Source organism: Eucalyptus grandis, chromosome 4, assembly GCF_016545825.1.
Source record: "Eucalyptus grandis isolate ANBG69807.140 chromosome 4, ASM1654582v1, whole genome shotgun sequence".
Taxonomy (NCBI): domain Eukaryota; kingdom Viridiplantae; phylum Streptophyta; class Magnoliopsida; order Myrtales; family Myrtaceae; genus Eucalyptus; species Eucalyptus grandis.
Genome location: NC_052615.1, coordinates 2,445,933 through 2,518,021, shown reverse-complemented (window position 1 = coordinate 2,518,021; position 72,089 = coordinate 2,445,933). Strand labels below are relative to the sequence as shown.

The 72,089-nt window shown below is 37.6% G+C and overlaps 1 protein-coding gene, 3 long non-coding RNA genes and 1 other non-coding gene across 8 annotated transcripts in view; 3 read left to right on the top strand and 2 right to left on the bottom strand.

The window, feature by feature from the left end:
• Positions 1-15,092: 15,092 nt before the first annotated feature.
• Positions 15,093-17,200, top strand: LOC120292429. The gene is made up of 2 exons (XR_005550253.1): positions 15,093-15,377; positions 16,366-17,200. It is a non-coding gene; the product is annotated as an uncharacterized LOC120292429 (long non-coding RNA).
• A 10,128-nt stretch (positions 17,201-27,328) lies between these two features.
• On the top strand, positions 27,329-28,677 carry LOC120292431. The gene is made up of 2 exons (XR_005550257.1): positions 27,329-27,528; positions 27,747-28,677. It is a non-coding gene; the product is annotated as an uncharacterized LOC120292431 (long non-coding RNA).
• A 225-nt stretch (positions 28,678-28,902) lies between these two features.
• On the top strand, positions 28,903-43,460 carry LOC108957438. 3 transcript variants are annotated; one of them, XR_001984154.2, is made up of 3 exons: positions 28,903-30,083; positions 30,304-30,857; positions 42,021-43,460. It is a non-coding gene; the product is annotated as an uncharacterized LOC108957438 (long non-coding RNA). The 3 variants fall into 3 exon arrangements; XR_005550250.1 differs by having other exon boundaries at positions 28,903-30,454; positions 30,652-30,857; XR_005550249.1 differs by having other exon boundaries at positions 28,903-30,552; positions 30,652-30,857.
• A 3,370-nt stretch (positions 43,461-46,830) lies between these two features.
• On the bottom strand, positions 46,831-54,268 carry LOC120292926 (disease resistance protein RGA2-like). The gene is made up of 2 exons (XM_039311485.1): positions 54,188-54,268; positions 46,831-49,824 (listed from the first exon to the last, which is right to left on the bottom strand). The coding sequence occupies exon 2, from the start codon at positions 49,789-49,791 to the stop codon at positions 46,831-46,833; it is 2,961 nt and encodes a 986-aa protein (XP_039167419.1). The 5' UTR covers positions 49,792-49,824; positions 54,188-54,268.
• Positions 54,269-68,910: 14,642 nt separating this feature from the next.
• The window catches only part of LOC104425079, a 5,599-nt gene continuing 2,420 nt past the window's right edge, over positions 68,911-72,089 (bottom strand). Inside the window, exons 4-11 of one of the 2 annotated variants that reach the window (XR_005550252.1) lie at positions 72,003-72,089; positions 70,646-70,903; positions 70,468-70,555; positions 70,248-70,361; positions 70,076-70,150; positions 69,515-69,766; positions 69,348-69,408; positions 68,911-68,970 (exon numbers count right to left, since the gene is read on the bottom strand). The exon at positions 72,003-72,089 is cut by the window's right edge and continues 81 nt beyond it. This is a non-coding gene — a transcript (uncharacterized LOC104425079). Of the gene's footprint in view, positions 68,971-69,347; positions 69,409-69,514; positions 69,767-70,075; positions 70,151-70,247; positions 70,362-70,467; positions 70,904-72,002 lie in introns of both variants that reach the window. The other variant, XR_005550251.1, reaches the window with a different exon arrangement.

Here is a 72,089-nt window from a genome sequence, read left to right as displayed (position 1 = left end):
CTCAAAGAGGTTGAGTAAAGCTGATCGTACTCAGTTAATCGACCGCATTACTGCGCGCGCCCGCTCCTGGTCCCACAGGTTCCTCTCTTTTGCTGGGAGACTTCAGCTCATAAGGTCAGTGCTTCACGTTATTCAGTATTTTTGGGCTAGTGTCTTCACTTTGCCCTCTTCGGTTATCCTGGGGATCGAAAGCATTCTTCGTAGATTTCTTTGAAAAGGCACTTCCTTGGACAAGGGAGGTGCTAAAGTCTCTTGGGCAGATGTTTGTCTGCCTAAGGAAGAAGGGGGGTTGGGTATTCGGTCTATCAAGGATTGTAACAAAGCCTCAATGCTGAAATTTATTTGGATCCTCTTTACGGATAAGGAATCTCTGTGGTGCCGTTGGATCCACTCCAACTTTTTAAAGAAACATAACTTATGTGTTGCCACTCAGCCTTCGGTTTGTGCATGGAGTTGGAAGAAGATCCTTCAACTTTGGGGCTGTTGTAGACAATCCTTCGGTTGGGAGGTCGGAGATGGCCATTCTATTTCTTTATGGTTCGATAGTTGGTTGCCTTGTGGCCCTCTTCATCTACAAGTTCCTCAATCTTTTTTGTTGGACCCCGAAGTTCCTGCGAAGGCGACGGTGGCATCTTTATATTCTTATGCTGGCAGATCCTGTAAACTACAGCTGGAGAATTGTGGTTTCTCGCTTCCTCCTCTTTCGGTTGACCGTGATCGTTTTGTGTGGCGTCAAGATTCTTCGGGGGCCTTCTCCGTAGCCTCTGCTTGGAATGTCATCAGAGCTTCTAAAGCCAAAGCACCTTGGACTTCTTTAGTGTGGGGCAAGGATTCAGCCCCTCGGTTTCAATTCCTTTTGTGGCTTATTACTAAAAACCGCTTGCCAACGCAGTCACTTCTTCTCTCATATGGAAGGATTGATTACTCAGTTTGCATTTTTTGTAATACTCAACCAGACTCGACCGACCATTTGTACTTTGATTGCAATATTTCAAATACCATTGTGTACTTTTGGGCAACTAGGTGCAATTTGCCGTGGAGGAACGGCACTTGGGCGGAAAACCTTGCTTGGGCTATGAAATTCCTTGCTGGTAAGGACTTCTTTCATAGTCTCTCTCGATATTCCTTTGGGGCTCTTTGCTATTTAATTTGGAAGAAGAGAAATGCTATGATCTTTTGAGGGGAATCTCTTGATATTCCCGCTATGAAGAACCATTTGATAAAGATGGTTAAAGATAAAGCAATTACCTACAAGGATGTCCCTGACACTCCAAGGAATCGGCGTCTTCAGAGGGGGTGGGATTTTGACCCAATCATCTTCACTTAATCCTTCGGGGTTTCTATCCTTTGTTCCTACTCGGTCGTCTCCAGCTCAGATGTTTTTGGGCTTCGTTTTCAGCTTTGCGCTTTTTCCACCTCTCGGTTTCCCAGGCGTCCTTGGAGGTCTGGTAGCTGAATCTGGTGGCTGAGCTGTGTTTTGTTTGTGCGCTCTTTCTGTTCTTGCCTCTTGAGGCTTTTGCGCGGCTCCCTTCCACTCTTTTGTTCGCATTTAGAGTGTAAATTTTGGTGCCGTTTGTGTACATTTGTCCAAAGCTAATCAATATATTCTTACCTTTACCAAAAAAAAAAAAAGTCAGAAGGTCTATAGATTTACTGTAATGTCTAGAGATTTATGGTGCGTTTGGTAACATTTCTGTTTAAAAATTGTTTCTGGGAACAGAAATAGAAAAAAAGTATTTATGCTTCAGGAAATAATTTTTGAACAAAAAAACACGTTTAGTAAATCTGTTCCGAAATATAAAAAGAATAGAAACACGTTTGGTAAATTTGTATAATTTTTTATTTCCTTTAATTTTTTAATATTTTTATTTTATTTTTTATATTTTCTTTCTTATTTTCTTTTTATTTTTTATTTTATTTTTTTTCTTCTTTTGGCCGGCCGCCTTGCCCAGCCACGGCGAGGCTTGCCGCCCTCGGCGAGGCCGAGCCTCGCCGTAGCTGGGCAAGGCTCAGCCTCACCTTGGCTGGGCGAGCTTGGCCTCGATGGCGTCGCCGGCCATGGCCGAGGCCGGCGACAGGCCAAAGAAAAAGAAAGAAAAAGAAGAAGAAAAGAAGAAGAAAAAAAGAGAAAAAATGGAAGGGAGAGAAAAAGTGTTCATAAATTTTGTTTTAGAAACAAGAAACAAATTTTTTTTTTTTTTTTTTTTGTTTCATTGAGATGTATTTAAAGAACAAAAAATAGATTTTGAACAAAAACACAAACAAACGTGTATTTGTTCCTATGAACAAAAAAACAAAAAAACTGTTTTTAAACAAAAAAAAGAAGTGAAAACAAACAGGCCATTGCTATCAATCTCCTCACATTATAAGTTATAAACTATTAGGAGTCTCTGCTACTATTTCCAGCCATCTATATTTAAGTAATTATTACATTGGATTTTCTAAGTCATTTTAGAATATCTTGATTAGTTAAATCTTTACAAAAATTTAATTTTATCTAAATATGAATTGTTAAGTCTCTACTGATTTTTTAATTAAATGAAAAAATTAAGAATAGAGATTTTAGGATTTGTACTAAATGCATTTCTGTTTTTTATTTTAGAAAAAAAATTATGTAATTAACAAACATTTTTATATAAAAAATAAAAAATAGTTTCTTGATACAAATCGTTCAAGGATTGTGATGAGGCAAAGATTGAGAATTCACTATAGGTGCTATTATTGTCCTACGATTTGATGTGTCCTCTTTTGACTTATTTTCTCCTGTTTTTTCCATAGGCAATCACAAAGTGGGTAAGAAGATAATGTGTTAGGAGAAGCAAAGCCAAACAAAAAGCATATTTCAAGTGGGGCCACGACCGCACTTAGGGTTGGGGTAACTGTCGTATGTGGGGAAGCTGGATTGGACAACGTGTACATAGACGGCAGGACAAGTTGGTTGAGTTGGGTCCACATCTCTGAATTCATAGTGCTATCTACAGCATGAGGTTGACAGAAGATATGACAAAGAGAAACTTAACTCACCATGGTTAACTATTAACCATCACTGTATTCTATTGTTTTGTTTAGTTTAGTTTAGTTTTTTTTTTCTGGCTTCTTCGGTGAGATCATTGACTTTTGAAACTCTAGAAAGTAAATATTAAATGTTGACTTATTATGGCGTGTTTGGCAACTGATCAAACGGTGAAAATTTCTATTATTTTATTTTTAGAAGTAGATTTGGAACATAAATTCATTTGGTAAAATTTTTGTTTTTCGGGAATAGATTTCTATTTTTTTGTTCCTCGAAGTAAATTTTGAACATAATCAAAAAGTAAAAAAAAAAAAATTCTTTATTCCTAAGAATAATTTCAGAATCAAGCTTACCTATTTTTCTCTTTTCTCTTCTTTCTTTGTTCTTCTTCCCTCTCTCTTCTTCTTTAACAGCCGTTGCCACTGCTGCCCTCTGCCGCCACCGCCAGTTGCCGACGATTGGTCCAACGAGCTCATCGAAAACTCACTAGGTCAAGACAAGGTCCGATGAGCTTGTTGGTAGCTGGCCATCGCAAGCCTCGCCTGACTAAGTGAGCCTTGCTGGTGGTTAGGCGAGGCTCGGCCAACAAGGCGTGGCCTCGCCAAGGGCCGGCGACGCTCCAATGGGGTTGTCGGCCCTTGTTTGGTTAGTGGCCAATCATCAGGCAGGCGATCGGCAACCCTTGAAGAAGAAGAGAAAGAAAAGAAAAAAAGAAAAGAAGAAAAAAGTAATAAAATTATTTAAAAATTAAAAGAAAATAATTTTAAGTATAAATTTTGAGAATAGTACCAAACGCAATTTATTATAGGAATAGAAAATTATTTTTGAAAAAGAATAAAAAAGAATCATTTCTGATGAGAAAATAATTCCGGAAAATAGAAGTATTACCAAATGCGCCGTTAGTTGTCCTCGTTAATGGCCAAACACTTCATTCGTTGAACAATAAATGTTAAGTGGGAAGGAATTGAGTTTTGTAACGATGACACTTAACTATTATCTTTCAATTATCTTTCCTGCATCATAGTTATAGTTTTTAGATATCTTGTTGATTAAATTTCGACGTGTATTTTAAACTGTAAGTTACAACTTTTAGATTTTCATCATCAATTAAATTCCGATACTGTCTCTTTATGTCACTATGCTTTGTCATCAATTATATCTTATCAAAGATTCATATACTTTGACGTTAATTAAATTCCGTTCAAGCATATTTATTGGTTTCCTTGTGCTACTGGGATACATCTTGTTCAGAATCACTACAAAACTTGCCTCCTCTTATAAAAGTCAAATAATAACTCTCAACAAAAAGTATTTTATTGCCGATTCCATTTCAGGCAAAACAATCTGTTACTAAAATATATGTGCGTGTATATCCAATACACATTGGGATAGAGATTCTTTCCGTCAAATTAAAAAGTTGTATATGTGTAGGCAACATAATGATTTTTAACATTCTAATTCGGACACTGCAACTCTCAGTTCAAAAACTCTCCTTCGCATTGTCATGTGGCATTGTTGCTTTTACTTTACCAACACACTAGAGTTTGATTAAGGCAGTTTACTTTATCTTATTCTGTTCTCTAAATAAATAAGAAATCGTCTTCAAGATCTCCGCCCATAATACGCAACACCAAAAGTTGCACATTATGCAACTTAAAATCCAATATTTAGGCATTTTATGCATCACTCCTTTTTCATAAATTTCAAAAGGATTCCCATGCAGGGGCAAAACCATAGACATACCCCATGGTTTTTCCAGCATATACAATTTGCACAAAATCTTTTACTATATCAGTTTCCTATTGTGATCATATCCATTAGTTTGTAATAGCCTTTAGTTCAAATTTATCACTTTCCTTTATCAATTACTATAAGACAAGCTATCTCTCATCTTTTAAGTCCGGCTCTTATTTCTATCCCCTAACATATTATTCTTCTAAGTTAGCTCTATTCAATGCACAAACAAATCTTTCGTGAATTTCCTTGTAGATGTTTTCTAACAGTACTTGCAGACCCCTTGCATTTCCTAGTTAGGCACTTGTGTCTAGCCATGGACACCGAGCCAAGGAGACCTCGTCACTACTAAGAATGCATTTCAAAGGTCTAATGGCTGATACAGGCGGCAATTCTTGAGACATGGCTAGAGTGTGCAAAGCATTATTTAACATCCTTGAAATATTAGGAGTCTTAGAAAACCAGGCCTGTTATCTTGTGTAAATACTTTAATATCTGCCTAGAATACTTGAAGTACCCTTTAACAATTTTTGGGAGTATCTTTTGTTGTGTAAACACATTTATCCATATTCCTATGCATACTGTGTATGAAAGACTTGTAGTCATTATATTTCATAGAGCATGTGATAGGAGAAGTAACTCTTCTTGACAACTCTTCTAGAAAGATGTAATTCTTGTTTTCCCTTACCAACTACATATTTCACAACCATTACTTTAATTATGGTGATGTTGCTGTTCATCTACCTCTGGTGTCCCTCTTCTGATGCATTTCTTCTTTTCATATCTTTGGACTCTTGTGTCGTCGTTTTGCATTAAGGAAACAAAGGAGTCCCGAGGAGGTTCAGTGAAAAGTCCTGAGCAACCAGTCAGCTAGCATGTGGCAAAGGCGATTCACTAGTTCCCACAAAATCAACCGGCTGCTGAAATTGCCATCCAAAACCAACTTCACCTAATCTAAATTGGCTGGTGGGTGAGTGTTCTTTTCTCAGGACACACCATCAAATGTATGTCTTTGCACTATTACTTAAAAGCATAATTTTTTGTCCGCAGCTGTTCGGTGCTTTTTAGTCGCACAATTTTTCATAATATATATATAGGTACATACTTTCATATATAATTTTTTTATAACTTGTGTTATGGTAGAAAAATAAAAGGTTGTATATTTCTGCTAAACACATTGCCTCTCACTTTTCACGTATTATTATCGCATAGCATCTAAGTAAAAGAAAAAAAACATGTATATATCTACTATTCAAATAAATAATAGAGAACCAAAAAAATTGCACTATACAAGTATTACAGAAAGTCCTTCGCAAAAATATCTTTTAGGTGGGGCCGAGGCCCAAGATCACAGTTTGGGGTGAAGATTTTGTCGGTGTGAGGTGAATCTAGAGTGGACAATTGTGTACAAAGACAGACAGGACGAGTACAGAGTGGGGCCCACGTTTACGAAGTCTACTGGTACGTGATCGACATAGAAAGCAACTCAACTCTCCACCATGGTCAGTATTACTGAGAGAGATAAGACGAGTACGGTGGAGTTGGGTCCCACGGCTATTTAATTACGCCTAGTACTAGGGTTCACGTGTATAAAGAGTGAAGACGTACTATTAACTTAACTGGACAGGGTCTAAAAGTAACTTAACTGGACTATGGTTAACTATTAACCATCGCTTTGGGTTCCAATCCTTTGAGTATTTTAGATAGAAAGACCATCTGCTTTCCGAGCTCTAGAAATTAATAATCAAATGTTGACTTATTAATTATCATCATTAATGACCGATCGCCTTGTTCATTGCATAAAAATTAAAGATAATATAAGTGCATGATAATAATAAATAGTAGAAAGTTTTTAAATGATAAATACTAATAACAAAACATCCCATTTCACTGTTGCTCCCCATGTGTGTACACAAGAAAGATTATGGCTCATTGATATATGTACGGCAAGTTCATGTTCATATATTGTTCTAGAAATATTATATTATATTAAGACCTCATTTATTTCCGAAAAATAAATCATTTGAAATATTTTTCAATGAATAATCTCTTATATTGATTAAAATAATTAATCAATCGAAAATATTCAATTATTGATAACAATAAATTGATAATATTTTTTTTTTCATTTTTATAAGCAATATAATCAATCATTTTTATCCCGAATTCTTTTTATGATATAAAAAACTCCAAATTATATTCACCATGGCACATTTACTTTAAACTTATTTTTGTGACATCAAAAATCCTAATTTTATACTCATGTGATGCATTTACTCTCCGTCGATATTTTGTCGGATGATTTTCCAATCAAAATGTCATTTTTATTTCACTCAAGTCACGTTGGTACTATGCCAATCTCCTTGGTACTAAAAAAAAACTATTTCTAAAAAGAAACCGTTTCCTGGTCAAAAAAGATTACCATGCGCACCCTTAACTGCACTCTACCTAACTTTCGTATCATTGTTAGATACAATACTACATGGTTTTTTTTTTTTACCAAAAAAAAAAAAAAACATAACTACATGGTTCTGGTTTCACAAATGACTTACAACAACTGAATTTTCTTAGCACTCATTTGTTTTTTATTTTTTTTAATGACCTGGGAACCACCGTCGGTCGGCAGCCTAGACGTAAATCCGGGGCGGACTGAGCCACCACCATAGATCCAGCCGCGTTCTCGCGAACACGACGCTTTTGGGATTCGAACTCCTCCCTTTCGTGAGGAGGAGGGAGCTCAAAGCCAGCTACGCCGGTAGGTGGTAGTAGCACTCATTTGTTTTTTTTTGGGTAAAAAGTAGCACTCATTTGTTTGTGTTTCTTAAACTCAAAAAAAAAAAAATTTATTTACTTTTCTGTTAAAATTCAAAATATTATTCAAATACAAAATATATACATAATTTGGTTTCATAACTGACGCACAATAAAATAGAATGAAAGAAGGTAATCATGATGATCGGAATTAACTAAATTTTCATAGGATGTGTTTGTATATGCTTTTTAAAATGTAAAAACTAAATTTTAAAATGTTATTTGAATAATAAAAGATTTTGCAAAAATTATGCCTAAATAATTTAACATCCGTGAAAATTTGATAGGTTTCAATCCAAAAAAAGTGTATATATATATATTGCGTTGAGGTTCATGAGAGCACAAAACTCGAATTGCACGGTGTTATTGTCCTCCGATATGATGTGTCCACTTTTTCCCTCGTCCTCTTTTTTTCCTTACTTTATCCTTTTTCCAAAGACAACCATGAAATGGTAAGATAACATGTTGGTTATTCCATTGGTATGTGGCGATTATGGATTGGACCACGTTTAATAAAAGAGATAGGATGAGGAGGGGGGAGTTGGTCCCACGAGCATTCACTAAGGCCTAACTACTGCTGGGGTTCGCGTTTATGAAGCCGCACCGCCGCATCTTGCCCTAAGGTTGACAAAAGAGGCAGCATAATAATTATCATGTGACTGACATGGCCAATGTTGGTTATTCCATTAGTGCGTGGCGATTTTGGATTGGACAACATGTAATAAAAGAGATAGGATGAGGAGGGTGGATTTGGGTCCCACGAACATTCACTAAGGCCTAACTACTACTGGGGTTCACGTTTGTGAAGCCATACTGCTAGTACTGCCCTAAGGTTGACAAAAGAGGCAGCATAATAATTATCATGTGACTGACATGGCCATAATGTAACTTAACTCAATCATGATTAATATTAACCATGATAATTGTGACTGACATGGTCATAAAGTAACTTAACTCAATCATGGTTAATATTAACCATCGATGTGTTATGTTGTCTTTGTTTTTTTGCGTCATGCCTTTCCTCTTCCTCTATGGTTTTATTTTTTATTTTTTTGTGGTAAATCCTCAGCATTTTTTTTTAGATAGAGAGACAATGCACTTTTGAATATTTAGAAGTTAATAATCGTTGACTTAATAATTGTCCTCATTAGTAGTTTTGCTTTCTTTTGGTTGATTCCAGTACGATTATACAAAAATTGTAGATATCCATAGATAGGCTTCATGAGCCAAAGAAAATATGATCTGAGTAAATTATTTTGGATACTCCAGGACCAAATCATAGCAATCAATCTCATTTTTAGTTTCGATCCTTCCCTCTCATCACATAGCGTAATTGTCACACTCCAATTCTCACACAAGAAAATAGGAGTGACGTGACGGTCTTTCAAGAGAAGAACGAAGCCTCAAACCCATCTCGTCACTTACCTATATGGGCCCAAAATAGAATATAGCCCAATAATCTGGACATCAAAGCTTTTAAGTTCCCTTATTCTTATAGATACCCATCATTTTATTTCTACGATATTTGACAAAGTTAGGTCATCACCTGTTTGAAGCTGGCATTTTCCATGCATCTATGGTGTGAAAATATGTTTCAAGTTCTAATCAGGTCACTTTAAGTTGCTATAATTCAAGTTAAACATAACTTACAACAAGCAGTAATTGGTGTTGTTGATTGAAGAGACAAGTGGTGACGCATCTCATCACTCCTTTGTGATTGTGCAATGACAAAATTCGAAAAGAAGTAACGTGAGACTTGAGAAAAATATTAAACAAATTATCCGCACTCATTCTAGGATTTGGCATCGTGTGATTTCGACGTTTTGTTTGGAAATTACAGCCTTCTAAATTAGTGGTTGCAAGAAAAAAGAGTAATTTTCACACATAAATACAATCTATTTGAATTACTTTCGAGTTCGATCCTTGTTAGGAAATTGTAGTATCACATGAGGTTGAATGACATAAAAACCACTAGATTCGACTGTCCGTAGAGTGAGAATTGATTGCACAAATCCAATACCTCTTGTAATCTGGGTTTTTACGAGCATGGTTCCTTTCGGTAGCTTGCCCGGTCCATCCAAAAGTCTTATTGCATAACATATAGACTATTGTGTTAAACTCATAAACTATGAGAATTGTGAAAATCATGGAACATGGGTTTCAGGATATCCAAAAAAATTTAGTCCTGGGGTTTTTTAACGACTCTTTTCCTAGGCTAAACGAGATGATTGAGTTTTATTCTACTTTATTGTAAAGTAATATGTTTAATTAATTTAAGAAAGGTGAGAGAATGGACTTTCGTGATAATGTGACTCAGCCATTTAACTGTGCTCTGCCTTTCCTATTATGGATAGATATGTATATACATACATAGTTTTGGTTTCACAAATGACGCATAATAGCTGAATTTTGTTAGCACTCATTTGTTTGTGTTTATTAAAACTCAAAAACAATTGTTTGCTTTTTTGTTAGCACTTAAAATATTATTCATGTACAAAGTATACAAATAATTTGGTTTCACAAATAACATACAATAAAATAAAATGAAGGTAATTATGATGACAAGAGTTAATTGCATTTTCTTAGGACTAGTTTGTTTATGCTTTTTATAATACAAAAAATAAATTTTAAAATGTTATATATATGTTAAAAGATTTTGAAAAAATTATGCATAAACTATAAATCAAGATTTAATGGTGGTTTCAAGCCAAAAAAAAAAAAAGTGTAAAAACTTGTTCCGGACAAGATTATATATATATAAAATAACACAGTCCTTTAGATATTTTGCTGAGGTTAGTGAGAGGGCAAAGGTTTAACTTCACCATAGGCCGTATCATCGTCCTACGATTTGATGTGTCTTCTTTTACCATTTTCCTTGTTTCCTTCTTTCTCTTTTTTGTTTTTTTTTTTCAAACGCAACCAGATAAGATAACATGTTGGCGATTCTCTTGTTACGTGGTGACTTTGGATTGGACAACCTGTATTGGGAGATAGATATAACGAGTACGATGGATTAGGTCCCACAGCTATTCACTAAGGTTTAACTAGTGAGGTTCAGGTCTATGAAGCTATACGACCATCTACGACGTAAGGTTGACAGAAGAGGAAGCATAATAATTGCCTCGTGACTGACAACAAAAAGTAACTTAACTCGACCATGGTTAATTATTAACCATCACTTTGTTCTTTTGTTCTAGGTTTTCTCGCGCGCCATGTCTTTCTTTCTCCTCCTCTGAACGTTAGAGAGAGACCATGCGCTTTGGAAACTTTAGAAATTAATAATCAAATCTAGGAGTTAATAGTCAAATCTTTAACTTGTTAATGGTCCTCATTTTTTTTTTTGGTGAAGGTAATAATATTAATGAGAAAGGACAAAAGTACAAAAGATCGAATCCAAACAAGCACTCTTAACAAAGGAGCAAGAGTGACGAGGATCCGATAAAAAGCCACAGGGCACAAACAATAAACACAGAAGCTAAGAAGCCAACAAACAAAACGAACCAACCGGAACCTTACCCTCCCCAACCCTCTAGCCCTCAAAAGCTGAAGGTGAAGAACGGAGATGGAAGGACCCTGCAACTACAAGAACAAGAGCAAACTGAAACAACAACACACTAGGGAGAATCAGCTACAGAGGAGAAGATCATGGGGTCGAATCCCCACCCCCTTTGCAGTCTTTTGTTCCTTGGAGAAGGAAGAACTTCCGTGAATGTGAACGCTTTGTCCTTAACCACCTTGATTAGGTGATTTTTAAGGGCAGGGACCACCAAGGATTCACCCCTGAAGATAATCGCATTCCTCTTCTTCCAAATGAGATGGCACAAAGCACCGAAAGAGAATCGAACTATCCTATGGTAGAAATCCTTCCCCATAAGGAATTTCCTGGCCCAATTGAGCACCTCTCTCCAACATCTATTCCTCCATGGCAAGTTACTTCTGGCAGCCCAAAAGAAGGCCAGTGAGGCGGAGATGCGACATCGGAAGAATAGGTGTTCGATTGAGTCCGGTACTTCACTACAAAAGGGACATAGATTAAAATCAATTCGGCCCTGATTAATCAACATTACCTGAGTGGGAAGACGGTTTTTAAATATAAGCCACATAATAAACGATGGCGAGGGACTATATCGATATCCCAAATCAAAGGAGCCCAGTCCACCCGATCTCTCTTGACTCTAATGGCATTCCATGCGGATGCGACCGAGAAGGAAGCTGATGGATCGCCACACCAAATAAACTTGTCATTGTGAGACTCCAGAGTCGGTAAAGCTACGCCCCATCTGATTAGTATCCGAGAGAATGAGTCGCCTAACGGGGTGTATAAGTCAGCAACTACTGCATAAATGAGCTTTCTTTTAGTCAATTCCAGTATGTTGATACAAAAACTATAAAGATGAATAGATAGGCTTCAACAACTAAATAACACATAATCTTGGGAATAAGTTTTGGATATTGCAAGACTAAATCTTGACCATTAATCTCATTCTTCGTGTTGGCTCCACACAAGAATAAGAGAGTGACATGGGCATCTTTCAAGAGAAGGATGAAGCCTCAAACCAATTTCGCTACACCATAAACATACACATATGGGCCAAAGGCTAACACCAAAAGAATATAGCCCAATATCCACATGTCAAAGCTTTTAAGTGACTTTATTCTCATTTTGTGTTTACAACTCTTTGCGAAGTTGGGCCATTCCGACCTGGGTTTTTCCATGTGAAAATCAGAAATGCACTTTATCGACTCACTGTATCACTTACTTGAAGCAAGAGTGCACACCATTTTCCATTCATATATGGTGCGAAAATATGTTCCAAATTCTAATAATTCAATGTAAACAATGCTTATGATCAGCAGTCGGTTAGTGTTGTTGATTGAAGAGACAAGTGGTGATGCATCTCATCACTCCTTATGATGAAGTGTCACGACAAAATCGCATCGAAAGAGAAGTGCCTTGGGACTTGAGAAAGACACCACACAAAGAATCCGTATTCAATTAAGGTTCAGGTCTAGCAAATATCGATGATGAAATGGGTAGATTTTTATATTCCAAACCATAGAAGGAATTTTGTAATATTGAAAAAAGAAAAGGAAAATATGAAACATTCGAATTATTTTGAGAAGGCAAGAACCGATCTTGGGAGGTAATTATGGAACTTGTCTTTGCATAGCTTGGCTTGTTGTCTCTTATGATATTCCTAGGATTGGCATTTGCCATTATTACCCAGAATTAAAGAGAGAGGCAAGAGGCAGAGAGGACAGCGACGATGGAGGCCCAAGGCTCGCCGGGGAGTGTCCTTTATCGCTGGAAAACTTGGCGATATCCATGGCTTGAACTGATATTTCCTTTGACCTCGAATCCCTAGAATTAGGCATTGCGTGTTATCGGCGTTTTGTTTGGAAATTACATTCTTCCAAAGTCGCGGTTGCTGGCTGGTAAAGAAGTATGACTTTCATGTATAAACACAAACTATTTGGATTATTTTCAAGGTGGATCATTTCTACAAAATTGTATTGTTATATGAGGTCTTTCCAACCGTACAAAAACCACTAGATACAATTATCCGTAGAGTGAGAATTGAGTGCCCGAAGCCAACACCTCTTGTAATCTAGGTTTTTATCACTGCAGTTCCTTTCGGCGGCTCGCCCAGTCCATCCAGAATTCTTATTGAGACACCGTTTTCTTCTTCGTTAAACTCAACGCAAAGAGTACTATGATATGTGAAATTTTAATGATTTTTTAAAATACATAAATTTCTATTATTACTTAGAAATTATGAGAATTGTGAAGTTATGGAACATGGTTTATAGGAAGTACAAAAATTTCAAGTTGATATCGTTAGTTCAAATATAAATATTAATTGTGGAAAATTCTAATTCCTTTGAAAAGTTCGGTGCAATCATTGAAGAAAAAGAGTTAGCTCACGTGACATTGGAAAGATCTAATTTTTTCAGTTTTCTGAAAAATAAAATTAACTAATTTCTGAAAAAAAATGATTATATCACATGATTTTTTTTTTTGTCGATCATATTCTATTCCTATTCTAACTCACTCTCGGACTTTTGCCCCGCCTTATATCAAACCCACTCCTAAAATTTATGATCCCTCCCGAAAAGAGTAAAATATCTGTTGGGTCGTTCGGGGCCTATGCCCTTGCAATCTAGTCTCAAAGGGCATTTATGTAATTTTAGTATGAATGAGCTTTTCAGCCCAAGTGCATTCAGCCGTCGTTCAGGGATGGAGGAATTATGAGATAAAGTTATGTGACTTGAATTAGCGATTTATTGAGGTATGTAATTTCCACCACTTCTGTATTTTGAAAAAGTGCATGACATGATTTGCCGAGAAGAATCTACACTGTGGCATGGTTTGTTTGTTTGTTTGTTTGTTTTTAAAGCATTTTAAGCATATAAATAGACATTCTTATATGGCACGCTCTTTTAAAAAGTTAGATCAAGCATTGGATATTTTTGAGCCTCTCTATTCCAAAAATATTCTAAACTGAAATGCTATATATATATATATGTGTGTGTGTGGTGTGTGTGGGCGTGCATAACAAATATTGTTCCGAGACTTAATCATAGCCAATTTGATTTACGGGGTTCAATCATTATTAATGTGATTTTTGGGCCTTGATCATAGCTGATGATAATTTTAGGCCTTGTCACAAGCAAAGTGTGACCGTAGGGTTTCTTGACATTAAGTTTGATTTTCGCTGGTTACAATACGTGGGTTATGGTGTAGTGCATAATTTTTTATTCATTGGAGTAAGCATTCTGCATGTTTTATAGGAAAATGCAATGAATGTGATTGTCTTGATACATTGATGCAAACTTGTTTGTAATGGCACATTATTCTTTGCTTGATCCCATTGAAGTGTCGTGATTTTACTCACAAATTTTTACTACCATTTCAGATTTTGAACACTAGAGAGTTTAATCGAATGCACATGGAAAGTAATTTGAGAGTAGCATTGGAATTTATTATAGACTATTTGAATAAATGTTATCAAATTTGTTTTATGAATTTCTAATAATTGGTTAATTCACGAATCATTGGAATTTATTATAGTTATCATTAGATGAAATGTTTCGCCCGGTCAATAATTTTATTTTAAAAAAAAATCACTAATTTCAGGTGAAGAGCTTTCATTTGTTAAAAAGGATGGCTAGTCAATCCCTTACTTCTCGCTATGGACGTGAGTTACGGTGACTATCGGAAGAAATGAAAAAGATCGAGAGTATTCTCTAGACTGCATGCAGAATCACGCAGTTAGGGGTCTATTACTAGAGTGGACTCGACTCATATAAATGTTCGATTTATAGTTCTATGTGTGTTCTTAGAACGGCGAGATTGAACTTGGAGTTGTGCCAAATGGTCTTTGAGTTGGAAAAATCACCCGGTTTGATTAATACCTATGTCCCCATGTGATGTAACTGACCGAATCAAAATGCAAGTTGGCCTTTGAAGCGATGGTCTCTAAAACGGTACGAGCCAGACCTGGTGTCGATCGACTTCTTTCACGGAAGATCAATCAAAAACCAGAGCCGACCAAGTAAACTGGAAAATCCTCCGAGGGAAAGCGGAGATGGTGGGTGGTGTGCGAGGAGCGAGCAAGAGGCGACCGGATGCCGTCCGGACGCGGGCAGTGATCGTGAGCTCTCGCGAGAGAATTGGACGACGTCGTCGCGCAAATGGGGAGAGAGAGAGAGAGAGAGCGCCACGCGACCTCAAAACGCACACGAATCGGAGCCAAAAAAGCCGGTTGGATCCACCAGCTTCGATCGTCGCTGCCGACGCCGTCCGAGACTCCGTCTGGTTAGTTGAACAACCGATTGCGACCGATGATCGCTCCTCGCTGAGATAAAAGCTCTCTGTTCTGTTTTGAGTGTCGCACGTGTGAAATAGAGACTGAGAGCTTTGTTGTTTGCTGGCAATGAAGATCGTTCACGTCCGAGATTATATTACTAACAACTGCGATTTGGTCTTGATGATCTCGTGCTGATTGGGTCGTGATTCTCGCCCTCTCGTTGCTGGACTGTGCCATTTCATCGAATGCACATAAATGTTTGGTGAAATTCCTGAGCCGTATTAGTCTGAATACGGCTTTGAATCTGGCTGACATCGTCTTTGTCTGCTTGAATGATTTGCCGTACCAGTTGGATAGGTTAAGTAGATCTAAACTGATATCCACTTTTGAGTCCATTCCCAAAAGTCTCGGTCTTGATAGGATTTCGGTGCTCTCAGGCAGATAAACTTGACTCTGTGAAATTAGCTAAAAATGATGATATGCTGAATTGTAAATACTCTGTCGATGGTTGCTGGTGCGCTCATGAAGCATAGGCTGATCATGTAGACTCATACATTGTAGTGCAGATCCCATTTGTTGTACATATCTTTTTCTAATAGTGAATTTCAGATCACGTCTTCTCTGCGAGTGAATGTGTATATGTGTTCAGTGGATATAAAAATGCAATGCGAATTTGAGTTTGCATTCATGCAGGATTGTGGTTGTTACTTGCTGGTTATATGTTATCTAATGATGCTGAGGTATTACTTGGAGCTCTTGCATAAATAACTGGGAAATTTCACGATGTACGGTTTATAGCTTTATTCGTACAATGTGATGAAAATAATCACCCCATTTTTTTATTTGCAAAGATTTTGAAAAGAAAATGTTATTTTTATTATGAATTGATTTAACTAGTGTCGTAGGAATGTTGTTGATAATCACCCCATTTTCTTGTTATAATAAGTAACTTAATCCGCTGAGGACATCGGATTCATTTATGCTGTTGATGTACAGATGGGTTGTTGGAGGAGTCTTTTCTGGGCCCATGGCAGATCTAGGTTTTCCTGCAGTCAGTTTGGTGATGCCATGATTTTTTATACCTCCTAAAAGCAAAACAATTATGTGGTGCCATTTGCTACTTCTGTTGGTGTCAATCACCACAAGCACCTGGTTGGGTGTGCTCTAGTTGCTGATGAATCAAAGGAGCCCTTCAAATGGTTGTTTGAGACATGGCTCAGGGCAATGTCTGGCTGCCATCCCAAGTTGATAATAGCTGATCATGACGATTCCATTCTGCTAGTGCCTGAACAGGTTTTTCCTTCGAGTCATCATCGATTCTCAATGGGGCAAATTAAGACAAAAGAACGTGAGTATTTGAGTCCAGGGTGTCGCCTGAAGGAGAAGAAATTCAGAGGGAGCCACTGGGAGCTTGAGAGAGCCTCGTTGTCTGTGCAGGTCGTGTGCACCTGAAGAAGAGAGAGAGAGAGAGAGAGAGAAGATGGTGACTGCCATGGATGAAGAGGATGTCACTTCTGAAGAGATGAGCAAGAGAGATCCTGATAGCTTTTCTTTTCTTCCCCTTTATGACACTTCTGGTTTTGTGCCTGAATGTCCGAAGCTCTCTCTTTGAAAAAAAAAGGCTCGTATATGCATAATTTCCAGGTAAAAGGAGCTGCGAACAGAGACATATATTGCAAACAGAGGTATATACACATGCAGACAGAGGCGCGTGCATACAGAGACTGTATATGTTCCTTGGCTTGAAGGTCACTGCTATTACAGAAAATAGACAATCTAAGCATCAAATGATTGGTATCCTACTCGATTCAATGGAAATCAGATTGAGTCAGTTTTCTTACATCATCTAATCAATAGATCGCCAAAGGACAAGGAAGGACAAAAATAAAACTGAACTTTCCTTGTCGAAATCAAAAATCAGCAGCCGAAAGAGGAACTGATGCTGGGATGGCATCTGCGTTCAACTGAGAGGAAAAGGAAAGAAGAATCTCAATCTGTTCTTCTCTCAGGCGTTTCGTTAATCAACTTGTTAGCGCGGCGAAGGCACAAGGACAGAGCAACGTTTGGCATGGGAAAAAAGATCGTCATTTTATTGCCGCCATATATAACTATGTAAGTTGGTGTCATAGATTAAGAACGGATATGAGCTTTCTTGTCGGGATGCATAGCACAATCACTTGCTTCCTTATCAACGGTTATTAAAATTTTATGTGACATTAATTCAATTAAATTTACCGCATATCTTGACATAGTAATTATCCACTGACAATTTGCATCATTACGAAAAGGAGTGAAACTTATATAGTTAAGTCCGGAGATTCTATCGTTGTCAAATTTAGTACCACTCCTATATTGGTTGTCCTACCATCATGGGGCAATGCAATATGTAAAATTTCTCAATTGTTTTACTTCTACAACATAAGATGTATGATTTTACTTAGTTTCGTTAAACTATTTTATGATTACATCTCTTGAAATTCATTTTTATTCATATTTAAATCATATGACTTCACCCTTGACACAACTTTGATCTTAATATATTTGTTGATATGCATTTGTGTTTGTTACTGATATTACTAAATTTTTTCCCTTATTTTTGGTCCCTTTTCATGCTTGTTTGTATGTTCATTCGGAAAAATTATTTTGAGGAATCTCCAACGTCACATCACCTCTCTTAATTGAGATCACAAATGGCACTTTCACATGCAAAGTTAATGTTCCTGCCTATATTTGCATTTCTTTAATAACTATTAAAATCGCATATTGCACTTTTAAGCATTCTTATTCAAAGAATGTAATAATCGATTCTATCCTCTTGTGTGTAGTCGAATTAATGTTATCGTGTATATGTGTATCGTGATACAATTAAACATTTTAAGATTTATCTTCCTCAATAAAATTTATGGTGGTGTGTAGTCGAATTAATTTTTCTATGTGTATATAAATCATGGTATGGTTAGACATTTTGAAATATTTTGTCTCTATTTTTTAACTGTAGTACATATTCAATTTTATAGCATATATAAGAGTAATGTAATTGAGTATCTGTATATCTATTAATATTTGAAAATATTTTCCTTTAATTATCACATTCTTGGCAAAGCTCTTAAATATTTATTTGACTAATGAATATACTCATCCCATTTTATATAGTGCCTTAATCTCGAAAAAATAATTTTTTCTGTTGCGTGTGTGTGTGTATCTCATAGCTTTTAAATCACTTTAATTTTTATGAGGATTAATAACAAAAAAACTCTAAATCATGCTCACTATAGCATACATATCTTAAGCTTTTTTTTAGTGTTAATAAAATCCTTAAACTTGCCCATTTTGACACAAATAATCCAATTTTTTTGTGTCATAAAAATTCCAAATTTATAACAGTGTAATAAATATGTGTTGGATAGAACTAAAATAGAGAGTAAATATGTTACACATATGCAAGTTTGGGTTTTTTTGTGATCTGAAAAAAGTCGAGGGTATTTGCATTACAATGAACAAGATAAAGTTTTTGGTGATTGATATTGTCATTCGCTTGTTCGTCGCTAAACCTGAACTGGAGTTGAACTGGAATCAGCTCGGCGGAGTTTCAATTTACTAGGTCGTATCTTCCCCGATTAAACTCTAAAAGTGATCCCAATTTATTCTAGAGTTGCCTCTTGACCTATGCTCTGTCTTGCCGCCTTTTCATCGTGCTGCCTTTCCGGATCATCACTGAGCCACTGCCACAAACGAGATTCACCGTTTCTTCGGTCCATAAGGTTGTATTTTAAAGATTGGTTCGAGAGTGATATGTTCCGGTGCGGTGGTGTCAACGTATGGATGGTGCATACTTTGAAAACATTCGATTACGGGTCATACATTTTATTATCAACATCATCAGAAATTTATCAGCAATTTCATAATCTATTAATTGCAAAAGAATTTGCAAATTTTCACTTAACCGGACCCTGGAATCGTCGAAGAAGTCCAACTGGCATGTCTTCTCATTCATATGTCAAGAGAAACTCCTATCTTGCTTCTTGAATAGTTTCATCTCCTCCCACCAATTCAACCGTCTTATTCAACAATAGAACAAATAAACAATGATACCGATGCTAACTTATCAATCATATTGGATCTAGCAAATAGCGAAATTTATGATACTGCACTTCACAGGTTAATAAGAACACAGCAATAACACAACCGAAGCAAACAGATAGCGCGAGACGCAGTAAAGAAATTGCTGCAAACGAGTGCAGAGGTGTTAACACTCAAGCCATAGATTTATCGCCATCATCTCAGACGTTTTCCTGCAGGCGATCTCCATTGACAGTCACGGGAACACGGCGAAACACAAAGTAAAAAAGGCCACAGAAAAACGCGTTCAGATTCAATTGTGATAACAATGAAATGTAAATGCAATCAAAGCTTTGCGTTACTAAAATGATTAATCTACACCAAAACGACCTCAGATTGCGCAACAAGCATAAGCTATTTCGTAACAGTGTCTTAGAGGTATTTTAACAAATAGTTTGTGTGCATCAAGAACATTGAATCTGGTCACGAATTTCCAAGTAATTTTTCACCTAAAACTGACACCGGCACAACAATGTCGTCACATATCATCGGGAAACACTTTAGATTCTCAGTGATTTATGCATGAGTGATATGAACGCAACTCGGTCTTGTATTTCGAACGACACAGAACTGGGGATGATGAAGTTACCAGGTTAACAGGACGAGATAAAACAAATATGATATTGTCAATCGAAATCAAATCCAGTAGAAGTAACTCAAGCGAGATCCGAGCACTTCGGTCTTCCCAGTTGGGAAACAAAGCAAAACAGAGAGGCCACTGCGTAAAGTTTAAGCCAGCGAACGGCAATGGTGGCAATAGCTATTACTCGATGCATAAAGTTTGCAAAGTGAAATAAACCAGTGAGATCGTTTGCTCCATACTCCCCGCAGCTTCAAAAAAAAAAAAAAAAAAAAAAAACGATTCTCTGTTTTCCGTTCCTATCATGGCACACCTCAAAGCAGTCGGAGATGGAGGGGCGACAGTCAACGGCGACGACCGGCAGTGGCAAACAGCGTCCAGAGGGTGATGGTGAATGAAATCGATGAAGGAGCCTCCGAAAATTCAGGAAGAGACCGAGAAACCGGTGTTACTGACTGTACTGAAATCGGGAACGGAAGGAAGGTAGAGGGAACTTAGCTTTTGTAGCGATCGAACAATGAAGAACTGAGTTCCGATCATCTGAGCAGAACTGAGGAATGTCGGATTCAGGATTGGATATCGTTGAAGACTGGATCGACTTGGAATAGCCAGAACTCGCTGTTTTTGTAGGAGCTATGGAGTTCTAGGGAGCTATCCGCGAACTCAGAGAATGGGCATTTTGCAATCTATCCTTGTTACGAAATTGTAGGAGCAATGGAGTTCTAGAGAGCTAGCTATCCGTGAACTCAGCGTTACTGACTGCACTGAAATCAGGAACGAAAGGAAGTCTAATTGATTCGATTATTTTTAGAGTGAGAACCGAATGCATGAACGTGGGTTTTCACGCACACCGTTCCTTCAGGCGACTCGTGCATTTCATCTAGAATTCAGATCGCAACACCGTTTTCTCTGTTAAACCCGAAAAGGAGAGTACTTCGTTCTGTGAAATTTTCCTGATTTTTGAAAATATTAGATTTTTCTGTTGTTTTTTTAGAGATTAGGGAAATTGTGGAAATTATGGATGTTGGTTTTCTCGACATCCAAAAATTTTCTAGTCAACGTGGTGTGTTCCAATATATGTATATTAATTATGGAAAATTCTAATTCATAGCCTTCGAAGAAAAAATTGTGAAATGTAGGTGCAATATTGGAGAAAAAAAGTTAGCACGCGCAATATTTGCAAAAAATATATAATTACCAATTTTCTAATATTGTGCAAAGAATTATTTTTTTCAGATTGTTCACACAGTTTAAGTAATTTTCGGGTCATTGGGGGTGCATATCAAGGCCACAGACTCGGAATTGAGGATAGGAGGGCATTCAAGTAATTTCCGTCGGAACAGTAGTTTTTGGCCGAAGTTGAGTCAGCCATTGTTTAGAATGACTTATTTCTACAAACGGTATTGAATTCTGTTTAATTGAGGCAAGTAATTTCTACGACTATTATATTTTGTAAAATATTGCATGACATGATTTGTCTAGAAAAAGCTATTTTGTGACATGGCATGTATTTTTGAAGCATATTAATAAATATTAATTTTATGGCACACTCTTTTTAGATCAAGCATTGGATACTTTTGAGTCTATGATTTGGAAATATTTTAAGCTGAAATGCTACTTATGTATATGATGGGTGCGTGAGCGCACAAACTAATATTGTTTCGGGGCTCAATCTAGACCAATGTGATTTAAAAATTTTATTCATACCTGATGTGATTTTCAGGGCCTAACCGACAATATTTTTGGGTTTTATCACGTGGAGAAGTGTGACTATAGGGTATTTTTGACATTGAGTTTGATATATGCTGATTATAGTGTGTGGGTTTATGATATAGTGTGAATTTATGATTTATTGAATTAAGCATTCTACTTTTTACATGGGAAAATGCAATTAATGCGATTGTCTTGATATATCAATGCAAACTTGTTTTTAGAGTTACATTATTCATTGCTTTATCGCCTAGGAGCAATGTCTGTCACTTACTAGCCATGGTTTTCCTCACCCATTTTTACTACCATTTCAGGTTTTACAAATGAGAAAGTTTAGTCGAATGCACATGAAGAGGGATTCGAGAGTGGAATTGGAATTTACAATAGACTATCTAAATAAACTTCATCAAATTCGATTTTTGAATTTCTGGTAATTGGTTAGTTCTTGATTCACTAGACTCTGTTATAGTTATCATCCAATGAAAGGTTTTGCTTAGTCTACACACACACATATGGGTTAAAAGGCTCGATTCTTCATTTTTTTTTTCTTTTTTTAAGTTGGATGGCCATTCCCTAAGTTCTAGATTGCATATGCAGATTGATGCACTAAGGGACTATTACTTGAACAAACTTGATACATCTATAGTTTTCGATGTGTTCTTTGTAAAGGAGAATGAACTTGGGAGTTATGTCAAAAGTTCTTTGAATTGAACATCTTCCAATTTAATGGAGGAAATAATAAGATAAAATGCAAATTGGCTTTTGAAGCGATAAGCTCCAGAGGATAGAGGATCTAGATAAATAAAAATTGCCTTATAGATCTCTTCGCACACTAGGCCATACCACAACTTATACATTTATGCAATGTACAATCCTATATTTACGCATCTTATGTAGGTCACTCTATTTTCATAAATATCAAAAGGATTCCATGCGGGGCAAAATGTCAGACATTCACCTCAATTTTTTGGCATATAAAATTTGGACACAATATTTTACCATTTCTTTTTCCTATTTTCATGATATCGGTTAGTTTGGAATATCCTTTAATTCAAAATCATAACCTTTCTTTATCAATTTTCAGAAAATAACTTATTTCTGTTATCAAGTCTGATTATCATTTTTATCCCCCAACATATTCCGTTTCTAATTTGGCTCTATTCAGTAGCTTCACCTTCGATTCTTTTGGAATTGTCACTGAAGTCTGTTCCCTTTAGATTGTCAAAGATCTCGCTGGATTGTACTTTCTCGCTTCTGCTCCGTTATCCAGTCAGAGTGCTCGAATTTACTCACAGCTCATTAGATTCTCCTTCACCGGCTTTGATCATTGCTTGCGACACGTCCAAGACTTTCTCTGGTTAGTTGAACTACCGATTGTGACCGATAATCGCTCCTCGCTAAGATAAAAGCTCTTCGTTCTGTTTTGAGTGCTACTCATGTAAACCAAGAGCTTTGTCGTAGACGTCTGAGCTTATAGTAGTAACTACGCTTCAGTCTTGATAATCTTGTAATGATTGGGTTGTGATTCTCGCTATTTCATGGACGCATTGTGCCATCTAATGGAATGCACAACAACTGTTTGGTGAAATGCCCGAGTCCTATTGGTATAAATATGACTTCGAATCTGACTGAGATCGACTTGTCTGTCTTGAACGATTCACTGTACCAGTTGTATAGGTTAAGTAAATCTAAATTAAAATTCACTTTTGAGTCCATTCCAGAAGGTCTCAGCCTTGATAGGCTTTTGGTGTTCTAAGGCGATAAGCTAAATATGTTAGTGCTTAATTGTAAATACTCGTATGGTCGTTGGTGTGTTCATGAAGCATAGACTGATCATGTAGACTAATAAATTGGAGCGCAGATCCCCTTTGCTGTGCATCTCTTTCTGATAGTGAATTCCGGATCATGTTTTCTCTAATGAGTGGATGTAAAATGCAATGCAAATTTGTGTTTGCGTTTGTGCTGGATCGTGGTTGTTGCTTGCTGGTTATACGTTATCTAATGATGCTGGGGTATTACTTGGAGCTCTTGCATGAACTTTCTTGTCGGTTCTAGATTAGTTTATGTTCAATTGAAAGCTTCGTTAAGGACCCGGTTTAATAGGTGAAGGTAGGAAATAATGTCCATCGATGAGTAGGTTGATGCTATATTTCCGCTGGGGATGAAGGAATTGGGTTTGGTGTCTGAGATAGGTTAGTCTGGCAACGAGCAAGAAAAGGAAGAGATGAAATTGATTCACCTAGACAACTAACTAGAATTTGTGTTTGGGCGTGAGAGAAAGATAAAGAGAAGGTTCAAAGAGAAAGAGAAAAAAATTGAACTCCGTGTGTTCTGGGATGGTGGCCTGAGAAAAGGAAAACATAATAAATTTAAATATAAAAGATTAAATAAATAATAAATAAAAATTGGAAAATGATTAGGAAAATAGGTCTTGATTAGGTTTAACTTATTCTTATTAGTTTATGTCACTTTCTTCCCAATTTAATTGTGGCCCCAACTCCTGACTTCATCTCTCATAATCTATGGGATAAGTAAAAGATTGCATCCAATTTAATAATTAACGCAAGTTTATGTTGATTTATTGCTCTGGCATTTTAAATTAATGTTAAGGGAAGTGGAAGGGAATAGAGTTTTGTAATGATGTGACTCAATCATTAAGCTCCGTTTTACCTAACTTTAGTTTGGTTTCACAAATGAGACGTGATGAAATAGAAGAAGGAAATCATGATGATGAAAGTTAGTTGAGTTTTCTTAGGATTTATTTGTTTGCGTTTTTAAAAAGCTAGAACAATTTTTACTTTCCTATTAAAATTAATTATGTTATTCAAATATAAAACAAAATTGTGGAAAATTAATGAAAATAACAAATAAATATTTACGCGTTGTCAAAATTTCACATGTTTTAAAGCCCTAGAAATGTAAACATGTGTTAGAGATAAGATGCTTGTGAAAGTTTAAAAAAAAAAAGGTTAAAATATGTCAAAACAAAAAAAAAATGTAGAATTTGATTAGAATTAGCCCATAGCCGTTCTGAGGCTGCGATATAAACAAGACTTCTGGAACTTTAACATTCATCTCGAGGCAGTATTATACACAAACTCATGAAGAGTAAACTTCTTCTGAGGGCAATCAAGATGCTCATTGTCAAATCAGTAGTAGCAAATCATCGCAATAAGCTCTGTCGTATCTAACAAAAAAAACAATTCAATTCCTGAAATTTGAGCTTTGAACAGGAAATTTTGAAACTTCTGAAAGACATTTAAATTTGAAAAATAAGAAATCTTGTCACCTTTAAAGAAAATTAGAAGCTGTGGTTGAGGGCGGGAGACTGAGGCTCATCGTATGAAGCCTCTAGAGGCACCCAAGCTCCAATTCCAAGTCCTCAGACTCCAACCTGAGCTCGGCCACCGCCACCAGCGAGGACAACAAGGCTGCTGCGATCTCATCCTGGAAGCTCCACACGACAAGATCTCTACCGCGATCTCGTCCGACCCGTCGTCTCTGACTCACGTCCATTGAATATTAGCATGAACCTTTTATAGCGGAGACAAAAAGTGATAAAATGAGACGAGGGAGACCATCCCCTAACATATTCCTCTTCCAATTTAGCTCTAGTCAACGTACAAAATCAAACCTAGAATTTCCTATTTAATCATACTATTAGCTGCCTCTATCTTTTCTTCTAAAGCTATTTTATTTTATTTTATTGCATTCTCTAGTAATGACTAATTGATAAGTTTTCTATCATATTTATTAGCTGCCTCTAACACACTTTTATATTCTTTATTAGCTGCCACCAATAATCATCAATCATGCACGTCCCACGCCTACTTCTGTGAAATTGCAACATGCTCACTGCCGTTCGACACCTGAATTCTTTACATTCGAATATGCGTTTAAAAAAAAAGAAAAAGATAATGAATGTACAATAGAGAATGAAAAAACAGAAATAATAAGAATTATATTAAAAGAACAAAGATCAATGAAAGATCCATCTATGGAGTCCAGCCTCATTAATTCCGTTGGTGGGCTTCAAGGCAATCCAGCCCATCACCCCCAAATTCACAACTCCAACACAACACTCAGTTTGGTGGAAATCCACTTCCGTCGAGAAGAGCTCATGGTCATGAATCATGATCACCTTCTTCCATTGGAAGCCTTCGATTCCCCCCGAGATCAATCGAAATCAGGGTGGAGATGGCGGGAGTCGTGCGAGAAGCTTGACGCAGGCAGTGATCGTAAGCTCTCGTGAGAGAATTGACGACGTCGGCAGGAGAAAGGAGAAGTGAAAAGGCCTCTCTCTCTCTCTCGAGATCCTCTTACGTATTCCAGAAGTCTTCTCCCCTGCATACCTCGCCACATCCAGTGCTCTTCGAATCGCGATGTTCTCGCGCGGTTGAGCTTCGAATCCGTGTGCTTCATCAATGGACTCGAGTTTATTGAACCAAGGAAGTCCTTCGAACCTTTGACAACTTGGAGCCTTGGAGCTTTCAGTTTTCATTGACGCGTGTAGAAGAGAAACCGAGAGCTTTGTTGTTGCTATCATGAACATTGTTCACGCCTGAGATTATATTAGTAGTAACTTTCGATTCAGTCTTGATGATCTCGTACTGATTGGGTTGCGATTCTCACTATCTTGTTGCTTCATCGTGCCGTTGAATCGAATGCACATCAAGTGTTTGGTGAAATGCCCAAGTCATATTAGTATAAAACGACTTCGAATCTTACTGAGATCATCTTTGTCTGATTGAATGATTCATACCGTACCATTTGGATATGTTAAGTAAATCTAAATTGATATCGATATTCGCTTTTGAGTCAATTCCTGAAGGTCTCGGTCTAGATATGCTTATGGTGCTCTAATGATGCTGAGGTGTTAGTTGGAGCTCTGGGAAATTTCACCATGTTCAGTTTATGCCTTTATTTTACAATATGATGAAGATAATCACCCCATTTTCTTGTCATAATAAGTATCTTAATTAGAACGCATGAATTTTTCATTTTCAAAGAGTTTGAAAAGATGTTATTTCTACTTTTAATTAATGTACCCAGTGTTGTAGGGGCACATGCTAATGAGGTTCATTACAATTTTTAGAATGCTAGTTGGCCAAATCAGCTAAACGAGGATTGTTACCAGAATCACATCCAACTGATGGAGCTACTATTAATACAAAATGAAGATAGTCACGATTACAATCTCTTATTGTCTTATGTCTTCACCGTATTATTGAGAGAGAGATGAAAAGTAATCTTGCAATCCTTAATAATTCAGGAGAAATTAAAATAAAGGAAGAGAAAATATTATAAAAAATAACAGATGCCGTGAGGAGAGAGGGTGGCTGGTTAAGCTGCCACCACCCCTCTAGATGTTGTTAAATGCTAGAACTGTTCTTGATTGGTGTGCTTCACAAACTTCAAGGGTTTCAAGATCCTCAGTCAGTTTGGGGGATGATTGTCTATAGTATATGTGCGCACGTTTGCATTACAATGTGATGTGCTTGATCGACATTTGACGAATGGTGCATTTCGTGTTGCGAATCTGCTTTTGATTTGCTTAGAATTTTTTCACCTAGCGAAAGGGTGTGAAGGAGTGAACTACCAAGTGGGAGTTTAATACCCATTAGTAGTGTTTGCTTTTCAGTCATAGCTAATGCTCATGGATTTCTCAGGAAATGGGCCTAAGAGGACTAACCCAACTACTAGGGATTGACCTAGTCAACTACTACAACAATTCCAACTACCAGAAGCGGGTATGTCCATGTGGCCCTTGTAATAAAATTTTCCAGATCTGTTCAAATCGAGACCTCTTGTGGAATCTCGTCATGGATACACCCAACCATTGAACTACCATGCCTGCGGTTGCTATGCTTAGAATGATTCATTGGATTTGGTTTCGACTCTTATTCAAAGTAGAAGAACAGATTAGTATTCTGTCTGTTCTATTGTCCTTACGGATTTTTGGTTTTAGTGTAGAATATGTGACAATGCAACAACAACTACTGATAATCCTGATGCTGCTTTCTTTTGGGCCTAGTGGCAGAACTAAATCGCGCAATGGTCAGTGATAGATTAGAATGTCTAAATCAAGTTCTTGGCTATATAAGAATAATGCTTGGTGTACAGACACAGTTTACAGAATTGGTATACATATGGCAGACTCCTATTGAGTGTTGACTATGATCCATTTATTTAAAGGACCACTTGCAGTTGGCCAATTCACTTTGTATTCAAGTTTTGTAGACTAGTTTAAGTAAATCTATCATGACTCTTTCTATATTGACAATACCGTTATTTTTTTAAGTAATGTTGCTTATGTCTCGAGTCCTTGATTCTCTGATATTTAGCTGTAGTTACAATGACTGATTTATTGAGGTTTCTACGTTATCTTGCCTACTTTATTTTCTTATTTAAGGTGCAGCTTTAAAGACTGAGGAATGCTTGGTGCTGTATGTGGGAGGGAATTTCAATGGGGGTGGGGGAAGAAGATTTTTAACAGGAACCCTATGTGGGGTTGGAGTTTGATACCGCAGATGATGCTCATATATTCTATGGCAATATTGCATCACGAGTGGGTTTTAGAATACGGTCTGGTCTATCGATTGCAAGTGGATGGATCAGTTTGTAATAGGAGATTTGTGTGCTAGAAAGAGGGTTTCTGATTAATTCAAGGACAGGATGCCCTGCATTCATAAGGGTGAAAATATCTGACTCTGGCAAGTAGGTCCTTGACCAATTTGTGAAAGATCACAGTCATGATCTCAACGTTTGTGAGGAGAATCATCCTGCCAATTCCTTGTGCAAAAGTTCAGCAACAACTGCTAAAGTAGTTGATTTGTGCCGTAAGCCACAGATAAAACAGCTTGATGTTGTTGATAATGGATGCTCATCTTCTTCAAGTATTGTCAAAGCCACACACATTAAACCGGGGGCAGATAAAGGACAAGTGAAACTTGAGCCCTATGTGGGTCTAAGTTTGATTCAACTAGTGAAGCATACCAGTATTATGATACATGTGCTGGAAATGTGGGAGTTAGAGTTCTTATCAGTCAGTTGTTTCAATCAAAGAATGATGGTTCAATTACTTCTTGGATATTTGTCTGCTCAAAAGAAGGATTTTAGCATCCTTCTAGGGTTGGGTGTGGTGCATTTATGAGGATTAGGAGGCATGATGATGGAAGGTGGATTGTTGATCGTTAACAACTAGAGCATAACCATGAGCTTGAGATGCAAATGAAAGCCAACAGAGGTTCAGCTTCTAGGAAACTTTTAGATGAGATTAATGAAACATCGGAAAAACTAGACATTGCTAAAAAGCACAATGGGAGCCTCGTAAAGAAACATCGTGCGAACAACATAGGAAGTGATTGGTATACCGTGCTTCATAATTACTTTCAGAACTGACAGGCTGAGGACATCGGATTCTTTTATGCTGTCGATGTACAGATGGGTTGCTGTAGAAGTCTTTTTTGGGCTGATGGCAGATCTAGGTTTTCCTGCAGTCAGTTTGGTGATGCCATCATTTTTTATACCTCCTATAAGCAAAACAATTATGTGGTGCCATTTGCTACTTTTGTTGGTGTTAATCACCACAAGCAGCCGGTTCTTCTTGGATGTGCTCTAGTTGATAATGAATTGAAGGAGTCCTTCATATGGTTATTTGAGACATGGCTCAGGGCAATGGCTGGGTGCCATCCCAATTCGATAATAGCTGATCATGATGATTCCATTCTGCAAGCAATTGCACAAGTTTTTCCTTCAAGTGATCATCGATTCTCAATGTAGCAAATTAAGACAAAAGAACGTGAGCATTTGAGTCCATTGAGTAGTGATTGTAAATATGAATATGAGAAATGTGTTTATCAAAGTCATACAGTTGGTGAATTTGATGCCGCATGGGATGCTCTTCTCAGCAAATATAGCCTGAGGGAAGCTTGGCTGAAGGAAATGTATGAAAAGCGTGAAAACTGGGTTCCACTGTACTTACGTGGAACATTTTTTGCTGGAATTCCTATTGATGGTCTAGATGCCTTTTTTGATCCATATTTAAATTCTCAAACGTCACTTGAAGAATTTGTCGTGAGATATGAGCAATGTTTGGAGCAACGTCGTGGCAATGAAAGGAAAGAAGATTATAATTCATTCAACTTGCAAGCATATTTGCAGACAAATGAACCTATGGAAGAGCAATGTAGGAGGCTTTATACCCTTTCTGTTTTCAAAGTTTTCCAGAGGGAACTTTTACAAAGCTACAGTTATCTGGGTGCCAAGATTCACGAACAAGGGGCCATCTGCAGATATTTGATCTGTAAGTGTGGCAATGAGAATGAGAAACATATTGTTACCTTTTGTTCATCCAATCTCGATGTGAGTTTGTGGCTGTCAAATATTTGAATCAGAGGGTGTATTGTGTAGATATGCTTTGAGATTGTTCCAGATTCTAGATATTAGGGAGCTTCCATCTCGCTACATCTTACATAGGTGGACGAGGAGTGCTGAGTATTTTACTGTATGTGATTTTGAATCAGGAGGTAGCTCCCATGAAATTAAGGCTAAGATGGTCTGGAGTCTTCGTGAAATTGCTGCCAAATATGTAGAGTTTGGTGCCACATCTTTTGAGAAATACAAACTTGCTTATGAAATTATGCATGAGGGTGGGAGGAAACTTTGCTGACAGAGGTAAGAATAGGATAATTTTGTAGTTTGGAGTGCATCTATAGTTTCTTTTCCAGCAGGCCTGACTTTTGTAACTAGAGGGCATCAACTTGTTTTATACGGTATAAAAGCTTTCTCAATTAGAAGTGAAATTATGTGGATACGAAATTATGCATTCTACTAATTCTTTTTGTTGGTTTCTTCTGTTTATCTCACCTCAGAGGCTAGGGGTAAGGGAGGCGATAAATTGAGAAGAGTGAACGAAGAACTATGCTTAAAAATAGTACCTTCAGTTTCAAAAGGCAAATTTCAAAAATAATGTCTAGCGGGGGGAAGCCATCACAAGCTCCCTGACCGTATGTCCTTGAGAAGCTGACCTGATATTTGAAGAACCTGTAGACCTGTGCTCTGGTGTAATTTCCTCCAGGTTATCCAGTCTCTCTCTCTCTCTCTCGCTCGTGTGTAACTTTGGCAAAAGGAATGGGAGACATGGATGGCTCTTAGTTTTGGTGCAGAAGTTAGCAAGAGACGCCTACTGGTCTGTCCTTTTAATTAGTTAATCATAGTGAGGTTAATGATATACATGAGCTGTGGTGATTTGCATTTTTTCCTCGCCTGTATAATCTGACGTGAGCCTAAAAGGAAAAGCGAAGCTCATCTAACATAAATGTCTGATTCAATAATCAATCGCAATCCAGCACCTCAGTTGTAGTTGCAGAAAGTTACCTGGGATTTTTTATTTGATAATTATTTTTCCAGCAATATTTGGAAATGCCATTTGACATTGCATGATGTGGCTGATTTCTTGTACCATTTCTTGTATTTCATCTTATTTCTTGGCCATACATTTTCTTTCCCTATGTGGCTTTAATAGGACTTATCATAGCTGACAATCTTCTGTTATTCAACTTTGTTGAAATGTTTTACTATATCGGAGTGTGTCGAATAACTCTCGTAGTACAGATTTGAGTGCGAAGAACAATATTGATGAAGACATGCAAAATGAAATATCTCACAGAAGTATAGTAGATACTCTCAATTGTATGTGTGATAATGGCTCACAAAGCAGCATAATTTGTTCATAAAGATGCACGGGTAGCTCTTTAATGGATATCTATCCATTACCATTTAAATATATGAGGAAACTAGGGCAGTTGCAACTGTGCTGGTAGATAGATTTGTCCTTGTGGCAACAGAAATGAGCTTCTTCTTGTTATAGCAAGTTAGGCTACTCTCACCAGGAGAAACCATGAGAGAATATTTGGCTGAGGGACCAAGTGCCATATGTAGCTAGCTTAGAGTTGAACTTGCTTATGGGCAGATAAGTAGCTCAGTGTTGCCATTGACATGTAGCTTAGACTACTGAGGCTGAAGCTGATGTACAGCACCTGTAATGAGACAAGATTCAGAAATGCATGAATTGAGATTCGCCTGATCGAGTGCTTCACAGAGTCCATGTTCACATCATAAATGACAATCTAGAAAAATTTTAGGAACACCTTGGTATTGTATGATATGTTAACATTGTCTCTTGATGCCTCGACTTGAAACCTTGAGGTTGAATATTATTTGAGATCTAAACATACCTAGTGCTTTGTAAAAATCATAGATCAACAATGAATCATGATCTCCCCTAGTTAAATTTAAGTTACATTTTCTTTTCAGTTGTGTAGTCTTAACTAGGCTTGATACACTTCAATCGAAACTTTCTGACATCGTACAAAGAGACCAGATTTCTCGTTATTTACGTGAATTTTTCTTTCTGGCCAATGTTAGAGTATGTTTTGATTGTTGGGTCACTGGCTATGCATCTCCTTAAGAGCATCCCAATAAAGCAGGTGACTAATGCTATTCTGAAAAGAAAACTGAGTCCTTGAACCACCCTTCTTGTGAGGCTGTATAGGGTATGTTTATCAATCCAAAATCCTGAATGATGATAGAAACATGAAAAAGAGAACAGAACAACTGTGGCTAGACTTTTATTGGTTAAGTTACAAACTAAAAAAAAGTTTCAAGCAGGAAGAATAAGAACTTGAAAGGGTATTGAAGCATGTTTTGGTGAAGCTATTTCTTGGAATTGGCTCTGCAACTTGTGTCGGTCTTCTTTGAGAAAGGTATTGCCTGCTTGTCCAAGTTTGTTATGGGTTAGGATAGTCTAAGACTTTGAAGTGATCTTTCTGTGCTTCATTTTCTCTTTGTTTTTCTTTAGCTTTAGCAACATAAAATGCTTTCAAGTTCAGTTGTTCTAATTTTAGTTTAAACTTCTAAAGGAATTTGTAGGAGTCAGCGGCCGTGGCTTTCTTAGAGTAATTGAATAGGCAAGACATGATCTTAGGGTTGTCAAGATGATTGCAATAACTACTACTTGTCGGAAGGCAATGGCCCGAGTCCTGCTGAATGCTGCTCTTTGGGGTCATCTCTAGCTACCTCTTACCATGGAAATTGTTTGGCTGTGCTCAATGGGGAGACTATCATGAGCCTGTTGGAATAGTCGGGTACACTGGAATACTAAACACCAAATTACAAAACGCTAACAGAGAATCAGCAAGAAACATGTTGCAGTTTTTTTAACTGTAAAATCCTATGAAGTATGTAATTCATTTCAAGCATCATTACTAATGTCAGCCAATGGCATTACTAGTTCATCTTGGTTTGGCCGCTGTATTCTAGGGTTGTGCCGTTGAAGTGAGATGTTTTAGCTTCATCGAATTTGGTTTATATTTTGGCAATGCAAGAATGATTGAGATGGTCGAGTCCAGTGAGTACGGTGGATGGTGAAAGAACATGGTAAAGCATCGACACATTGTAGAGTTAAGAAATTAATGCTTCGGGGGGTTGGCTATAGGGAAGAGACTTGGTCTCAAACTTTGGGATTAGCAAAAGAGAAAAGGGGGAAGAAGGATACTAGAAATGTCAAAAGTTGTGTACGGTATTTACTTTAGTGCCAAAAGTTTTCCCTGGCTCACTTAAGTGTCAAATCAAAGAAAAATGATCATTTAAGTGCCTTCAATGAGAAACTTTGGTTGGAGAAATTACATAACTTTTATAATTAAAATTTTTATTTGAGGTGGCAATTTTTTTGATAATGAAGTTATCACTTTTTCATTGAGATTGACACTGAAGTGATCATTTTTCAATGATCATTTTTCAATAACAACTAGCATTGAAGTGATCATTTTTTAGTCTGTTACACGACGTTGTTTTGGGGTTATATGTTAATTAGGCACCTTGTCAAGCCACGTAAGATTGAGAAATTTATAAAATATGGTCATGTTGGATTTCCAGTGACTCAAATTGGAGTTGAAACTTAAGTAACTGTTTTTTTTTTTAGGTGGAACTTAAGTGATCCAAAAAGTTTTTGACATTAAAGTGTACTGTATACAATTTTTGGCATTTTTAGTGTTATTTCTTTAAGAAAAATGTAAGGTTTCTATTTGAACATGACAATATTAGAGAGTGAATGAGCTTTTGAAAGAGTTGATCAAGCTTGTGGGGATTATATGACGAGAACCTTATCAATGAAGATTGCAGGCTCAACTTTAGTACCTGGAGAAGGATTTACACGCTCTTGTGCATTAGGTATGATTTAACATTCCTTTCCGAATTCATACTGTGATGCCAATCAAGAGTACTGCATTATTTTCATCTTGTATTCTAGGATGATCTACTGCATTATTTTATCTTCTACTGCATAATTGATGAAAAAATAACTTGTATCTAAAGAAAAACGTGTAGCATCTCTCCCCCACCTCCTCCACACCCCCCAACCCCCGGGCCAAAAAAAAAAAAAAAAAAAAAACAAAATATGTGCAATTTTGCTGTCATTTTGTGAGACGATACTAGATTTTTTGCCACCAATCATGATTCATTACATTGATTTATTTTTTTAAAGTTAAGATTCATGCCCATTTTGTTTTTTGGATGGATGATTGAAGTAAGTTTTGCAAGAAAAATTGCCTGAAAAGTTAGGAAAATAAGCAAGAAGTTTCTTTAGGAAAATAAGCAAGAAGTTTCTTTTTTCATGGGCTCATAAATTCGACACAAGATACGATACCGACAAATGTAAATGGACTTGGTTTTAAATCTACGACCTGAAAAATTGAATCACCAATTTCTCAGTGCTTTGTTTGTTTCCACATCCTACACATGAAAGCTTTCTTTTAATTGATTTCAGTATGATGATACAAAAATTGTAGAGATCAATAGATGGGCTTTGGCAACCGAAGAAAATATCATATCAGCAAAAAGTTTTGGGTAATCCGGGATGAAATCGTGACCATCAATCTCATTTATTGTGTTGGTCCTTCCCCTTTATTGCATAGTATAATTGTCACTCTAATTTCCGCACAAGAAAAGAGAGTGAAACTGCTGTCTCTTGAAAGACGAAGCTTCAAATCAATCCCACCACATACCAACTATACCCAAAAGACGTACATATCTATGCCAAAAGCTAATACCAATAAAATTTAGCCTGATAATTCGCACGTCGAAGCTTCTCTTTTTATGCGTCACGGGAAAAGGAATCTGAAACGGTAAAGAAAAGGAGGTAATAAACCATAGTTGGGTGAGTGATAATTATCTCTTTATGTGGTTAGGCATCAACTATGCTCATTTTATAAGCATTGCCTTTGCTAAAAACAGTTAACCAAACTTATACAGCCAAAGGAAAATACTTGTATTAATAGATCAAGATATTTATTCAACAAAGCAATTTGGCATAAAAAAAAGAAAAAAAAAAAACTAGATAGGCGAATGAAAGCCAACAAAGGTTCAGCTTCTAGGAAATTTGTTAGATGAGATTAATGAAACATCAGAAAAACTAGACATTGCTTGTGTAGAGAAAAGTTACTTTGTATTATTCAATAAACTTTAATATATATACATAAAAAATAAACCCTAAAAGTGGTAAAGACTAATTTACCCTTCTTACTCCTAACACTCCCCCTCAAACTGGAGCATAAATATTAATCATGCCCAGCTTGTTACAAATATGTTCTATCCTCCCATTACCCAAGGACTTAGTAAAGATGTCTGCAAGTTGTTCACTGGTTCGAACATGACTGGGAAGAATTACTCCATTTTGCAATTTCTCTTGGATAAAATGACAATCAACCTCAATGTGTTTTGTTCTCTCATGAAACACGGGGTTGGAAGTTATATGCACAGCAGCTTTATTATCGCACCACGGAGTCATGGGTACTAAATCTTTAAAGCCTAACTCAGTCAATAACGAATCCACACTAATTCACACGTCACTTGTGCCATGGCTCTATATTCTGACTCAGCACTAGAGCGAGCAACAACACTTTGTTTCTTACTTTTCCATGATACCAGATTTCCTCCGACTAAGGTACAATATCCAGTAGTTGATCTTCTATCATCTGGAGACCCAGCCTAATCAGCATCAGAAAAACCTTCAACTCTGTTATGACCATGGTTTTGGTAGAGAATTCCTTTTCCCGGAGCTTTCTTCAAATACCTCAATATCCGAATAACTGCATCCCAGTGAGATGTACGAGGGGAAGACAAAAACTGGCTTACTACACTGACAGGAAAATCAATGTCTGGTCGAGTAATTGTAAGATAATTCAGCTTACCTACCAGTCTTCTATATCTCTCGGGATTATTAAGAATTTCTCCTCCATCAGCAACTAATTTAACCTCTTGTTCCATGGGTGAATCAAGAGGCTTTGATCCCAACATACCTGTCTCAGTGAGCAAATCCAAGATATATTTTCGCTGTGACAGAACAACACCTTTTTGTGATTGTGCCACTTCGATTCCTAGGAAATATTTCAATTTTCCTAAGTCCTTAGTTTGAAACTGTTGCTGAAGATAGGCTTTTAGCTCAGCTATACCAACCAAGTCATCTCCCGTGATGATAATATCATCAACATACACAATCAAGAATAATTTGCCTCCCCTTGATTGTTTATAAAAGAAAGAATGATCATTTCCACATCTTGATAGCCCAAAAGACAATACAACCTCAGAAAATCTTCCAAACCATGCTCGTGGAGATTGTTTCAAACCATATAAAGATTTTTTTAATTTGCAAACTAGTCGGACTCCCCTGAGCAACAAACCACGGAGGTTGCTCCATATAAACTTCCTCATGAAGAGCGCCATTCAAGAAAACATTCTTAACATCAAGCTGAAATAAATGCCAATTATATGTTGTAGCAAGAGAGATCAAAATACGAACAGAAGTAAGTTTGGCAACAAGAGAAAATGTGTCTAGATAGTCAACCCCATACACCTGAGCATACCCTTTCGCAACAAGTCTTGCTTTTAAACGAGCAAGAGAACCATCGGGGTTAACTTTTACAGCATACACCCATCGACAACCAATAACAGTTTTGCGTAGAGGAAGTGGTACTAAGTCCCAAGTTTGATTAATCTCAAGAGCCTGTAATTCTTCTTCCATTGCTGTCCTCCAACCAGAACTTTGTAACGCCTCAGCGGCAGACTTGGGAATAGGATATTGTTTAACAGTAGTTAAAAAGGCTCGAAAAGTAGGAGACACAGAAGAATGAGAAATAAAATTTGCAATAGAATGTTGAGTACAAGTACGTGTACCTTTGCGATGAGCAATAGGAAGATCAAGATCAGATACACGAGGAGGGACAGCTAATGGCGGATCTGGAGCTGAAGTCGACGTAGTAGTGACATGAGGAGCAGGGGGAGCAATAGTAGCATCACGATGACGTCGTTTATAAACCTGGAGAGGAGGTGGTTTCTCTGTAGATACTGGTGAAACATTGGGAATAGTAGACCGAATGATGGTCACATACAAGTCTTCATCTAATTCAGACACATCAATTGGAACATTATGATAAGGAGTGGATTCAAAAAATGAAACATCAGCTGTTACAAAATATTTTCTCAGTAATGGAGAATAACAGCAATATCCCTTTTGAGTGCGGGAATAACCCATAAACATATACTTGAGTGCCTTGGGATCAAGTTTTGATACTCCAGGTCGATGATCACGAACAAAACAGACACAACCAAAAATACGGGGTGGTAAGACAAATAGTGGTTCACTAGGAAGCAAGGTGGAAAAAGGAATACCACCTTGCAGAATAGAAGAAGGCATGCGATTAATGAGATAACATGCAGTTAGAACAGCATCAGACCAAAAGGTTTTCGGTACGTTCATCTCAAATAACATGGATTTAGTAACTTCCAATAAATGCCTATTCTTCCATTCAGCAATACCATTCTGTTGTGGAGTATCAGGATAGGAAGATTCATGGATCATACCATGTTGAGTCATAAAATCAGAAAAGGATGTGGAAAAATACTCCTTAGCATTATCAGAACGCAGAACTTTAACACGCATGCCAAATTGAGTATGAATTTCAGATATAAATGCACGAAAAATAGAAAATAATTCTGAACGATCTTTCATTAAATATAACCAAGTAACTCTGGAATAGTCATCGACAAAAGTAACAAAATATCTGAAACCCGAATTGGAAACCACACGACATGGACCCCAAATATCTGAATGAACTAATAAAAAAGGAGATGCTGATCGTTTAATGACTTGAGGTGTATAACTAACACGATGTAATTTGCCGAGTTGGCATGACTCGCACTCTAGACTAGAAAGAGATTGAAAACTAGAATCTAACTTTTGAAGACTATGTAGAGAAGGATGACCAAGACGACAATGGATTTGATGTGGGGACGCAACACTTGTGCAAGCAACTGAAGAAGCATCTTCAAGTACATACAACCCCCCTTCCTCACGTCCTCTACCAATTGTCTTCTTCGTAGCCAGATCCTGGAAGACACAAGAATTAGGATAAAAAGTTATTGAACACTGAAAGTTTTTGGTTAACTTACTAACATACATTAGATTAAATGGAAATTGTGGAAGATAAAGCACTGAGGACAAAGGTAATGAAGGACTTGGGTTAACTGTGCCAATTCCCCTGACATGTGTAGGTGACCCATTGGCTAGAGTAACTATGGACGAAGATGGAGAAAAAGAGGAAAATATACCTGAAAGACCTAACATGTGATCAGAAGCCCTTGCATCAATGATCCAAGGACGAGAAGTAGCCGAAAGACATGCAGTAGCATTACTTGTCTGAGCCAAAGTAGCAGTGGAAGAAACAGGCTGTGAGATTTAAGACTGTGTGTACCGAGCATATTCATCACCAAACATAACCACCACCTTGTCTTCAGATGACTGTGGAGTAGGGTCAATATTAGACGCCGTATTAGCAAACTGGTGCTGCTGCCCTGGTCTCCCATGTAGCTTGTAGCAAAATTTTTGAATATGACCAGGTTTGCCACAATAATGACAAACTCGTGTAGTTCCCCGAATTATCGTAGATATATGGAATTGTCCATAAGGATGCTGATTACCTTGACCTTTCCCTATTCCAATGCCTTGGCCTCCTCCTCGGACACCACGCCCATTATACCCGCCACGGGTTCCTCCATCACTCCTATTACCACTACCAGTTCGAGTCTGGGACACAAGGGCTGAACTCCCCACCATAGATGTAGTATCCTGAGAGGACACGAGATACTCGAAGAACTCGAGCAAATGTATTTGTGAGTGATGCTATATTCTCTCTTCCAAGAATCTGAGACCTAACATTTTCACATTCAGAACCAAGACATCCTAAGAATCCCATTACAGCCAATTGTTCCCTTTGACGTTGCATTTGTTGAACATCAACTGAAATAGGGAGAACAACATTTAACTCCTCATACAATCTCTTAAAGTCTGCAAAGCACTGAGTAATAGAGCGCCCCTTTCTTTCAAATCGATAAAACTCCTGTGATAGCTCATAAATCCATGACAAATTATCTTGCCCAGAATACAACACATTCAAATACTCCCATAGTTCTCTGACTGTATCAATATGAGTTACCATGTCAACTATATTACTCTCCATAGAATTCAGCATTTGACCAAGAATACGTGCATCAACACCATCCCAAGTTACATCATCTCTGGGCTTAAACTCAGTTAAGTGTCTATGTTGATTCCTGCCTGTCAAAGTAAGCTTCACAATTTTCTTCCATTGGTGGAAGTTAGCACTACCTGCGAGCTTCTTATCAGTAATTCGATTAGATGAAGAGGAAATCACCTCACTCATCACAATATTATTCTTCTCATCGCCCATTTTCCAAATAAGAATAAGCAAACTCTAACCTTAGCTTCCGTCAAACAACTCAGCCTCAACAATTCAATAACCCAATATTACCGCTACCAAATAAAATGACAGAAGCTACCACACAACTTTCAAATCATCAAATAAATAATTGCACTATATCCAAGCAGCAACTTGCTTCATTAATCAACCAAATCAGCCAAATCAGCAACTTTAAAGCAAATTCTAACCCACAAAATCATCCCGATGAGTCCTATTGCACTCTGTCGCTATTGCAACTTGTCTTCTTTCTCTCTTTAGGGTTTTCCTTCTCCTTCACCAACCTCACGTACAAGAAGCGGGATAGCTACACCACCAAATCCAACAAGCATAGGGTCGTCAAAACCCCTGGTAGGCCAGCAAATCACACAAGCACGAGCACGTGGAAGTCGCGCGAGCAAGCCGTGTGGGCAGCGTGAGCGGCACGAGCTGAGCGAGCCGCGTGAAAGAGCCCTGCGAGCGAACCACGCGAGTGAGCCGCGCGAGCTGCGCGAGCAACGCGAGTGAGCCCCGCGAGGGAGAAGCCCTATTCCGGTGAACGGTGGTGGCGAGTCGACAGCGGTCCGGCGAGTCGACGGCGGCGGGCGGCTGCTCCGTCGTCTAGGGTTAAACCCTAAGCTCTGATACCATGTAGAGAAAAGTTACTTTGTATTATTCAATAAACTTTAATATATATACATAAAAAATAAACCCTAAAAGTGGTAAAGACTAATTTACCCTTCTTACTTCTAACAGCTTGAAAGCGTGATGGGAGCCTCATAAGGAAATATTTTGCAAACAACATAGGAAGTGATTGGTATACCGTGCTTCATAGTCACTTTCAGAAATGACAAGCTGAGGACATCAGATTCTTTCTTGCTGTCGATGTACAAATGGGTTGCTGTAGGAGTCTTTTCTAGGCTGATGGAAGATGTAGGTTTACCTGCATTCAGTTTGGTGATACCATCATATTTTATACCTCCTACAGTCAAAATAATTATGTTGTGCCATTTGCTACTTTTGTTGGCGTTAATCACCACAAGCAGCTGGTTCTTCTTGGATGTGCACTAGTTGCTGATGATTAAAGGAGTCCTTCATATGGTTGTTTAAGACGTGGCTCAGGGCAATGTCTAGGTGCCATCCCAAGTTGATAATAGCTGATCAAGATGATTACATTCTGCAAACGGTCGCACAGGTTTTTCCTTCAAGTCATCATCGTTTTTCAATGTGGCAAATGAAGACAAAAGAAATGTGAGCATTTTGAGTCCACTGAGGAGTGATTGTAAATATGAATATGAGAAGTGTGTTTATCAAAGTCATATAGCTGGTGAATTTGATGTTGCATGGGATGCTCCTCAGCAAATATGGCCCGAGGGAAAATGCTTGGCTGAAGGAAATGTATGAAAAGCGTGAAAACTGTGTTCCACTGTACTTACGTGGAATGTTTTTGCTGGAATTCTCATTGATGTTGCATGGGATGCTCCTCAGCAAATATGGCTGAAGGAAATATATGAAAAGCATGAAAACTGTGTTCCACTGTACTTATGTGGAATGTTTTTGCTGGAATTCTATTGATTAGTGTAGATGCCTATTTTGATCCATATTTAAATTCTCAAATGTCACTTGAAGAATTTGTTGTGAGATATGAGCAAGGTTTGGAGCAACGTTGTGGTGATGAAAGGAAAAAGATTTCAATCCATTCAACTTCTAGGCATTTTTACAGACAAACAGACTGTTGGAAAAGCAATGTAGGAGGCTTTACAGTCTTTCCATTTTCAAAGTTTTCCAGAGGGAACTTCGACAAAGCTGCAGTTATCTGGGTGCCAAGATTCATGAACAAGGGGCCATCAGAAGATATTTGATCCGCAAGTGTGGTAACAAGAGTCAGAAACATATTGTTACCTTTTGTTTATCCAATCTTCACGTGAGTTGTGGCTGTCGAATGTTTAAATTGGAGGCAGTATTGTGTGGACATGCTTTAAGATTGTTCCAGATTCTAGATATTAGGGAGTTTCCATCTCATTACATCTTACATAGGTGGATGAGTTGTGCTGAGTATGGCACCATGCATGATTTAAAATCAGGAAATAGCTCCCACGAAAATAAGGCAAAGATAATTTGGAGTCTTTGTGAAATTGCTGCCAAATATAATAGAGTTTGGTGCCACTTCTTTTGAGAAATACAAACTTGCACATGAAATTATGCATGAAGGTGGGAGGAAACTTTGCTGGCAGAGGTAAGTTTAGGATGAATTTTGTAGTTTGGAGTCTGTCTATAGTTTCTTTTCTAGCAGGCCTGACTTTTGTAACTGGAGGGCATCAACTTGTTTTTCAATATAAAAGCTTTTTCAATCAGAAGTGAAATTATGTGGATATGGAATTATGCATTCTGCTAATTATTTTTGTTGATTTCTTCTGTTTATCTCATCTCAGAAGATAGGGGTAAGGGAATAAATTGAAGAGAGCGAATGAAGAACTATGCTTAAAATTTCCTTGGTTGTACCGTCAGTTTCCAAAGGCAAATCTCAGCAGCAGTGGGAAGCCACCACAAGCCCCCTGAATGAGTGTCTTTGAGAAGCTGACCTGATATTTGGAGAACGCGAAGACCTATGCTGATGTAATTTGCCATCGACTGAGTGTTTTGAGAAGCTGATATGATATTCGAAGAACCTCTAGATCTGTGCTGGTTTAATTTCCTCCAAGGTATCCTCTCTCATAGTGAAGTTAATGATATACATGAATTGTTGTGATTTGCATTTCAATTTTTCCTCACCCTGAATAATCTGACATGAACAAAGATGGAAGAGTGGAGTTCATCTAATAGAAATGTCTGATTCAATAGTCAATCACACTCTAGCACCTCAGTTGCACTTGCAGAAACTTACTCAGTGGATGTGATTTTCTATTTGGTAATGATTTTTCCAGCAATATTTGGAAATGCCATATTACATTCCATGATGTGGCTGATTTCTTGTTTCGTGTTTTGTATTTCATCTTATTTCTTGGCCGTACATTTGGTTTCCCTATGCAGCTTTAATTGGACGTGTCGTAGCCAACAAACTTCTATTATTCAACTATGTTGAAAAGTTCCACTATATTGGAGTGCGTTGAATAACTTTTATAGTACAGATTTTAGTACAAAGAGCGTTACTGATGAAGACTACTCGTACAGATTTTAGTTCAACTACTCATGCAAAATGGAATATCTCACAGAGGTATAGTAGAAACTCTCTTTCGTTTGCGTGATACTGGCTCATGAAGCAGCATAATTTATTCTTTAAAATGCACGAGCAGTTCTTTAATGGATATCTGTCCATTAGCACTTAAATATATGAGAAAACTAGGGGAATCACCACTGGACTGGCAGATATATTTGTCTTGATGGCAACAGAAATGAGCTTCCTCTTGTTATAGCAAGTTAGGCTACTCTCGCTGGTAGAAACCATGAGGGAATATTTGGCAAGGGACAAAGTGGCGTATATAGCTAGCTTAGAGTTGAACTTGCTTGTGGGCAGATAAGTAGCTCCGGACTGCCATTGATATGTAGCTTAGACTACCAAGGCTGAAGGAACACTTTGGTATGGTATGATATATTGACATTGTCTCCTGATGCCTCGACTTGAAACCTTGAGCTTGAATATCATTTGAGATCTGAACATGCCTAGTGCTCTGTTAATGAAGATTGCAGGCACAACCATAGTACCTGGAGAAGGATTTGCACGTTCTCATGCATCAGGTATGATTGTACATTCCTTTCCGATGCCAATCGAGACTACTGCATTATTTTCATCTTTGTACACTAAGATGATCTACTGCATAATTGATGATTAAAATAACTTGTATCTAAAGAAAAACATGTACTCTCTCCCAATATGTGAATGATGTTATTATGTGGTATGATACTTGATTATTGCGACCAGTCACAATTCATTGCATTGAGAACTTTTTAGTTAAGACTCATGCCCACTTTGTTTTTAGGATGGATGATCAAAGTAAGTTTTGCAAGGAAGGTTGCCCGAAAAGTTAAGAAATTAAGGAAGAATCCCATGGCTCATAACTTTTACCCTAGATATGATACTTATAAATGTAAATGGACTTGCCGCTAAGTTTACAACCTGAAAGATCGCATTACCAATGCACTGATGTTCTGTTTGTTTCCACATCCAACACATGAAAGCTTCCTTTTAGTCGATTCCAGTATGATGATACAGAAATTGTAAAGATGAATAGATCGGCTTCAGTAACTGAAGGAAATATGATCTTGGTAAAAAGTTTTGGGCACTCCAAGACTAAATCAAGGCCATCATTCTCATTCTCCAAGTTGGTCCTTCCCTCTTATCGTATGGCATAATCCTCACTCTAATTTCGGCACAAGAAGAAGGAAGTCACCTATACTAAAATATACATATTTTGGCTAAAACCTAATACCAAAAGAATATAGCCCAGTAATTCGCACATTGAAGCTGCTCCTCACGTGGGCCACAGGTAAGGAGCCTCAAAGGTTGAAGAAGAGGAGTGAGCAAACAGCAGCTCAATGAGTCATGATTATCTCCATATGATTGGGCACCGAATGTGCACATTAAACGAGCATCACCTTGGCTAAAAACATTTAGCCAAACTTATACAGCCAAAGCAGCATATTTGTAGCGATAGATCAAGATATCTACTCAACAAAGTAATTCGGCATCAAACAAAACGAGATAGGCAATGGAATGTCAAATGAACAATAGCATTTTTTTTTCCTGATCATAACATTCATTTGGACATAATAACAGGTGCTTATGTTGTCGCATGAGTCCATCGTATGTAACTTGGCATTATGTCCAATTATCTATCTAGATAGAAAAACTAAATTTTAAGGAGTGTAAATAACATGTCGTAACCTCTGTGATAATATGTTGCAACTAAGGACCGTTCAATGGTAACATCCTCATTCTTTCCATTAGTAGATACTTGTGTTAGACAATTTATACATCCATGCTTCATTAAGAAGATAAGTATAACTAAATTAATGAATTCGTACACGACTAGCCTTGGTTACGAAACATTGTGTGACAGCTTATGACAAGCCTTTACAATGCCATGAATAATTTACAATGAGCATAGACTTGGTTACAAGGCATCGTGTAGAACCTTAAGACGTTTTATGACGACCCTTCACAATGCCTTGAATAAGTTATGAGAACAGTGGGATAATGGGATTTAGTATATTAAGGAGAATGTCTGTTACACTTTTAACAATCAATCTATTTGACCTTTGAATTTTATTTGTCATTCGAATTGATTTAATTTGATAAATTAGAAGGAAATTTCAGGTTGTGAGTCAATGGATAAGAATCGTAATAGATCTTGGAGGCATGGGTTGCAGTAGGTTGTAAATTCGGTTACTTTTAGTCACGATTCAGTTCAATTCTATCCTACACACATGATACAATGGATCTACTCATTTGCATTTTTTTTTTTTTGGTCAATTGATGACTATCTGGTTTAAGATGGAACAAACTAAACGCGTTGTAACAATGGTTATATACACCGTAATAAGTTCTAAACCCTTGTTAACTTTTTTGGTAACTCAGTTCTTTTGAGTCCTACATTTACAATCTGTTACAAGCGCAATAAGTCAAAAATCAGTAAGTTATGTTAGAAATCACCTTGATTACGAGGCATTCCCTCTAGCCTTACAATCTATCACGAATGCAATACTTCAAAAATGACAAACTAGTGATGTAAATACCCTTTAGCCACGCACATTTTCTTCCGGCTTATGACCTATTATGAGTGTCATACCTTGAAAATCAGTAAGTTACAACCAAAAAGACCTTCGTCACGAAATGTTTGCTCTAAGTTTATGACTTTTTACGATGCACCTTTCCACGGTCTTTGGTTTTGGGGACATGTGGAAGTATCATTTCAAATTTCAACAATCATAACAAATGTAAAGCCATTTTTGTATTTTCATAATATTAGAATTAATGTGCCATAGCAAGAATTATTTATGTCATAACGAAGTTGTCAATCCTATTAGCTTGTTTTGTTATTTAGACTGGTTTGTCAGTGGGTGCAAGAAAGTAAAGAATAATACTATATGTGATTATTTTTTTTTCATTATGAGGAAGGAGTGAAATTTTCTTTTAATAAAAGATGTGGAAATTAAGCCGAAACTACCCAAAAGGCAAAATATGTAAATCGCTAACACATGACAATATGAAATAAAGAATCGAACAACACATATAGTCAATATTGACACTATTTTTATAAGAGTTTTGCGTGTTCTATTTTAGTGGGCTATTTTAAATAAAAGATAGTTAACGGTTCTTTAACTTTACAGCTCTTTATTGATGTGTAGTGCACTACTTATTTAGAAGATGTTAGTAAATTTCTTATGGGGACGGTATTTCACCGGCCATACATATGAACTTTCAAAGAAATTGGACTAATTTAATAGGATGTCAGTAAGTCCCCTATATGTTGGTAGTATACTAGCCACGCTTATAAAATGTGAAAAGATTTGCTAATTTACTAACTTATTGAGATGTTTGGTAAATTTGTCAAAAAATTGGTATTTGCTAACCACACTTGCAAAGCTTAAAAGAAGTTGGTAATTCATTAATTTATTAGAATTTTTGTAAGTTCTCTGTGGTGTTGGAAGTTTACTACTCCATCTTGTAAAATTTTAAAGAAATTAGCAAATAATCAATTTCATGGAATGTTCGCAAATTCTTTAGAAGGTTGGTATTTTGTGTAAATTTTAAAGAAGTTGACAATTTACTAATGCATTAAGTTTTAGTAAATTCCTTATGGTGCAGTATATTACTAGCAAAAATGGTAGAATTTAAAAGAAGTTGGCAGCTTACTAATTCGCTGGGACATTAGTAAGTTTATTGCAGGCTTTGATATTTTACTAATTCGCTTGTAACGGTTCAAAGAAGCTGATAAATTACTAGCTTATTGGAATGTTGGTAAATTTATTATAGTGTTGGAAATTTACTTCTGATACCAGTGTAATTTACTAATCCATTTGAAAGTTGGTAAATTCCTAATAGTTTGGTGATTTCCAATACTATGCTGAACTCAATGGCATCGTCCTCTCTCCATAACCAAATCACGTCGCAAACCCTCTGTCCCCCCTAGCGATATGTCCATGTCCCCCAATCAAATCAAAGTATTGAAACACAATTCGAAAAATTATTCATGCAAAATCTGGGAAACAAGGTCGCACGTACCTTCAGAAAGAGAATTAGGGTCAGATAGATATTTCAGGGATATGCTTGATCTTGTACCAGTCCTCGCCTTCATCTCTTTTGCACCTCAATTCTGGGCACGAGTAGATTGTTAGGTGAGTAAGGGATGTGAGCCTTCGCATTCCTTCAGGTAACGATGTCAACGAGCGGCAAAATTCGATTTCGAGCCATTGAAGTGATTGAAGGGCCTCGATCTGCTCTGATAATGCCTTCAAATTGTCGCAGCAATAAATTCCGAGATGCTCGAGACTGCGGAGTTGTAGAATCCACTGTGGGAGAGATTCTAGTTTGGGAAGATGAAGGATGTTTAGAGACCGGAGACTCTGAAGTCCATGGAAATCCAAGATGATGTTGCCGCTTTCGTCTTTGGATAAATCGAGCTCCTCGCATCCCAAAATAGTGAGATCCACGAGCTTCGATAGATGCCGCAAACCAGGCAAGAGGGAAGTTAACCGAGGAAGATAGTTGAAATAAAGAGATTCAAGCGAGGTAAGACTTTTCAAACACTCCTCAGGAATATATTCTAGGCTCCTCATGTCCACCATGCGGAGTTCCTTCAACTTATTAAGGCCAACTTGGGGGAAATGTCTACATCCTGTGCAAGACCACAATCTTAACGCAACTAAATTGGGCAAATCAGTAAGCCACCCCGGAATTCTCTCGCCTTTAAATCCCCAGACCCTCAACTCCTGTAGATTTTTCGGCGGCCTCAATCCATCTAGTAGTGCTTCATCTCTTTTCTTAATTATTGCTTCGTCAGTAATATCGAAATTGCCCCATGAAAGAGCCAAAATTTCTAGAAAACGCTTCTCTATCAAGTTCGCGGCATGGGATTCTTTTCCTGCATCTGTCACACTTCCCAAATTTTTAATGAAAAGGCTTCCCCGAATGTTATTAAGCCTATATAGCTCCCCAAGTCCACCATATTTCTTAGCCAGAGCTTTATCTTTGGGCAATATAAAATCACTTAACCTATGCAACAAACTCAATTGCCCTAGTCCACGTGGCATATAACTAAGTGTAAGACAACCTTCTATGTCTAGATTTCGAAGGCTAACTAACTTCCTTATACCCTTTGGCAATTCTTTCAAGCTAGAACAATTGTTAAGATTAAGTGTTTGCAAATTTTGCAACCTCGTAATGGAGTTAGGAAGACTTTTGAGTGCTCGATTGCCAGAGAGATCGAGATATGTGAGATACTTCAACTTACCAATGGACCTTGGCACATTGTCAAAATATTTGTTATTCATATCCAAGATGCGCAACGTCTTGAAACTTTGAATGAGTCGATGTAGATCTGCTTCGCTCGTTGGTTCCCTTCCCCAATCTCTTGTGAAGAGCAAAATTGTTCTTAGTGTGCTTGCTTTCAATCGTGAGATTGGAAGTTTACCCATGAAATTGGAAGTTGAATCATGAGATATATGACGAGCTCTTTCATGTATGGGTTTTGTATCATCCCATGCCACCCAACACTCGGTCCCAGCAACCGAGCAAGCTAGATCATGCATCAAATCATGCATCTTGCAAGTCTCCTTATTTTCCTGATAGTCTTGAAAGAAGTTACTCAATAGTAGATCCTTGAAATATCCACAAGCAATGTCTTCTAAATGATGAGGTCTATTTGATTGCTTGATAAATCCTTCCGCAATCCAAAGATCGACCAAAGTTTGCTTCTTTATCTCATAATCTTTGGGAAACAATGAACAAAACGCGAAACATTGTTTCAAATGTGAAGGAAGATGGTAATAACTAAGCTTAAGAATTGGCATTATGCCGTCTTCCATAATAGACACATCTGGGAGCTCTTTTTCTTTGAATTGCAACCATTCATGCTTACTTTTCTTAAAGAGTAAACTCCCAATAGTTCGAATAGCCAATGGAACCCTAGAGCACTTTCTTACTATATCTTTACCAATAGCTAGCATGTCGGGATCTTGTTTCTCCTCTTCTTTACAACAAGCAATTTGCATTAGTAATTCAAGAGACGTACTTTCAGATAAGCTCCCGAGATGATGAGGCAAAGTAGTGCCAGTGATCTTTACCACCAAAGGAAGGCGTGTAGTTATAAGGATCTTACTTCCTTTAGCACCTCCAACTAATAAAGTTTTCAAGTTCAACCATGTTTCTAATTCTGTATTCCACAAATCATCTAAAATTAAAAGATATCTCTTTCCATCGATTGCTCCCCTCAGTTCACTTTGCAATTGTTCCATTGCACCCTCAATTGGTTCTTTCTTCTTTTTTGCACAAGCTATGATATTTTTTACTATTTTTTTCGTGTCAAAGTCATCAGAGACACAAACCCACATTTTCAAGTTAAACTGTTTACTGACCATCTCATCATTATACACGCTTTGAGCGAGAGCTGTTTTTCCAAGCCCCCCAATACCAACTATTGGAAGGATGGAAACGTTCTCTTGCATGTCTGAGTCCAATAAAAATTCCATGATCGTCTTCTTATCATCTTCTCTCCCTATAATATCTCCCTCACGTATAAACGAATGCATCTCTTCTCTCTTCCTCCACTCTCTCTCAGGACGCTCATTCAAGTGGACTTCCTTATCAGCCTTAATGGCTTCTATTCTCGCCCTCACTTCTCTTATTTTGTCACTCATCTTCAATTTAAAAGCAAGCTGGTTTGAACTTGAGAAAAATGTCCTTACCGCCTTCATCATCTCATTGTGGCCCCTCAATTCTCGTCGCATAGCTTCTATGTTGAATTCTTCAAGCAAATCCTGCGCCTCATAGAAAGCGTCTTTCAGTTGCTCAACCCAAATTCGGATGTGGGGACGGTGGTATTGCTCTTCTGCATCGTCCAGTACAAGCTGAAGAGGGGAGACAATCTTCTTGAGGGCCTCGAGTTCACGCTTGATGCCCCATAACTTTCCAACTGTTTTTATTGCTTGAGAACCTAAAATCTCAATGATCTTTTCAGCAATGCCACCAATGACAGCTTCTGCCATTTTTGTTCTCCGTATCTCTCTTTCTTTGTTTCTCTGTGGATCAAAAGACATTAGTTCCAAGGCTATAGGCTTATCAGAACATGTATAAGAAGTTCATGTTGATGCTTATAGACTTGGCAAATAAAAAATCCTAACAAATCTAATATTCAACTTCCTTGACTAACTCGAGTTGTTGAACGTAGGAATTCTCATCGTCCACGCAAGCCTCAATCAAAAATGCATGTGGGACCCACGGAGGTCGAGTTTGAGGTTCGCAATTGAAGCCTAATTGTACATTGTTATTCAGAATTAAACCTAGGTGTGGTTATTGGTGCATAATTTCGAATTTCCCCATATATCAATCTTTTCAAAAGAAGCTGGCCTTTTTCAACTTTTTTTTTTTTTTTAGGATTATGTTGAATTATTATTAAAAACCATTCCACAAGATAGCTTAATTGTATGGAGATTCTCACAAATTTTCAAAAATTGCATTAATCACGTTAAGAGAGAGTTGGAGAGGGTTAAAGAATTTCTAGATTTTGGTTAATTCATGATATAATAGATTTTATTATAATATCATTCAATGAAAGGTTTGCTTAGTCAATATAAAAAAAATTTAAAATTACTGTTTGTTAACACCTGAATTTTTGTCAATGTTTTAAATAATCCATTCATTTTGTAAAAAATATAAAATTTATATAAAAATTAAAAATAAAAAGAAAAAATATAAAAAACGAAAAAAGAAGAAAAAAAAATGATGAAGTCATGTGGGACAGCGCGTCCGGCCCCCACTTGGGAACTTTTAGCCCGCTGAGCCCGTTCCCCCTCGACCGATGGCCAGATGTCGGTGGTGTTCAGTGTTTCCGGCCGAAGGAGATGAGTTACAGGAGTTCGGTTTCGTTGAAGGAGGGGCGAGAGGTTGGAGATGATCCGGGCAGAAAAAGACAAAAACAGAAAAGACGAAAAAAGTGAAAAGAAATAAAAGAGATAAAAAAGAAAGGACAAAAATCGTTAAAAAGGGAGAGATGGGTTTTGGGCTGGTTTTGTCGTGCGCTAGGTTCTTTGTAGAAAAAATTACAAAAGAAGAGAAGTGTTCGTGGGCTCATTTAATTATTTCCGAGTGGGCTTTCGGGGTTAACATTTTTAGCCCAACTCGACCAGATAGGGTTAGGGTCGGTTTAGTTGGGTCGGGTCTCTTGACCCGGTCCGAATTTCTTATAAGTTAATATTAAATAATAATAATAATAATAATTTTTTGAAATTTTAAAATTCGAAAATTAAAAAATTAAAAATTCAGAAAATGATAAAAAAAAAAATTAAAATCTTTAGGAAATAATAATGTTTTTGGAAAATTCGAAAATTAATAAAAATTAGAGTTTTAGAAAATCGTTAAAAAAAATTAAAAAATCTGAAAAGTTCATTAAAAATAATAATAATTAAAATTTTTTAAAAAAATCCTTAGAAACTGAAACCCAAAATTGGACAAGCCTTTAGGGCTTTTTAATAGGGTTCTTTATTTTTGATTGTTTTTTTTCTTTAGAAATGATATTAGGATGTTTGTGTGCTTTTCCTTTACGATTATCTTTGATTATGAATTTCAATATTTTGGGCATTACTTTCCTACTCTAGAATGATTAGGACGAACCTTAGATTTCTTTTGGATAAGTTGTTATGGAAGGTGTTAGCTAGCACATGATCAAGTTAGGTATTGAAATGGCGTTAATCTTAGGGAAAACGTAATCAAGTCTTGAGCCTAAAATCTCAAATTGCGTAAATAGGAAGATATCCTCCCATATCTTATTGGGTTTTTAGTTGACCAAAAAAGGGCTAGTGGTGACTTCTTTGTTAAAATTTGCATATGCTTGATTGATTAAAATTTTGAACACTCGATGTTGAGTGAGATATGGGTTTGGGAAAGCTCGAGTCAATGGAAGGCCATCGACCCAAAGTTAATAATATCCCTAAACCTAACAGTCTCTCCCTTACCAGGAGTTAGGTTGCGACACTATTCTTTGTTTAAGACTTTGTTTTTTTTTTCAAAGGATGGCAAGTCATTCTCTAAACTCATGGGATGGATTTGATGTATGACAAAGTTAGTATCAAGAGCTTATGTTATGAACCAAGGGAATATTAGTTAGCTTCGATTAAGGCACCGTGAGTTGTGAGAATTAGTGCATATGTGCATACATACGTAATATGCATTAGGATAGAGATTCTTTCCTTAAATTAGAAAGTTTTGTATGCATGCGTAACATGATCAATCTGTTAACATTCTGATATGAACATTATGCCTCTCAGTTTAAAACTCTTCTTCCTATTGTCACATGACATTATTGCTATTATTTTCTAAAACATTGCAATTTGATTTAGGAAGTTCCCTCTCCTTGCAATTCTCTCAAATTTATTTGCTTCCTATGAACAAATGCTTCCATATTTTTTTCGTTCTTTCTTATTTTATTTTTCTATTCTCTAAGTAAATTGCTTTAAAGATCTCTTCCCATGCTAGGCAACGTGAAATTCTATATTTAGGCATTTTATGGATGTCATTCCTTTTTCATAAATTTTAGTACGCCCATCATTTTCTGATGGTGCCCATTTTTCATAGTTTCATCACATGCTTTCCTTAGAAAACCATGCACATTCACATGCTTTCCTTAGAAATCGATGCACGTTCACATGCATGCCCCAATTTTTTAGTAATAACATCGAGTACCAAAATCAACTGGATCTGGTTCTTGAGAAGATAGAATAGTGTTATAGCTGCCTGGGCAACTTTAGTATCTAACTTTAAGTGGCAAAAAACTTTATGTTCATGAATCTCTGCCTTTTCCCATATATTAAAAAGAAGAAGAAAAATATTATGAAGTATTGTTGTGAAAACAAATAAGCCCAACTTTATGTTCATGATTCTCTGCTTTTTCTAATTATGCCCATTTTTATGGTTTAGTTGTTTAGTAGTGACATCAGAGTATTAAAATAACGGGATTGGATCTAATAAGTAGGGCGAGTTCCTATTCATACATTATTCTAGATACATAATGTTAATTATATGAGATGATTAAGTTTTTTTCTACTATACTGTTAAGTAATATGTCTAATTAACATTAAGGGTAATGGGAGGTAATTGAGTGATGATGTGGTTCAACCGTTAAACTCCATTCTACCTAACTTCCTTAGTAGTTTGGTTTTCATATATGGCACTTAATAAATTAGAACGAAACAAGGTAATCACAATGATCGGAGGGTTTTTGAAAAGTAATAATAATTTTGTTCTTTCTCGTTAAAATTCAAAATGTTATTCAAATATAAAAAGTTATGATTCAAATGACGTATTGATGTTTATGGGTTTTGAAAATTGCATATGTTTAAAGACAAAATAATGTAAAATGTAGACCGAGACAACATTAGAATAAACAAAAATAAAATGTAAAAATCTATAAAGACAAGCCATTAGCTACGTTGGTGATGTTCTTGAAATCTCTAGTATTCAGTAGACAAGATAGGCTTATGTTCGGTAATAAACTGTTGTACCTTGCAAGACCGTACGTGTCAGCGAACAAGACAAATGAAAATATTTAGTCTAAGGACCACTGTCCTTGTCAATTTGTGCACAATTTCATCTGAACTCTATATCAAGCCACTTTTCTGATTAATGTTCCACTGAAGTTCTATTCTAAATCACGTCGAGCAAGTAAGATAAATGTACTTTAACATATAACCTTGCATGAAGAAAAAGTATATAAAGTGACAATCATTTGAAATCATGTCCAATTATGAGTAATAGCATGAGTCCTAACATGAAGTTGAAGATTTCACAAAACATTTGGCAAGATGTTCGGGATCTTCAATAAGGATAGCAGGTGTTGCATGTTCTTATTCGCTCCTAATTGGGATTAGTTTTTGGATTGGTCACTCCCCCTTCCCCCTTAGTTGCATGTTCAAAATTTCTATGGATACCGATTCATTTATATGTCGTTCCATTTCTTTTAACCTTCCTTGCTCTAAACCTTCCTTGCTCTATTAGGATTTTAAAAAATAAGCCTTTAGATTTTACAGCTAATTTCACACGAGACTAGATTAAAAAATGAAACAAAAATAACTCTTTAGTTGTTCTTGCGTAAGTGTAGAGCTTGAGATCCACCATGGGAGGTGGATCAACTAGAGTTGTTGAAGATAGGAATTCTCATCCGCACATTACAAGATGAGGCCTAAATCAATATGCTTATGGGACCCACCGCAGTCAGGTCCGCGGTCCGTGATTGGTTTGTCTTAGATTGGGCGTGCTTCTAGTGTTTCCTAGTCTAACATGCTTGCAAAGGCAATGAAAATTCTGGGGAAAACAAATCACTGACCTTATAGTTCTTAAAACAATAATCCGATGCATGCATGGTGAAAATAACTTAGAGAGCGAAATTACCGGGAGCGCTGGTGATATCGAAGGACCGAATTTGACAGCAGCAAGACCGAATGAAATGCAAGCAACAAGATGAGAAATAGTGAAGGAATGGTTCTTGAGTGCGGCCTGCATTTGTCCTCGTCGCACATTATATAGAGAGAGAAAAAAAAAAAGAGGAACATTCCTTTCTTATATCGACACAAGAAGGAAACTTGGGAATTGATCCCTTTCTTTGCCTCCTCAGTTACCGTTCCCACAGGAAAGGGATTTCTTTGCATTTCATTCTTGCAAAAGGGGCCATGTCTGATTACTTTCTTGTGTTCGACGGAATGATTCTTTCATATGCAACAATCATATTTTAGTAGGAACAATTTTAGCACTAAAATGAAATGTTCGAGTCACAACCCAAAACATCGGCAAGTATTTGATATTCCAAGAAATCTCGCAATGGTTAAGTTGGTTTTAAAAAGGTTGAAAAAGTTATATCTTTCATATTGGATGGTCTCCTCCAATCCATTTTCTTCAACCACCATGGAAATATTATCTAATCAAAGTTTTTCCTTTTTCCTTTTCTATATTATAATAGATATATTGATTTTAAAAATTAGGCACTCTTTATAGAATTATTTTATTGCTTATGATTCGATTGAGTATCACTTGTATATTTTTTTCTGTATTTTGTTAATGCATTTCCTATTCCTTTCGTTAGGTATACTTATGCGCTGGCGGAGTCCAAGACAAGTGCCATAACTTGCCACACCTTTGGACACTTAAGCCGCCATAACTTCAAAACGGTACACTTAAGTGCCACTTTCTTTTTTTAGTGGGACACTTAAGTGCCACCTTCGGCAACCCTTGCCGGAAATCCTACGTGGCAATATTTTATTATTATTTTTGCCTACGTGGCTCGCTGGAGAGCTGAGTCGGCTCTAACTCACCAGAAACGACGTCGTCTCGCATAATAAAAGCCCCAAATCTTCCAAAAACAATGTCGTCTCCCCAAATGCCCCAAATCTAAAACCCTAAATCAGCCAAAATCCCTATTGAAGTGCTCGAATTGAAGTCTCGAACCCTAATTTTCATTTGCCCAAAATTCCTTCGTCGAATCTTGGAAATGGAGAGCAGGACTCGCAGCAGCGCCTCAATTTCCTCTCACCGAAGCGAAGGAGAAGGCCAGCGTTTCTGTTTTTGTGGGTTACCGAGTCCAAGAAGAACATCGTGGACTCAAATCAATCCTGGGAGAAGATTTTATGGATGCGCCCGATATAAAGAAGCGTCGAAGTGCAAATACTTCAAATGGATCGATGAGAAGTTCTCTGACCAAGCCACAGAGGTGATATAGGATCTATTTCATAAAAGACAGCAATCTCCATCTGTGTTCGTGGACGACTTGGACGATGTTGACTCAATGCAAGCTCAAGTGTCTTCAGTTAAACTTTTCAAGAATGAAGTCTCAATGCACGCTCAAGCATCTTCAACTAATCCTTTCAAGAATGAAGTTTCAATGATGAAAATTGAACGAAAGTGTTACCAAGCGTGTATTATGGTGTTGTTTTGTTGTCTATTGTACTTTATGATGAAATGTAAAGTACTTGAAAATGAGAAAAAGTTTCTCCGACTGCCATAGTTAAAAATGGTGTTGTTTTGGATTAAACGTAGGGTTTTTTCTTTTTGAAAGATGCAAAGAAGTTTGTGTTGTTCCACAAGATCATTGTGGCTTTGTTGTTGTTTGTGCTGTCGTATGGACTTGTCATAAGTTTACCATCATCTTCTCTGTTTTGATGCAGAATCATCTTCTCTGTTTTGATGCAGACCAACATATACACAAGACAAACATGAGTGATTACCCGAGTGCCATAAGTTGTATTTAGTAATCACGTAAGTGCTAGTCGCGATGAAAAAAGGATCACTTAAGTATCAAGTTATTGTTAAAGTGATCGGTTAAGTGTCACTTGTAGTTAAAAGTGAACAGTTAAGTGCCAAGTTTTTAGAATATGATCAGTTAAGTGCCAATTTTTTTGTGGGTTTTCTATAAAAATTGCGCCAGCCCACCAGACCGCGGCACCACCAACCATCACCACTAGCTACACTACACACTAGGCGCTCCAGCCACCACCATGCTGGTGGTGTTGCTGCACAAGATACTAGTGCAAGCTGAGCTTTGCACTAGTTTGCACCAGTACACATGGTGTAAGATGTGCAAACTGCACACTTGTACCGGGTGTAGGTGCAGCTGCTTAAGCCTATAACCCCCACCACAAACCGATAATCACCAGGCATCACCACCAGCCACACCAGCACCCCAGCCACCACATTAGCACCCCAACAACAAATTGACTACCACCAAACATCACCATCCACCATCACTGATACACCAGCACTCCGGCTATCACCACGTAACACCAACAAAGCAAGAAAAACAAGTAAAAGCAGAATCCATGATAAACAACAACATAAATTGACAAGCAGCGCAAGATCATTTCATTGATATTTCATCAAGTCTGAGTCTGACAACATCAATGAATGACAAACTAAAGAAAAAAACAAAAGATAACCATCCATAGACTTTCTATATGCACGACAACATCAACGTTTACATAATTGTTTTGACTCCTAAGCTCCACAAATCCTATCACATCTCATCTCATCAATCAATATGCACGACACCCCCGTTCGTGCTCCTTTCGATGGGCCTTTCACTTGATTCATAATTCGCACTCTTTCTAACCGGACGTGCAACCGGAGCTGAAGCTGGAGCCGGAGCCGGAGCTGGGTTCTTTCTCTTATTTTTTGTTGGCATAGTTGATGTTGATGTTTTCTTTTTTGTTGGTGCAGCCGTCAATTCTTGAGTTGGGCCTAAGATAAGAACTTCTGAACTTCTCCCAAGCTACAAAAAAACAATAAATTGTTAGCAAAAATCTACATCATAAATTAAATTAAATGCAGCCAATAAAACTTACATTGAGAATGACTGTTCCAGTACGCTCATCTGTATAAAGGCCATAGCCATATTATCTTAACCTCTTCCCAAGTGCCCCTCTTGTTTGAATAGGGGCGTCACTTTCAGGAACTTGTGATTTGTTGCCCATTTTTCCTGCTTTCTTGGGCCCTTTAACTATAGCCAGGGCTTCTTCGACCAATTGTGCTGGGCGTCTTCTAGATGGCCTTTGTGTACCTGCCCCTTCACCTGGCCTTGTTCTAGTTATCCTTCTGTGTAGCCCTTCAACTTCAGTGACACCTCCTTCTGTTGGGCCTTCTGGTGGTACTGGTGGTGGTAATTGTGGTGCCCCTTGCAGTGATTCTTCTGGTGGCTCCTATGATGATCCTTGAGGTGGCTCCTGTGATGGCCCTTCAATTGGCAGTTGAGTTCCAACTTGCTTTCTTCGAACTTGAGAAAGAGGCCAAAAGATACCATAAATATAATATCGAGACATATAATAATAAAAACTGAATACAAATTGGTTGAATTTACCACTGGATATTTCTTTCGCTGCTGAAGAACAGTCGACTGCATTGGCCGTGATGCTGCTTGGGCTAATCCTTCAGCTGGCCCTGATACTTGCTTGGGTCAATCCTTCAGCTGGCCGTGATGCTGCTTGGGGCAATCCTTCACCTGGCTGTGTTCTACCTTGCCTTCTTTGAACAGGCTATTCAGTTTCATGACTTACTGAGGTTCTTCTTGTGACCTAACAAACACATTATATACAAGGCCAAATAGAATATTATGTACATTTTTATGATAAACGACAAGAAAGCAACATAAACATAAAATAAATTTCATGACTTACCGGGGTTCTACTTGTTGACTGAAGAACAGTCGACTCACTTGGCCCTGCTGTGTGCATTTCTCAAACTGTCTCTTCACTAGACCCTTCACCTTGCCTCAACGGTTGTTGTTGCTTCCTCAATTGACAACCTTTAATATTGTGGCCTGTTAGGCGACAATAAAAGCATGTGATCTTTGCACCCTGCCAGCTCATTCTTTGTTGACCCGAGACCTCTCCCTCCTCCATTCTTCGTCTTCGTTTTGTCCTTCCAATTTTCTTCTTCAGTGGCAAAGGTTGAGGTGCTTCATGATCCGTGGGCTCCCAAAACTTGCTACTTCTAATTGGCTGCATCATGAACTGATAGGAAGCAAGATATTTTGATTTATGGTACCAATCATCGATGTAATCATCTCGTATTGTCGCCCTTCAACTGGATGGCACATATGGCATGTGCACATGGAATTTCACTTACTTGCCATGCTCTACATGAACACTTCCTACTTCCTAGATTGACAACATACTAATCTGCACCCTTCATTATCTCATATCCGTCATCTCCATTCCAAATGGGATGACAATGCGTACTTGCAGCCAAGTTCTCATCCAATTTCTTCACAATCCTAGGACCATATTGTCTTGTCCACTTTGCAGCCTCATATCTTTGTTTCTGCAGCCGAGTCATAACCGCAATCGTATATCTTCAAGCATTGAGATGACTGGTTTGCATCTAGCATCTATTATCTTCGAATTAAATACTTCACAAATGTTGTTGTCGACGTTATCGCATTTGAACTCCTCACCAAGAATGCCCCGCACCAATGCTTCGGTTCTAGTTGAAATAGGGTAGCACAACCTTCATTTGTCAACTGAAGCAGTCATTCTTTGGCTATTCTAAAGTCAGCCATGTTTGCACTCTTTGCTAATTGCCAAAATTGCAATTGCAGCTTATCCCCTTTATAGTTCTTTGCCCAATTTCCGTATATGTGCCGCGCACACATTCGATGTTCAGCATGGGGCAACAACTCGCCCTCTTTGCCGAAACGAATCCTGCAATAATTCAAAGTAAGAAATACTAGAGCAAATTACATGTTCATATTACAAAGCAAAGCAAACTATTGACTAAATTTTTCAAAAAGCAAGCATTACCTTTTGTTGGTCGCTCATGAATGCCCACCCTTCCCCGTTTGTTATCTCCAAGTCAGCCATCAGATTTTTCAAGAACCATGACCAATTGTTCTTGTTCTCAATCTTTACAATAGCCCAAGTTAGTGGGAACATTTGGTTATTCGCATCTCTTCCAATCGCTGCCAACAATTCTCCCTTGCACAAGCCCTTCAAGAAACAGCCGTCCAATCCTATAATCCGTCTACAACTAGCTAAAAATCCTCGTCTGCATGCATCAAAGCACACATAGAACTTATCAAACTTGGTCCCATGATTAGGAAGCGGTCTCTTAATCACCTCTACATACACTCTACTTGTAGGGTTTTGCAGCCTACACTCCTAAGCATACTCCTACACCTGCCCATATTCCTTAGCATACTGACCAATAAGTATCTTTATCACCTTTTGCTTTGCTCTTTTGCACTGATTCCTAGATACATTGATGCCTACACGCTCCTTCACCAGCATCCTAAAGTTAGCAAGTTTCAAGTTGGGCATCACCTTGATCAGATCGAAGAAGTGCTTGGACAACCATGCCCTTGTTACCCTTTTGTTTTGAAAATTAATGGAACAAGTGTGTTCCTCTTGGTAGGCTCTAATCAAAAGACCCACTCTTCTTAACAAACGCACCGTAAATCTTCCATGGACAGTTTTGCTGCGAACACTTAGCTCTTACAAATTTCTTGGTATTTCTAATGAAATCAACATTTCTTTGTGCAGCAATGGAGTTCTTCAGTATAGCTTCCTTAAATTGTATCGCATCATGGAATTTCATACCTACTGACAAAGTAGGAGACGCAACAGATGGATCATAGGAAGGAAACTTACTTTTCCTTCTACGCACAGCTCGTTGATCTTCTTCAACTTCGTCCTGGGAAGTTGCGGTGTCGATGCTTTCTTCATAATCTGTCTCCAGGACCTGGCCAGCAACACCAACATCTGCGGGGCCTTCGTCTCTCGTTTGGATGAACAACTACATGCAAAGTTGCAAATCTATCTCGACAAAAGTCCCTTTGTTTTTTCCTTGACTGTAAGCTCCTCATCGTTGGCGTCACTTAAGATTAACAAATTTTTAGCTTCAACAGCCAACCCTTCATCGTCATCGTCATCATCACCGTCACTGGATTCAGCTACTTCCCAATCTAATTCAGTGATGGTGACATCACCCATGTCACAATCGCTCTGGTGAACAGCATCTCGTGCCCCTCTCCTCCCATCCCGTCCATCATGACCTACTTCATCCCTAACCTCAGTACTAGCTTGAATACCATCTCCTCCTTCTCCTACTTAGGTGTTATCTCTGTCATCATCTTCGTCCTCACTATCACTATTGTTTTCAACAAACACTTTCGCCTCTTCACCATGAAGATAATGATATAAGACATCCTTAAAACCATTATCATCTTTCAAAACTCTCAAACCATCTCTCAAGCTTTTCCCAGGAACACAGTACAGTAACTTTTGTACTCTACAAGGCAAAAATGTCACTATATCCTTAACAAATCCAATATAAGATGCCTTCTTTATATCTACAACGATAGTACCCCCATTCCCCCCCCCCTCATACTCCCACTCATCCTCCCCAATCACAAAATCTCCACCGTAGTAAACGATGACAGAACATAGTCTTTATGCGCCATTTCTGCAACAAAAGAGGACAAATATACAATTAACTTTTGGGACCACATTCACAAAGAACAGACAATTGCAAGTGGAGGTCCCTACACTCTTTATTAAAGAAAAGAAAAGAAGAAGAGAGAGGGAAGATGCGGTCAGACGACAACTGCAGCTTGAAAACAAGAGGCCTCAGGACAAGGACAAATAAAAATAAAGATGGGACCCGACAACTGCTTTGATTATGTCGTCGCATTCCTTTAAAATATGGAGAGATTCCTTAGCATGGGTCCTCAACAATGCAATTTATTAAAAAAATATCCAGAAGTCCCCATCCCCACAACTTTCGATTCGAACATGTTCAAAGTCCAATACTCTGAACCCTAACAATCACCAATCATCGCACATTTCACATCCGACCACTACAAATTACTTTCGCACATCACAATTCAACACCTTGAATGAATCACACATCACAGTGGATGAGGCGACGTCGAGCCCTACACCGAGCCCTAATTTTCCCCCCGCCGAGCCCTACACCGAGCCCTAATTTTCCCCCGCCGAGCCCTACACCGAGCCTATATTTCAATGCCGCTCCTAAACTGTCAATCCGAACCCCCAATAGGATTGTAGCACCACATCTCGAGCCATAAATCTCACATCAAGCCTGACCTTTCCTAGCCGACCCCCAAATTTGAAGTCCGAGCCCTAATAAACGAGTCGAGCCCTAATTTCACCACGGGGAGAGGAAGAAGAGACAAAACCTGAGCAAATCGACGATGGCGAGCGATGACAGCGAGCGATGACGGCGAGCGACGACGGCGAGCGACGAAGGCGAGCGATGACGGCGAGCGATCACCTGCGAACGACGAGCTGTGAACGGCGATGGATGGAGAGGACGTCAGACCTAGTGTGAACTGACGAAATGTTAAAATCCAAATAAACCAAACGACGTCGTTTAACACTAAGGAAAAACGACGTCGTTTAGTTTGGCCAAATGCACAGTGGATGGGGCGACGTCGTTTTCCTCCTCCACGTGTGCTTTTTTTTTTAAAAAAAATTGCCACATCAGTTAAGCATGTTGCCGGAAAATGCCACGTCTGCATTTTGGCCGGTTTTTGGCCGAATTGGCACTTAAGTGTTCCATTTTACTCCAATGATGGCACTTAAGTGTACCATTTTAAAGCTATGGCACTTAAGTGTCCCTCCGTGCCAAGTTATGGCACTCCAGGTGTCCTCACCTCCTTATGCGCTAGTCTCAATGCCCATTGGCAGGCAAAGGCTATGCCATATTGTTCATTATGGTATTTAAAATTTTGCTGAACATTGCGAGATTATAATTTTAGCAAATTGTATGACAATAATTTCGAACATAATGTTATATATTTTATTAGGGTTGGTTTTGAGCCGATTCTAAACTTAATGAGAAACCTATCGGGTCCAGGCCGGTTTCCAAATATTTTGCGTGGAAATTGGCCTTACCAGGTCGATTACAAGCCGGATCATACGAGGAATTTTTGAATCAATTCATTGCTCACCCCTAGTAAAAATGACCATCTCATGCTTCAATGGGCACATATATTTGGTCTTTCGATAGTTATCTAAAAAGTGATCCAATAAAGCGAGACATATGGGTTGGACCTTCAAGACAATAGAATAGTTACAATTTGCAAAAGGTGCTTAAAATTATACAAATTTTAGGTGGACGATAATTAGGCTATACCTATTATCTTTGAGCTTAGTGGGCTTGGTTTTCATTATGGCTTCATTTACATTCTTCATAAGTATCGCTCCTTCTCCAAAATTTTGGCCCATGACATCTCTTTTCAATAATTCTTCAACTTGCGATTTGAAGAATTATCATCACTGTAATAAAATTGTAAAATGTAATACCCGTCAAAACTTAATCCTTCTCATTCCTACTGCGTAGGTTCTCAAATTCAACAAATGTCGAATCTACCTAAGGCATTGCCATGTCATCTTCTCCAACTTCTTTCCCAATGTTATTGGCATACGGCTTGAATCATGTTCTTGTTGTCACTAACAACACGATTAGTATCCTTATTCTTAACCACTGAATGATTCTTCACAAAATATATATTGCCTTCCTTAAGCAAATTTCAAAAGCGATTTGCAATGTTGCTGTTGATAGAACCATGGATGTATTTGTTTTAAACAAAACATGCCCCAAAAAAAAAAAAATCAATTGGCAAGCAAAATAACTGAAAATAGAAAAGAAAGATGACTCACCTTCTAGAGAAGAACCATACTGATACTTTCAGTTTTCTATTTCTTTCAGCTTTAAATCATTCCATAGTGTCGAAAATTGTACTGTGATTTTTTCTTCTCAAATTTTGAGTAAAAGAACCACTACATACTAAAAAATTCAAAAAACATTTGAAATTGACTATCACCTCTTTGTCTGAAGCGAAGATTCGTGATTTGTAAAATAGGTGCTCTTCGTATGAATGATTTGACATTAGGGAAAATTCTAGCTATAAAAAATACCGGTGATGGGAATTACACAAAAAAAAAAAATGGGAATCTGCGTAATCAAGAACAATTATCTGAAAGAGCTTTGCATATCTGCCCCTTTTATTATTAATCATCTGCCCCTAATTAAACATTGAAATAAATTTTTATCCTCATCCTGAAAAGCCGAGGCCTAGGACGTGCGCACCTGAGAAATTCCATCTGTTCCTGCACTTATACATTGCTTTACACGAGAGCAAGAGATAAGAATCTCTTGTAGCTATGCCAGCTTTGGCTTTATGCATCGCATTTTCAAGACATAAATTAGAGAGAAAAAACAGAATATATGAAAGAGCTTTGCATATCTATGAGGACCACTGCTTCTGTCCAGCTTTTCATTCTTAGCGTTGCTGGTAATTTTCCAATACCGTTGGCAAATTAATATTGCCGTTTACTTGCATGTCAGTTCATCCGTTAGTAAATTACTAAATTGATCGAGATTTTACCAACCCCTAAATAAAAGTAGTCAATCATCAACTCCTCCGAAATAGTATCATTAGTAATTTAATGACATTATAGTAAATTTACATACATTCCACAAAATTAGTAACTTACCATTTCTTTTTTTGAAAAATTACAAGTTTCATTAGCAAATGACCGACTCTACAAAGAATTTGCTCACTTGGCGTTAAATTAGTAAGTCACCAACTTTTTTCAACCTTTACAAGCTTGGTTTTTGAACTACCAACGCTATAAAAAAATTTCAACAATCCAAAACGTTCAAATGAATTAGTAAATCTACTTGCCAACTCTTCCGAAATTATACAATTGTCCCTAGTAACTTATTAATGCTTTAATAAATTTACCAAATTCCCATAAATTAGTGACTTAATAGCTTCTTTGTAATTTTTCAAGTGTGATTAGTGGAATAACAACCATAAAGGAAATTTTCCAAATAAATTAGTACGCTACCAACTTCTTTAATTTTTACGAATGTAGTTTATAAACTATCAAAACTATAAAGAATTTACCAATGATTTAGGGAATTACCATCACAATTAAATTTAGTAGATCACTTATATTGTAAGGAATTTACCAATGTCCAGATATATTAACAAATTAGTACATTTTTAAATTTTACAAGTGTGGTACATAAGTTACCAATAATGTAATTAATGTACCAATAGCAAATAAATTTATAAGAATTTGTTTGGAGGAAAAACGTTCTCCTTTTTTGGGGTATTGAAAGAGGAAAAAGGTGGACTTGGTGAACTTTGTAAATGGTTTCTTTAACCGGATAAAAGTTAAGCTTGAGGTCACGGGTTTGACCCTATCTTTGTCAAACGAACACTCCGGTTCGGATCCAACACTTCAAATAGCCCCACATGTTTTCTTTTGTTTGCCTTCTTTGCCAGATTTTGATGGCTCCAATGTTTGGTAACCAAGTCTATTCTTGTCGTAAATTATTCAAGGCATTGTAAGAGGTCGTCATAACATGTGAGTTGTGAGTTGCCGAGCAGAATCCCATAACGAAATTCATGAGGGTAAATAATTAATTTCATCAAATGGTGGAAGTTTACTGCTCGATCTTGTAAAATTTTAAAGAAGTTGGCAAATAATTAATTTCTGAAATGTTGGAAAATTCCTTATAAGGTTGGTATTTTGTGTAAATTTTAAAGAAGTTGGTAAATTATTAGTTTTTAGGTGTTAGTAAATTCCTTATAGTGCTAGTACATTACTAACAACAATGGTAGAATTTTAAAAGAAGTTGGTTGCTTACTAATTTGTTGAAATATTAGTAGATTTTTTGTAGGATTAATATTTTACTAAATTCACTTGTAACAGTTCAAAGAAGTTGATAGTGTTGGTGATATCCTAATAAGTAACCCAACATTTGTTAACACTTAAATTTTTGCCAAATGATTGTTAGATAAGAACTTGCTTTCATACCCAAAAAAGAAGAAGAAGCAAAGTTGATTTTCTTTCGTAAAATTATCTTAAAGTTTCCTAGTCACGTACCAAGTACTAGCGGTTTCTGCTTTGTTGATGGTATTGACCATATTCTAATAAGTTGATAGTATCTGGTTAATTAAATATTGAGTTTTTGCGATTTAGATTATTTAGGCATTTTGTACATTTATAAGACAGGCTTAGTTTTTTCGGAATCTTCTTTCTCAAAAAATAAAAAAATAGTAAATATAATAGCAAGCAAGAGAGAACGGTGGGACTTCTCGGCCATTCATCCCAGAGACACGCACAGGCACCGCCAACCACCGCCAGTAGCCAGTCTTCCATCTCCAGCCGCCACAAACGCGCTCGGCACAACGTACAGCTGGAGGCCAACTCGGTGACCTCAGCAGGAGGGAAGTACAGATCTCTTCCTCTTTGCTCGGATCCTCCACAGAGTATCGGATGAAAGTTGGGAGCTGAACTCCATGGATACAAGAAGGAGAAACAGAGACGAACGACGGAGGATGCAATCGACAGACTCCACAACCTGATCTCGATGATGCTCCGGCGAACGCGACTCTCCTCTCTCTCTCTCTCTCTCTAGCTGGAACCGTTACACTCCTCCCTCCTGATTCAATTTGTGGCAGAGCTTCAGCCGACGCACCAGAGGCTCTGTTTTCGGATCCTTTATTCGCCCTGGTTCGGAAGCTAGCTCTCCGCGTTCCAATCTTTGTCCGTCCGTTCCGGAAGCTCCAGACGTTCGTTCCGCACTTCGGCGACGATCATAGAAGCTCCAGTTTCACCTCAAACCAATGTCGCAGAGCGGAGGCCGAGTGTCCCTATTATTATTATCATATTATTTTTTATCTTCGTCGTCGTCGTTTCCTCATCTTCCGCCATCAAAACACTTCACAGTAGTACTTCGTCCTCGCGCACCTGCCCCTGGCAACACACGCACATATAACGACACCCCTTGGAATCGTCAAATCTGCCTGGACAGCCCCACAGCATACTGCTCTGTTATGCTGTGTGTTCGTGATTGATATTCTTGTTCGCTTGTTCGTTGCTAAACCTGAGCTGGAGTTGAACCGTAATCAGCTCGACCGAGTTCCAATTTACCAGGTCGTATCTTTCCCGATCAAACTCTAAATGTGATCCTGATTCATTCTAGATTTGCTTATTCTCTGTTTTCCCGTCTTTTCATCGTACCGCGTTACTGGATAATCACTGAGCCATTGCAGCATACGAGATTCACCATTTCTTCTGTCCGTAAGGTTTTATGTACTAATTGGTTCTTGAGTGGTGCGTTTGTGTGCAATGGAGTGGTGTCGAAGTAGGATGGTGCCATTGCATGAGACGATCCCAGACGATGTTTGATGAAATGTCCGATGGAGGGATCTGTAATGTTGCCTCACTGAATTCGATTAGGCTTTGGCAGGGATCGTAGGAATGTGCTGATCTCGTTTAGAGGATTTGATCTCCAACGAATAAGCTCAGTCAAGCATCTCTCTGTTCAATTGCTTGCTATTACACTTTTGGCGGCTCATTTTCGTGTATTCCGGTTTCTATTTATTTATGGTATTTCTCGTCCAGATTTTGTTGCTGATCTCTGGAATCTTGCCGATGTGTCGGTGATGGTCGGTGCCATATCTTCAGGTACGATTTTTTGGACTTCTAAACTAAGATTGAAGCGTCGATGATAATTCTCCGATTCTTGAAGTGGATGGTGCTGGAATTTCACGGCAAAGAGAAAGAATAAGAAACTCTGGATGAGAAATCGATAGACTCGCTGATCTTTAAGTTCTGAGCCAATTTAATGCCTTACTAGTTCGAGTGTGATTTATGCCTTGACATGCTTACCAATAAATTGGAAGTTCATTTTTTAACAGATATGTTGGTTATGATTGAAAAATTAACAACACTATTTCCTTGCATAAGATTCTCTTAAGTTTTCGTAGTCACATAACCCTTTCTCAAGTAATTGCGATTTCTGCTTTGTTTGCTCCTTAATTTCCGAGCAGTAACATTAAGTTCAAATCTTAATTCGTTTTTGCAATCTGAAATCTGTATTTGGATGGCCATCTCAGTCTATGATGCTTGGTTCGTTTTCGCTCCATCTCATGCGTTGACTCGGTTGGAACTTTTCCTGTATCATATTCTCATTTTTCACTCAGTTACACAATTATTTTTTACCTCGGATACATGTACTAAAGCTGGCGTGTTTATTGTAAGTCAACAATAGAAGAATCGGTATACTTATGACTTGGTTCCTCGGTTCGTTGACATGCGACTTTCAATGGCAAATGTCTTCTTCAAATGTGCTGAGTGCTATCCTCAAATGAATGTGGCTTTTGACTGGATGAGTCTCGAGATTGAATCTTTTTGTTTTGTATCTCTTTGGGTGGTATTTCGTTTCACTAAATCACTCTCCTTTTCAATATTTTTTGTTTATGTCTATCCATCTCTAGGTATGTGATCTATTCTTCCACTAAATAAAAAGAAAAAAAGATATAAAAAATGAGAAAGAAAGAAATTTAAAAAAAAATAAAAAAAAAAAACTCATAATTGCTTTTATGGATCCCTTCGATATAGGTCTTTGTTTCAAGTATTGTTTAATGGGTATCTTTTAGTAGAGAATTTTTTTTATAATATATCAAAATTACCCTTAAATTTAATTCTAGCTCATGGAGGCTTATATCCCAAGACTCACTAATAAGGCCATGTATATTCTTTATCTGACTTGTATCGGATTTATTTTCCGCACATTGTTCCTACTTATCTTTGTTATTTTTTCATGCTCTATGTTGGTCTCTTTATATTGCTTTCATGTTTTATCAACATTATTAAAATTTACTGGCAATTTCATATATTTATTAATTGCAGAAGTTTGCAGATTTTCCCTTAGCTGGACCCTGGAATTGTTGAAGTCTTCTCATCCATCTGTCTAGAAAAACACCTATCCTGCTTCTTGAATTTTGTTATCTGCTAGATACAACATGATTGATAAATTAGCATCAGTATCATTTTTAATTATTTGTTCTATTGTTGAATAAGATGTTTGGATTGGTGTGAGAAGATGAAAAGAAAAAGGCCCTGAGTAACTTTCAGTTTCATAGAAGCAAAATGGTAGGTACCGCCAAATTGCATCTCAATGTTTGTACTGCACTTTCCATGTAAATGAGAAACATTTCTTCGCCTTGCAAATAGAATGAACGTGCCAAGTTGCACGAACAAACTTGCATGACCTACTTCCCAAAGTTCTCTTAAAAAAGACATTGGAAGAGATGAAACTAACTCATGAATCTCATGTTTATTGAATGAGAAGTCAAACAGCCTTTTATTCAAAAGAAAGTTGGACTTGCCAAATTGAATGACTTAAGCATATGAGGACACTCAAAATTTGGATGAATTATGCTGAAATGTCTAACTGAGAATACAAAGACAAGAAGTCGTCCGTAACACTAAAGGCAAATAGGTGGACTTAAATGTCATAACGGTGAAACTACTTGCAAATGCAGGATGAAACCAATGTGATGGAGACCAGGTCCAAGCTTGGACACCTAATTTTCTCTTTCTTTGGGAAGCCTTATTTACATGAGGATCATTTGTCAATGACCTAAATCTGAAGAAAAAGGGGTTCATAGTATCTCAGCCTGGAGGTCTTCACTAATTTAATTAAGGCAGTTGGCCGTTCTTAGCTAGCAATTTGAATTTTAGACCTTCAATGCTTGCTTCTCGGAAGCAACAGCTTCAGCCTCGATGGTGGGCTTCCACAAAATTGTAGTTTCAGCAAGTAATGAGGTCATCGTGGGTCCATGTTTGAGGCAGGACACTTGTCTTCCAAGTAACATGTATATCATTTTAAGCCGTTTAACTAACTGAGCAAGGCAGGTGAACTTTGTACGTTTTATTGATATCCAGAAATAGTGAAGCATTTCAGAAAGTGTTTGATGCATTAAAAGAACCAAGATATCCAAGTCTTTACTTCAACTTAAGAAGCAAAACTGTGGGGATGCTTTATGATTGCTAAAAAGTCAAAATTCCTTGCATGGTTGCAATCATAGAATCGACTGAGACCAGAAAGGATAAAGAATACTTATAGGTATTATTTTTTTCATGGTAGTGTTTCTAGAATCATTTGATAAAGTTGAGCATCTCCAAATGATTTTCAGATAAAGCACAAAAGGGAACTAGTATGGTCATTGTCATGGTACCTTTTCTTTGCTTCTCATTGTCACGGCCCCCACAGATTGAACAACCACAATCGGCAACTCCCTGCATAACAATACATGTAATTCAGGCATCACAATAAAATTTGAGTCCATGAGCAAGGCAATCTTTAAATTTGACTAGTAGTTGGTATGCTTCTTCTAAGCATTACCAAAGACAATGTGTCAGTTGGCTGTTTCATGCTTTCCCGTAAACCTTCTCCATAGGCGCTAATGTGCTCCTCATGGTGAAGTGAGAGATTCCGAATTGCCTTCTTTATCACTTCAAAGCCTCCCTCTTCTCTCATGCTTTTTGTATTGCAGAAAAGTTGAAGAACACACTCTCAAAGGTCCCTCATTGAACAAAAATTCTTGACCAAGTCCATGTTATTTCTATGGTGTGAACCTGTAGTTAGTATGGCATCCTACACCATTGCAGTCCCCTTGAGAAGGAAGAGAATTTTTTTTTTTTTTTTTTGGTAAGAGAGAAGGAAGAGAATGTTTTTATCAACTTTGGGGTAAAATATTGCGTAAATAGTGATAGTAAAGTCAGCTACCTCTATTGGCTTTGAATCTTACATGAGGACAACACCAGCTTGCTTGGTTATTCTTTGTTGTATGAAAAACATAAACAATCAAGCATTTAAATACCTTAAAACATGTTTGTATGCACTTATTTTGTTTGTTATTAATGGTATTTTGTTATTTTCTTGAGCAAGTAATTGAAATTTCACCTCAAGAAGGTATCTTTAACACCATAGATGATCTCCTACTTCAATTCCCATGCTTGGTCCGACTTGGTGTTCTCACTGCAAGATAGAAGCCAATGTTGATGGCAACAATTCTATGCTTTTTTTTTCTTTTTTCCTTTTTGAAATAACAAGCAAGCTGGAGGTCAGGTATTACTTGGCCCAACATCATCACTCCATTGGTACCATTAATGTTGATACCAGCATATAAGCAAGCCTTGAAGTCTCGGTCGGATGACTTATCAGCTCCAACACCACAGTAATAAGGCCCCTAAATGAAAATAAAACCTCGCATCACAATACAATTTTTTTGTCATCAACTTAAAGCCTATTATCCATCAATATATAGGGAAATTCATCGGGAAAAAATTTCTCACTTGGGAACCTAGATATCCTCCAATAGGCCAACTGAATGGCCATTAAACATTTATCAGCAATAGGGTGCTTTCTTGCTCAATCCAATACCTAATGTGAACATTTAGCCCAAAATCATGAACTTGTCCATTTCAAAACTTTTTAATTCATGATGTATAACTCATGTTTTGAATCTCCCACCATGAAACTTCATTGATAACCTTTGGGTTACTGAATTTCAGCAATCCCGACATGTTTGGTCGTTGGGATCCGCTCAACTGGTGTGTATAAATTGCAAATATCCCACAGACGAACAATAATACTCCGTAAACCAATTGAAACGCCCTTTCTTGTTTCATCAACTTGTTCAGATGATCTAACTGGTGGTCAGTGAGTTCTTTGTGATCCTCATTTGGCATTGTGTCCTCAATGCCAAAATCCACACCATTTCTGCCTGGCCTGAAAATAAAACAGTGTAAGTAATCGACATACCTACTAAAACAAAAACCCTATGAGCTTAATATCATGGAAGATAGTTCAAACAACGAGCTCTATTTGTATGACTTGGCCTTCTAGTATGCATGAGAGTTCAGTTTTGAAAAGACAAAAAGAATGGACTGAATACTTCAAAGAAAGGCGTCTTCTTAGCGCCGAAAAGTTTAAAACCGCTTTTTGGAGACTAGTTTCAGGAAGGACAGCTTACATTTTGAAGCATAAATAAGGAGTCCTATCGATTTCCCTAAGGACACTATCAAAAATTTCCTTAAATAATAAACTAAAAATAGTGGCATAACTATGCTTCCCATTTTGGAACCATTTCAAGGTTATTCTCAAGCCTCATTCCCAAAAGCGAGCTTGCAAACAAGCAAAAAATTGAGGGCGGTTACAGAGTTGAAGGAAGTAGAGTGCAGAGTGCAACAACTTAAGAGATTAACCACCTTACCGAGGATCAATTAGCAAGCATGTTATTATGATAGTACATTAGATATAATGGATGGTGCATCTTGACAGTGCACCTAATTCTTTCCTCTCTAAATCGAAAGGCAATCACATTGAAGTACTTTCTTCTTCCACAAACTTGGCATAATTGCAAATTCTTCTTGCCAACAACCTTGGCGAAAATATCCATCAGATATCACCATGGCAGAGCAAGACCACCAAACACAACAATTATCAGGATGACCAATTAAAGTCACAGAACAAGAAAAATCTGAGACAAGAGTGGTACAAGAGAAATCGATTCCACACGAGGTCCACAACATAAGACTTAAAATTGGTAGTGATTGATTTAGTCATCAAAAGATGCGACAACGATGACTACTGCTTCATTCATTCATGCTGCCTCACACAGCATGCATTTCTTTTGTAGACATTGCTGTCACAAAGAGGTGGTGTCCATGTAAATTGTCAACCAAACAAAATGAACAGGACAACCTTGAAGTGATCGAAATGAAGAAGTCAAGTATTAGACTCCCAGTCCAACTGTGATAAGACCTCTTTTAATGTCAAACATTTACTCATTGCTTAAGATATTGCTCACAATTGGCCAAGGATTTACCTGAGGACCTTTGCATAATGGCTAAGAAGCAAACCAAGAATGTCAATGGTTGTCAAATGCTAACTATAAGATCACTTCTCTATCCTC

Coding starts and splice junctions, on each gene's coding strand:
- LOC120292926 (XM_039311485.1), bottom strand. CDS start 49,791: ATGGCAGAAGCTGTCATTGGTGGCATTGCTGAAAAGATCATTGAGATT.